Source organism: Grampus griseus (assembly GCF_964374135.1).
Source record: "Grampus griseus genome assembly, chromosome: 2".
NCBI classification, from domain to species: Eukaryota; Metazoa; Chordata; class Mammalia; order Artiodactyla; family Delphinidae; genus Grampus; species Grampus griseus.
Window position 1 is genome coordinate 94,044,300 of NC_139018.1, and position 72,089 is coordinate 94,116,388.

Genomic DNA, 72,089 nt, shown 5'->3' on the forward strand with positions numbered 1-72,089 from the left:
TAGGAGATTGAGGAGGGTCCAGGTACCATTCTTTCTGTGAGCCAATGCCACACACTATTATGGAATATTAGCACCATGAATGGTGAGCCATTCATTAGCCATGAATGGCTGCTGCTTAGAAATAAAAAGTGACAACTCCCAGCTGGCATTTCTGAATACATGGAGCCTTTCTGAATGAGATGATTTTCCATTTGGGGGAAGTAAGAGTAAGATGTCAATGAAGGCAGAGGCAGGTGTCTGGAACATCCAAAGACAGGAGACTACAGTTTTCCTCACAGTTTGAAAATGATAGAAATCTTATAGGCATGCATTTCACTAATAGTCTATACATCCCAGTTTGTTTTTTCTTAACATCTTTACTGGAGTATAATTGCTTTACAATGTTGTGTTAGTTACTGCTGTGTAACAAAGTGAATCAGCTATATGTATACATATATCCCCATATCTCCTCCCTCTTGCGTCTCCCTCCCACCCTCCCTATCCCACCCCTCTAGGTGGACACAAATCACCGAGGTGATCTTCCTGTGCTATGTGGCTGCTTCCCACTAGCTATCTATTTTACATTTGGTAGTGTATATATGTCCATGCCACTCTCTCACTTCATCCCAGCTTACCCTTCCCCATCTCCGGGTCCTCAAGTCGATTCTCTACGTCTGCATCTTTATTCCTGTCCTGCCCCTATGTTCTTAGGACCTTTTTTTTTTTAGATTCCATATATATGTGTTAGCATATGGTGTTTGTTTTTCTCTTTTGGACTTACTTCACTCTGTATGACAGATCCTAGGTCCATCCACTTCACTACAAATAATTTCTTTTCTTTTTATGGCTGAGTAATATTCCACTGTATATATGTGCCACATCTTTTTTTTTAATTGAAGTATATTCTTTATTTTTTTTACATCTTTATTGGAGTATAATTGCTTTACAATGGTGTGTTAGTTTCTGCTTTATAACAAAGTGAATCAGTTATACATGTACATATGTTCCCATATCTCTTCCCTCTTGCGTCTCCCTCCCTCCCACCCTCCCTATCCCACCCCTCCAGGCGGTCACAGAGCATGGAGCTGATCTTTCTGTGCTATGCAGCTGCTTCCCACTAGCTATCTACCTTATGTTTGGTAGTGTATGTATGTCCATGCCTCTCTCTCGGTTTGTCACAGCTTACCCTTCCCCCTCCCCATATCCTCAAGTCCATTCTCTAGTAGGTCTGTGTCTTTATTCCTGTCTTACCCCTAGGTTCTTCATGACAATTTTTTCCTTAAATTCCATATATATGTGTTAGCATACGGTATTTGTCTTTCTCTTTCTGACTTACTTCACTCTGTATGACAGACTCTAGGTCTATCCACCTCATTACAAATAGCTCAATTTCGTTTCTTTTTATGGCTGAGTAATATTCCATTGTATATATGTGCCACATCTTCTTTATCCATTCATCTGATGATGGGCACTTAGGTTGTTTCCATCTCCGGGCTATTGTAAATAGAGAGGCAATGAACATTTTGGTACATGACTCTTTTTGAATTATGGTTTTCTCAGGGTATGTGCCCAGTAGTGGGATTGCTGGGTCATCTGGTAGTTCTATTTGTAGTTTTTTAAGGAACCTCCATACTGTTCTCCACAGTGGCTGTATCAATTTACATTCCCACCAGCAGTGCAAGAGGGTTCCCTTTTCTCCACACCCTCTCCAGCATTTATTGTTTGTAGACTTTTTGATGATGGCCATTCTGACCGGTGTGAGGTGATACCTCATTGTAGTTTTGATTTGCATTTCTCTAAAGATTAGTGATGTTAATCATCCTTTCATATGTTTGTTGGCAATCTGTATATCTTCTTTGGACAAATGTCTATGTAGGTCTTCTGCCCATTTTTGGATTGGGTTTATTTTTTTGATATTGAGCTGCATGAGCTACTTGTATATTTTGGAGATTAATCCTTTGTTGTTTCATTTGCAAATATTTTCTGCCATTCTGAGGGTTGTCTTTTCGTCTTGTTTATGGTTTCCTTTTCTGTGCAAAGCTTTTAAGTTTCATTAGGTCCCATTTGTTTATTTTTAATTCCATTTCTCTAGGAGGTGGGTAAAAAGGATCTTGCTGTGATTTATGTCATAGAGTGTTCTGCCTGTGTTTTCCTCTAAGAGTTTTATACTGTCTGGCCTTACCTTTAGGTTGTTAATCCATTTTGAGTTGATTTTTGTGTATGGTGTTAGGGAGTGTCCTAATTTCATTCTTTTACATGTAGCTGTCCAGTTTTCCCTGCACCATTTATTGAAGAGGCTGTCTTTTCTCCATTGTATATTCTTGCCTCCTTTACCCAAGATAAGGTGACCGTATGTGCATGGGTTTATCTATGAGCTTTCTATCCTGTTCCAATGATCTATATTTCTGTTTTTGTGCCAGTACCAGACTGCCTTGATTACTGTAGCTTTGTAGAATAGTCTGAAATCCAGGAGCCTGATTCCTCCAGCTCTGTTTTTCTTTCTCAAGATTGCTTTGGCTATTCGGAGTCTTTGTGTTTCCATACAAATTATGAAATTTTTTGTGCTAGTTCTGTGAAAAATTCCACTGGTAATTTGATAGGGATTGCATTTAATCTCTAGATTGCTTTGGGTAGTACAGTCATTTTCACAATGTTGATTCTTCCAATCCAAGAACATGGTATATCTCTCCATCTGTTTGTATTGTGTTTAATTTCTTTCATCAGTGTCTTATAATTTTCTGCATACAAATCTTTTGTCTCCTTAGGTAGCTTTATTCCTAGGTATTTTATTCTTTCTGTTGCAGTGGTAAATTGGAATGTTTCCTTAATTTCTCTTTCAGATTTTTCATCATTAGTGTATAGGCATGCAAGAGATTTCTGTGCATTAATTTTGTATCCTGCTACTTTACCACATTCATTGATTAGCTCTAGTAGTTTTCTGGTAGCATATTTAGGATTCTCTATGTATAGTATCATGTCATCTGCATACAGTGGAAGTTTTACTTCTTCTCTGATTTGGATTCCTTTTATTTCTTTTTCTTCTCTGATTGCTGAAGCTAAAACTTCCAAAATTATGTTGAATAATAGTGGTGAGAGTGGGCAACCTTGTCTTGTTCCTGATCTTAGTGGAAATGGTTTCAGTTTTTCATCATTGACAACGATGTTGGCTGTGGGTTTGTTATATATGGCCTTTATTATGTTGAGGTAAGTTTCCTTTTTGCCTACTTTCTGGAGGGTTTTTATCATAAATGGGTGTTGAATTTTGTCGAAAGATTTTTCTGCATCTATTGAGATCATCATATGGTTTTCTCCTTCAATTTGTTAATATGGTGTATCACATTGATTGATTTGCATATATTGAAGAATCCTTGCATTCCTGGGCTAAACCCTACTTGATCATGGTGTATGATCCTTTTAATGTTCTGTTGTATTCTGTTTGCTAGTATTGTGTTGTGGATTTTTGCATCTATGTTTATCAGTGATAGTGACCTGTAGTTTTCTTTTTTTGTGACATCTTTGTCTGGTTTTGGTATCAGGGAGATGGTGGCTTTGTAGAATGAGGTTGGGAGTGTTCCTCCTTCTGCTATATTTTGGAAGAGTTTGAGAAGGTTAGGTGTTAGCGCTTCTCTAAATGTTTGATAGGATTCACCTGTGAATCCATATGATCCTGGGCTTTTGTTTGCTGGAAGGTTTTTAATCACAGTTTCAGTTTCAGTGCTTGTCATTGGTCTGTTCACATTTTCTATTTCTTCCTGATTCAGTCTAGGAAGGTTGTGCTTTTCTAAGAATTTGTCCATTTCTTCCAGGTTGTCCATTTTATTGGCATATAGTTGCTTGCAATAATTCCTCATGATCCTTTGTATTTCTGCAGTGTCAGTTGTTACTTCTCCTTTTTCATTTCTAATTCTATTGATTAGAGTCTTCTCCCTTTTTTTCTTGATGAGTCTTGCTAATGGATTATCAATTTTATCTTCTCACAGAACCAGCTTTTAGTTTTATTGATCTTTGTGATCATTTCCTTCATTTCTTTTTCATTTATTTCTGATCTGATCTTTATGATTTCTTTCCTTCTGCTAACTTTGGGGTTTTTTGTTCTTCTGTCTCCAATTGCTTTAGGTGTAAGGTTAGGTTGTTTATTCGAGATGTTTCTTGTTTCTTCAGGTAGGATTGTATTGCTGTAAACTTCCCTGTTTGAACTGCTTTTGCTGCATCCCATAGGTTTTTTTTTTTTTTTTTTTTTTGCGGTACGCGGGCCTCTCTTACGGCCTCTCCTCTTGCGGAGCACAGGCTCTGGACGCACAGGCTCAGTGGCCATGGCTCATGGGCCCAGCCGCTCTGTGGCATGTGGGATCTTCCCGAACTGGGGCACGAACCCCTGTCCCCTGCATCAGCAGGCTGACTCTCAACCACTGTGCCACCAGGGAAGCCCATCCCATAGGTTTTTGAGTCGTCATGGTTTTTTTTGTTGTTGTTTTTTGACATTGAATAACCAAATTTTTTTTTTGAATTTTAGAATTTTATTTATTATTTTTTACAGCAGGTTCTTATTAGTTACCCATTTTATACATATTAGTGTATATATGTCAATCCCAATCTCACAATTCATCACACCACCACCATCCCCCCTCCACTTTTCCCCGTTGGTGTCCATACGTTTGTTCTCTACATCTGTGTCTGTATTTCTGCCCTGCAAACCGGTTCATCTGTACCATTTTCTAGGTTCCATATATATGAGTTAATATACGATATTTGTTTTTCTCTTTCTGACTTATTACACTCTGTATGACAGTCTCTAGATTCATCCACATCTCTACAGATGACCCAAGTTTGTTCCTTTTTATGGCAGAGTAATATTCCATTGTATACATGTACCACATCTTTTTTATCCATTTGTCTGTTGATGGGCAATTAGGTTGCTTCCATGACCTGGGTATTGTAAATAGTGCTGCAATGAATATTGGGGTGCATGTGCCTTTTTAATTACGGTTTTCTCTGGGTATATGCCCAGTAGTGGGATTGCTGGGTCATATGGTAATTCTGCTTATAGTTTTTTAAGGAACCTCCATACTGTTCTCCATAGCGGCTGTATCAATTTACATTCCCACCAATAGTACAAGAGGGTTCCCTTTTCTCCACACCCTCTCCAGCATTTGTTGTTTGTAGATTTTCTGATGATGCCCATTCTAACTGGTGTGAATTGATAACTCATTGTAGTTTTGATTTGCACTTCTCTAATCATTTGTGATGTTGAGCATCTTTTCATGTGCTTCTTAGCCAACTGTATGTGTTCTTTGGAGAAATGTCTATTTAGGTCTTCTACCCATTTTTGGATTGGGTTGTTTGTTTGTTTTAATATTGAGCTGCATGGGCCGTTTATATATTTTGGAGATTAATCCTTTGTCCGATGATTCATTTGCAAATATTTTCTCCAATTCCGAGGGTTGTCTTTTCGTATTGTTTGTGGTTTCCTTTGCTTTGCAAAAGCTTTTAAGTTTCATTAGGTCCCATTTGTTTATTTCTGTTTGTATTTCCATTACTTTAGGAGGTGGATCAAAAAATATTTTGCTTTGATTTATGTCAAAGAGTGTTCTTCCTATGTTTTGATCTAAGAGTTTTATAATGTCCAGTGTTACATTTAGGTCTCTGATCCATTTTGAGTTTATTTCTGTGTATGGTGTTAGGGAGTGTTCTAATTTTATTCTTTTACATGTAGTTGTCCAGTTGTCCCAGCACCACTTATTGAGGAGACTGTCTTTTCTCCATTGTATATCCTTGCCTCCTTTGTCATAGATTAGTTGACCATAGGTGCGTGGGTTTATCTCTGGGCTTTCTATCTTGTCCCATTGATCTATGTTTCTGTTTTTGTGCCAGTATCATATTGTCTTGATTACTGTAGCTGTGTAGTATAGTCTGAAGTCAGGGAGTCTGATTCCTCCAGCTCCGTTTTTTTCCCTCAAGACTGCTTTGGCCATTCGGGGTCTTTTATGTCTCCGTACAAATTTTAAGATTTTTTGTTCTAGTTCCATAAGAAATGCCATTGGTAATTTGAGAGGGATTGCATTGAATCTGTAGATTGCTTTGGGTAGTATAGTCATTTTGACAATATTGTTTCTTCCAATCCAAGAACACGGTATATGTCTCCATCTGTTGGTATCATCTTTAACTTCTTTCATCAGTGTCTTACAGTTTTCTTCATACAGGTCTTTTGACTCACTAGGTAGGTTTATTCCTAGGTATTTTATTCTTTTTGTTGCAATGGTAACTGGGAGTGTTTCCTTAATTTTTCTTTCAGACTTTTCATCATAAGTGTATAGGAATATAAGATATTTCTGTGCATTAATTTTGTATCCTGCAACTTTATGAAATTCATTGGTTAGCCCTAGTAGTTTTCTGGTGGCATCTTTAGGATTCTCTATGTATAGTATCATGTCATCTGCAAACAGTGACAGTTTTACTTCTTTTCCAATTTGTATTCCTTTTATTTCTTTTTCTTCTCTGATTTCCATGGCTGGGACTTCCAAAACTATGTTGGATAATAGTGGTGAGAGTGGACATCCTGTCTTGTTCCTGATCTTAGAAGAAATGCTTTCAGTTTTTCACCATTGAGAATGATGTTTGCTGTGGGTTTGTCATATATTGTCTTTATTATGTTGAGGTAGTTTCCCTCTATGCCCACTTTCTGGAGAGTTTTTATCATAAATGGGTGTTGAGTTTTGTACAAGGCTTTTTCTGCATCTATTGAGATGATCATATGGCTTTTATTCTTCAATTTGTTAATATGGTGTATCACCTTGATTGATTTGCGTATATTGAAGAATCCTTGCATCCCTGGGATAAATCCCACTTGATCATGGTGTATGATCCTTTTAATGTGCTGCTGGATTCTGTTTGCTAGTATTTTCTTGAGGATTTTTGCATCTATGTTCATCAGTGATATTGGTCTGTAATTTTCTTTTTTTATAGTATCTTTGTCTGGTTCTGGTATCAGGGTGATGGTGCCCTCATAGAATGGGTTTGGGAGTGTTCCTTCCTCTGCAATTTTTGGAAGAGTTTGAGAAGGATGAGTGTTAGCTCTTCTCTAAATGTTTGATAGAATTCATCTGTGAAGCCATCTGGTCCTGGACTTTTGTTTGTTGGAAGATTTTTAATCACAGTTTCAATTTCATTACTTGTGATTGGTCTGTTCATATTTTCTATTGCTTCCTCGTCCAGTCTTGGAAGGTTATACCTTTCTAAGCATTTGTCCATTTCTTCCAGGTTGTCCATTTTATTGGCATAGAGTTGCTTGTAGTAGTCTCTTAGGATGCTTTGTATTTCTGCGGTGTCTGTTTTAACTTCTCCTTTTTCATTTCTAATTTTATTGGTTTGAGTCCTCTCCCTCTTTTTCTTGGTGAGTCTGGCTAATGGTTTATCAATTTTGTTTATCTTCTCAAGGAACCAGCTTTTAGTTTTATTCATCTTTGCTATTGTTTTCTTTGTTTCTATTTCACTTATTTCTGCTTTGATCTTTATGATTTCTTTCCTTCTGATAACTTTGGGTTTTGTTTGTTCTTCTTTCTCTAGTTCCTTTAGCTGTAAGGTTAGATTGTTTACTTGAGATTTTTTTGTTTCTTGAGGTAGTCTTGTATTGCTGTAAACTTCCCTCTTACAACTGCTTTTGCTGCATCCCATAGGTTTTGGATGGTCGTTTTTTCGTTGTGACTTATGTCTAGGTATTTTTTGATTTCCTCTTTGACTTCTTAAGTGATCTCCTGGTTATTAAGTACTAGTTATTTATTGTTTAGCCTCCATGTGTCTGTATTTTTCACAGATTTTTTCCTGTAATTGATATCTAGTCTCATAGCATTGTGGTCAGAAAAGATATTTGATATGATTTCAATTTTCTTAAATTTACCAAGGCTTGATTTGTGACCCCAAGATATGATCTATCCTAGAGATTGTTCATTCCATGAGCACTTGAGAAGAAAGTGTATTCTGTCATTTTTGGCTGGAATGTCCTATAAATATCAATTAAGTCCATCTTGTTTAATGTGTCATTTAAAGCTTGTGTTTCCTTATTTATTTTCATTTTGGTACATCCCAGTTTTCTGAGTTAGTAAAAACAGAATCCACAGCACATTCAGAGTGCTCTAAGTACTTAATAATTAGGTAAAATTCTGAAGAGAAAACAGGATTTTCAAATATATGCCCATCAGCCCAGTGAAGAGTCAATGACACTCCAGATTCTTAGACCAAGCCTGTACAAACATATGGGGTTTGTCAATACCAGAGAAAGAGAATTTCAAGTTGAGTAATTACTCAGATAATTTGATTCTGGGAGAGTTTGCTTTCATCATGCAAACCAGCAGTTCCCCTCTTCCTGTCCTCCTCTGGTCTCCACCTCCTAGTGCTGTTTTCCCCTAGCATATTTTTTATCTGCATTATCTATAGACAACTATATCCACCTCCATCTCACTTTGACTGTATAGGTGATGGCCTTGGCTACGTGTATGTACACATTAAATACAGTAGATGTTCAAGGGAATTGGATAGCTGAAGTGCAGTGGTCCAAAATCTGTTTTCCTCTACTGTACAGCTCTAGTCACAGTAAACTGTGTGTTCACAATCATCTAGTGAGTTAATGTGAATTAAGGAATTTAGACATTGTCTAAAATCCTGGACTGTCTTTTGCAGATCTGGATTATTTGGATGCTTGTCTAGACTTGACTACAGACATATCCAGGTGCACAGGCCTATTTCAACATATGTTTAGGCCATGTAGATGATCCAGATGATTCCAAGTTCAAGTATTTCCTACTTTTTTAACCTGAAGTATAGTTGATTTACAACACTGTGTTAGATTCAGGTGTACAGCAAAGTGCAAATATTTCCTGCTTTACTAATGCCCATCCCGGACCACTTTGAATACCTCTCCCTTTTACCTGGATTCTGGGTCAATTAGAATGTCTCTGAGCCAGAGTGTTGATTCAGTACTGATCTTGAGAGTAAGAATGGAGGACAGTAGGAAGCTGCGTGTCACTAGGCATGGCCAAAAAAAAAAGAATGGGGGACCGGCATGGATTCCAAAAGAAAAGAGCTCTGCCAAATAGCAGGATGAGAAGAATATTCAGGTTGACTCAATGGCCAAGATTTACAAGTGTATAAATGAGTTTAAGTTTTCAGTTTTTAAGTGGCCTTCAGTATACACATCCATATTGGTGATATAACAGAAAGAAACTGGTATTTGGAAAATTCACTCATCTATTTTATTCTCTCTCAAGAGCTAATTCCGGTTTGCATTTTACCCCTGACTACATGTAATGATTAGATAAACTAGATAACTGTTAAATCTCTAAGGTAATTGTTAAATCTGAGCTAGGATAAAATGTGATTGTAGGGGATCTGCCCTGGCCATGTTCTCTACTGATCTGTTGCTCTTTTCTTTGGGGCCATGGAAAGTAAGATGGGGAGAAATGTTGAGGGAGAAGGATAATGGTATATGAGGAGCACTCCTTAGAAGTTTGAACTCACTGGGTTGTAGATTTAAATATAGATTCAGAGACTTCCCCTCCCCCAAATCATGGACCTGTGATAAGAGTTAATAGGTGCTACTGCCTAGGGTATTCTCTTTCTTAGGGCACTCATGGAACTAAACAACAATGCAGACATGAAAAAAAGGAATTTTATTTTAATTTCAAACCCATTGTATGAATTTCTTTCCTAGAACACATATATAATCTGGTTGAGGCATAAATTGAGAGACTGGGAAACCAGTCTTCCATTGAACTTTTGCCACAGTTAAATCACATGAGGTTAAACAAGAGTTAATTTAACATAATTCATAGGAAAAGGCAAATGCTGAATTTGTAAGTATTTCTCCAAAGGTGTGAATATTGCAGTACCCAACCCACCAAAAACAAAATCAAAAGCCCTTTATTCATACTAGTGGGTGTGTTTAGCTCTAGGTACCCAGTGTCAGCCTGGCCTTTGTAATGGAATTGAATGCTTCTGCCCCAGTCATTACAAAGCTCCCATCTCAGGGCAGGACAGTGAGGAGTCCGGCGTGAGTCTTGCTGATGGCTTGTCTTTCCCAAAGCACGTTTTGTGGAACTGGGCCTTTAGGGCTGCAGTTTCCTGCACAAATCTTGGCCTCCGTATTTTCTCCTGCAGTCTGGTTTCTGGTTTGGATGCGCTCAGATGACCGATGTCTCCCGGCTCGCTAACACCCCACAGGAGGTAAGTGTATAAAAGGCCAGAGGCCACAGTTGTTCATGGGAGGAGGACTACCTGGCAAAGGTGGGTGGTTTCCATGTGGAATACTGTTGAGAAGTGCTCCAGGGCAGGGACTGACCAAACTTTTTTAGTGGTCGAGGCACTTGTCTGAATTTCTTGGGATGAAAATCATTCCTAGCAGGTCGCTGGTCTCATCTGGTTGCAAAGATAAGTCATTTTTCTTCTGCATCTTTTCAACACATTGACCTTGCAATGTCTGCACGTGGAAGCGTCTCAGAAGTGTGACCAGGATGACCTTCATCATCACCATGGCAATGTATTTTCCCGCACAGGCCCGGGGCCCAAAGCCAAATGGCTGAAAGTACCTGTAAGGAACCTAGGAAAATGATCAGACAATTAGCCCGAGAAGTAAAGGCTAGAGTCATGCATATCTGTTTGATTCACCCTGAAAACACTGTGAGTCAGAATGCTCGGTTTCGGCGACTTGGCCATACTGCTCCTTCACGGAGAGGAATGACTGTAACTCAGATAAGCCTCTTTCTCCCTCCAGTTTGATTCACCCTTTGTGTTACGGACACAACTTCAAACAATTCCCTGTTTTGCTTTTCATGTAAATACTCAGCTAGCTCTGTGGGAAGACCATGGCTTTACTGCTGTTCTGCCAGTCATTGAGGCAAAGATTGTTTTTGTGCCAGGGCATATAACATGATGACAAGGACAAATTTAGGCAAAGGTGTGGATTCCCTGTCTTTTAGTGCCAAGGATCTAAATATATTTAGTTATACAAATATTTAATGGGACACCTCTGCCTGTCTTGTCCCCATTTGGACTCACATAGTGCCTGGCACTTAATACACGCTCAGTAAGTTATTTTTGACCAATTGCCAACATGGCGTGGGTTGCTTATCTAGAAATGGAATGAATTAGACAGCTGGTTTAACTAAGATCATATTTCCATATGCAAATGGAAAAAGGGGACACAGAGGGAACTATCAGGATAATTCAGGTTAAAAAAGTCATTGCCTAGAATTGACATAATGGAGGCAGAATCTCCAGTACACCTCCGTTACAGAAAAAGAAGAAGCTGAGGCTCTTGTAATTACAAAGTCTTATATAGAATGAGGCCTAGTGCTTGTGGGGCCATTTGAGAAACCAAAGGCCCACTGCCAAAACCAAATCTTTTCTTCTCACTTGATTTCCATCTGAAGCAGAAGTGGATTTCCTTGACTTAGATGATGCTACGGCTGAATCTACATGGTGACAAGGTGATAAGTTTAAATGGAAAAGTTAAGTTTAAATGGGTTGGTTAAAGAAAATTTGCCTCATTTTAAGCAAATTAAGGGCCTAAATTGTTCACCTTTTGACCTATTGTGTACCTCCATGAAGACATTTCTGAGAGCTGGAGAGCCAGCCTCCTTGCCTTGAGCACAGACATGGTAGCCATGTTCCAAGCTAGGAGAAATGTGTTTTCCTGGTGAGGTGTGAAGAGAATGAGTAAATAGAATGAAATATACATGGTGCAAACACAGAAACAGAGAGGACTTAAGAGTTGACATTTTCAAGAGTGGCACACACAGTTTTAAGGAAGGGCTCTTACATTCTTGGCAAAGTTTTCAAGAGTAAATTCATTGGGCTTGGGGAAAAACTCGAGTCTATGCATTCTTCCAATATTCAGGATAATGTTAGTCCCCTTTTTCACTGGGTAGCCATCGATGACATCATCCTCTAAGGCTTTGCGCATGACCAGGTCCACGACAGGCTGGTACCGCATGCTCTCATAAATAAAGTTTTCTACCACTTTTAGTTTTTGCATATCATCAATCCTTATGTCTCTTTCAGCTGTGGGATCAGATAAAAAGGACAAAGTAGGTCATGTTAGTTTCAACATGTGATGGGCATAAAACTCATAGTTTCAGATCAGTATAGTTATAGGTCAGTTCGGTCTTGGTTGAAAAAATTTATATATATAATTGTAAAATATTTTATGTTTGGTCCACAGAGTGTCTTATGAAAATTCAGATTTGAAGTCAATTATCTTAACATCTGAGAGATTTCATACAAATGTCTGTATTTGTATAGAAATTAAAAAACAGGTTACATTGGACTCACATCCCCACATGACAATAGTTAGCTGAGGGTGGGTGGCTGATGAGCCCTTTAGAGGAACTTCCTCTCTGCAGCATCATGTAGACCGACCTAATCTGCTTCAAACATTTATTGCCACCTGTGTGGTTCTTGAGTTTTGTCCCCTACTCTGAATTCTAGAAGACGTTCATTCCTCCTCTAGTCAAGTGAGATGGTGAGATTAATGATGTTCACAGAAATTTTCTCTTCTGGTATCCAATGCAGTCATCTGTCAGAAAATATCACTGATAGCTACCCACCACCAGTCTCTCCCATCAGGAAACTTGCACAAGCCTCTTAGATAGCCTCATCCACCACAGGGCAGACAGCAGAAGCAAGAAGACCTACAATCCTGCAGCCTGTGGAACAAAAACCACATTCACAGAAAGATAGAAAAGATGAAAAGGCAGAGGGCTATGTACCAGATGAAGGAGCAAGGTAAAACCCCAGAAAAGCAACTAAATGAAGTGGAGATAGGCAACCTTCCAGAAAAAGAATTCAGAATAATGATAGTGAAGATGATCCAGGACCTTGGAAAAAGAATGGAGGCAAAGATCAAGAAGATGCAAGAAATGTTTAACAAAGATCTAGAAGAATTAAAGAACAAACAAACAGAGATGAACAATACAATAACTGAAATGAAAAGTACACTAGAAGGAATCAATAGCAGAATAACTGAGGCAGAAGAACGGATAAGTGACCTGGAAGACAAAATGGTGGAATTCACTGCTGCGGAACAGAATAAAGAAAATGAATGAAAAGAAATGAAGACAGCCTAAGAGACCTCTGGGACAACATTAAACACAACAACATTCGCATTATAGGGGTCTCAGAAGGAGAAGAGAGAGAGAAAGGACCCGAGAAAATATTTGAAGAGGTTATAGTCGAAAACTTCCCTAACATGGGAAAGGAAATAGCAGCCCACGTCCAGGAAGTGCATAGAGTCCCATACAGGATAAACCCAAGGAGAAACACGCCAAGACACATAGTAATCAAATTGGCAAAAATTAAAGACAAAGAAAAATTATTGAAAGCAGCAAGGGAAAATTGACAAATAACATACAAGGGAACCCCCATAAGGTTAACAGCTGATTTCTCAGCAGAAACTTTACAAGCCAGAAGGGAGTGGCATGATATACTTAAAGTGATGAGAGGGAAGAACCTACAATCAAGATTACTCGACCCACAAAGGATCTCATTCAGATTCGATGGAGAAATCAAAAGCTTCACAGGCAAACAAAAGCTAGGAGAATTCAGCATCACCAAACCAGCTCTAGAACAAATGCTAAAGGAACTTCTCTAAGTGGGAAACACAAGAGAAGAAAAACGTACAAAAACAAACCCAAAACAATTAAGAAAATAGTCATAGGAACATACATATCAATAATTACCTTAAACATGAATGGATTAAATGCTCCACCCGAAACAAACAGGGTTGCTGAATGGATAGAAAAGCAAGCCGCATATATGTGCTGTCTAAAAAGTCCCATTTCAGACTTAGGGACACAGTCAGACTGAAAGTGAGGGGATGGAAAAAGATATTCCATGCAAATGGAAATGAAATAAAGCTGCAGGAGCAATACTCATATCAGATAAAATACACTTTAAAATAAAGAATGTTACAAGAGACAAGGAAGGACACTACATAATGATCTAGGAAACAATCCAAGAAGAAGGTATAACAATTATAAATATGTATGCACCCAATATAGGAGCACCTCAATACATAAGGCAACTGCTAACAGCTATAAAATAGGAAATCGACACTAACACAATAAGAGTGGGGGACTTTAACACCTCACTTACACCAATGGACAGATCATCCAGACAAAAAATTAATAAGGAAACACAAGTGTTAATTGACGTAATAGACCAGATAGATTTAATTGATATTTATAGGACATTCCATCCAAAAACAGCAGATTACACTTTCTCCTCAAGTGCACACAGAACATTCTCCAGGATAGGTCACATCTTGGGTCACAAATCAAGCCTCAGCAAATTTAAGAAAATTGAAATCATATCGAGCATCTTTTCTGACCACAACGCTATGTGATTAGAAATCAATTACAGGGAAAAAAAGGTAAAAAACAGAAACACATGGAGGCTAAACAGTACATTACTAAATAACCAAGAGATCACTGAAGAAATCAAACAGGAAATCAAAAAATACCTAGAGACAAATGAAAATGAAAACAGGATGATCCAAAACCTATGGGATGCAGCAAAGCAGTTTTAGAGGAAAGTTTATAGCAATATAAACCTACGTCAAGAAACAAGAAAAATCTCAAGTAAACAATCTAACCTTACAGCTAAAGGAACTAGAGAAAGAAGAACAAACAAAACCCAAAGTTATCAGAAGGAAAGAAATCATAAAGATCAAAGCAGAAATAAGTGAAATAGAAACAAAGAAAACAATAGCAAAGATGAATAAAACTAAAAGCTGGTTCCTTGAGAGTATAAACAAAATTGATAAACCATTAGCCAGACTCACCAAGAAAAGGAGGGAGAGAACTCAAACCAATAAAATTAGAAATGAAAACGGAGAAGTTAAAACAGACACCGCAGAAATACAAAGCATCCTAAGAGACTACTACAAGCAACTCTATGCCAATAAAATGGACAACCTGGAAGAAATGGACAAATGCTTAGAAAGGTATAACCTTCCAAGACTGGACGAGGAAGCAATAGAAAATATGAACAGACCAATCACAAGTAATGAAATTGAAACTGTGATTAAAAATCTTCCAACAAACAAAAGTCCAGGACCAGATGGCTTCACAGATGAATTCTATCAAACATTTAGAGAAGAGCTAACACTCATCCTTCTCAAACGCTTCCAAAAAATTGCAGAGGAAGGAACACTCCCAAACCCATTCTATGAGGGCACCATCACCCTGATACCAAAACCAGACAAAGATACTACAAAAAAATTATAGACCAATATCACTGATGAATATACATGCAAAAATCCTCAAGAAAATACTAGCAAACAGAATCCAGCAGCACATTAAAAGGATCATACACCATGATCAAGTGGGATTTATCCCAGGGATGCAAGGATTCTTCAATATACTCAAATCAATCAATGTGATACAGCATATTAACAAATTGAAGAATAAAAGCCATATGATCATCTCAATAGATGCAGAAAAAGCTTTGGACAAAATTCAACAGCATTTATGATAAAAACTTTCCAGAAAGTGGGCATAGAGGGCACCTACCTCAACATAATAAAGACAATATATGACAAACCCACAGCAAACATCATTCTCAATGGTGAAAAACTGAAAGCATTTCTTCTAAGATAAGAAACAAGACAAGGATGTCCACTCTCACCACTAGTATTCAACATAGTTTTGGAAGTCCTAGCCATTTCAATCAGAGAAGAAAAAGAAGTGAAAGGAATACAAATTGGAAAAGAAGAAGTAAAACTGTCACTGTTTGCAGATGATATGATACTATATATAGAGAATCCTAAAGATGCCAGCAGAGAACTACTAGAGGTAATCAATGAATTTGGTAAAGTTGGAGGATACAAAATTAGTGCGCAGAAATCTCTTGCATTCCTATACACTAATGTTGAAAAATCTGAAAGAAAAATTAAGGAAACACTCCCAGTTACCATTGCAACAAAAGGAATAAAATACCTAGGAACAAACTTATCTAGGGAGACAAAAGACCTGTATGCAGATAACTATAAGACACTGATGAAAGAAATTAAAGATGATACCGACAGATGGAGAGATATACCATGTTCTTGGATTTGAAGAATCAATGTTGTGAAAATGACTGTACTACCGAAAGCAATCTACAGATTCAATGCAATCCCTCTCAAATTACCAATGGCATTTTTTACAGAACTAGAACAAAAAAAATCTTAAAATTTGTATCGAGACACAGAAGACCCTGAATAGCCAAAGCAGTCTTGAAGGAAAAAAATGGAGCTGGAGGAATCAGACTCCCTGACTTCAGACTATACTACACAGCTACAGTAATCAAGACAATATGGTACTGGCACAGAAACTGAAACACAGATCAGTGGAAGAAGATAGAAAGCCCAGAGATAAACCCACACACCTATGGTCAAGTAATCTATGACAAAGGAGGCTAGGATATACAATGGAGAAAAGACAGTCTCTTCAATAAGTGGTGCTGGGACAACTGGACAGCTACATGTAAATGAATGAAATTAGAACAATCCTTAACACCATACAAAAAAATAAACTCAAAATATATTAAAGACCTAAATGTAAGACCGGACATTATAAAACTCCTAGAGGAAAACATAGGAAGAACACTGTTTGACATAAATCACAGCAAGATCTTTTTTGATTCACCTCCTTGGGTAATGGAAATAAAAACAGAAATAAACAAATGGGACCTAATGAAACTTAAAAGCTTTTGCACAGCAAAGGAAGCCGTAAACAAGACAAAAAGGCAACCCTCAGAATGGGAGAAAATATTTGCAAATGAATCAACGGACAAAGGATTAATCTCCAAAATATATAAACAGTTGATGCAGCTCAATATTAAAAAAAAACAAAGAACCGAATCCAAAAATGGGCAGAAGACCTAAACAGACATTTCTCCAAAGAAGACATACAGATAGCTAAGAAGCACATGAAAAGCTGCCCAACATCACTAATTATTAGAGAAATGCAAATCAAAACTACAATGAGGTATCACCTCACACCAGTTAGAATGGGCATCAGCAGAGAATCTGCAAACATCAAATGCTGGAGAGAGTTTGGAGAAAATGGAACCCTCTTGCACTGTTGGTGGGAATGTAAATTGATACAGCCACTATGGAGAACAGTATGGAGGTTCCTTAAAAAACTATAAGCAGAATTACCATATGACCCAGCAATCCCACTACTGGGCATATACCCAGAGAAAACCATAATTCAAATAGGCACATGCACCCCAATGTTCATTGCAGCACTGTTTACAATAGCCAGGTCATGGAAGCAACCTAAATGCCCATCGACAGACGAATGGATAAAGAAGATGTGGTACATATATACAATGGAATATATCTCAGCCATGAAAAGGAACGAAATTGGGTCATTTGTAGAGATGTGGATGGATCTAGAGACTGTCATACAGAGTGAAGTAAGTCAAAAAGAGAAAAACCAATGTCGTATATTAACACATATATTTGGAACCTAGAAAAATGCTACAGATGAACTGGTTTGTAGGGCAGATATTGAGACGCAGATGTAGAGAAGAAACGTATGGACACCAAGCGGGGAAAGCAGTGGGGGGTGCGGGTCGTGGTGTGATGGATTGGGAGATTGGGATTGACATGTGTACACTGATGTGTATGAAATGGATGACTAATAAAAACCTTCTGTATAAAAAAGTAAAGAAAATTTTTTAAAAAAGAGAAAAATATCACTGTTAGTCTCTCCTCCTCATCTCATCAAGGACAACCTGGGTGGTAAAGTGGCAAGAACGCCCTCTCTCCACCACAACAAATGGGGTGCCTCATCAGCTCCAGGTGAGCTGGGGATTGATGGACACCTCCATGTCTCAGCTTGGCTCGACACTGGTCAGAGAAGCTTGGATTACTCTCAGAATTGGCAAAACTTCAAAGCATCCTGAAATGGGCTACTGTTTTTGCAGAATGAAAGTCAACCCAGGGTCCTGAGGCAGCTCTGTCTCCTGTACAGTTAGGTTATTCAGGAGTGGTCTCACTTGGTTAGAGAACTTTAACAACACAGCCCCTCACATACTGCTTTTCGAACACAGCAAGAGTCTAATGGGTGTATTTATCTGTGGTGGGGAGTTAGAGGGCAGATGATGGAGAAGGTAACAAAAGGCATACTTTTAGAAGTAATTACCAGTCCTGTGGGTCTAGGGGGAACAAGTACACATGTACTAGTGGTTGTCCCAGTTTTATCTTTCAAGAGGACTGTCGTGTCAGGGGGATATCAAGGGGCACAAGAACTTTTCATGTCTCAAGGAAATTGTATTAAAGGTTTATGATCTCAAGAGCAGTTTCCCCTGTGTTGCCTGTACCCCCATCATTCTGTGACTCTCTCTCACTCCACTGAGCTTGTTTCTTGAATTCTCTTTTTCTCACGAGACTGAGAGCCCAGGACTGCAGGGATGGCACTGGCTTGTTCACCGCGGTGCCCTTGCACCTGGCACAGAACCCATAACCTGAAAAGGGTGCTTGAGAAAACATTGCAGAATTTGAAACCCGGATGTCATTCTGGCTCCTTGCTATCTACCTTCCCAGGCAGTGGCCCTCCTATGGCAACGCGTCTGCAGAACCCTTTCACATATTTAATCCGTGTATGAAATTTCCCCTTGTCATCTGTTTCAAGCAGCACTCAAATGGTTTTAAAGATAAATAAGATAAAAAGTTTAAAAAATACATGGTGCCTTTTAACAACAAAATAGGTTGTTTCACAGAGACCTGTAAAGTCAAGAAAGAAAAATCTATATCATTACTGATACCTCTTCGCATATGTCTGAAATGTGTTCCTAAAGAGATTACTTATGTGAAGCACACTCCAAATAAGGTATTCTGTTTTCTCCAGAAAGCAATTCTGACTTCTTCTGAACGTGGCAGTGTCTCCAGGGAAGGGTGGGGATATCCAAAGCAGTGGCAGAGTGATGCTGAAGCAATGGCAGAGCAGGGAGGGGACAGAGTGGGGAAGAGCTGAGCAGGGACCTGGAGGCTCTCCTGCAGAGGAGGAGGAGAGGGTGGGGGAGGGAAACTGATCGCTCCCCTGCCTCTGCTATCATCACCCTTACCTCCTCCCTCTGCCACCACCTGGAAGAACGGGCTGCTTGAAACCCAGAAACACTGCAGAAAATGATAGCCATTTCCCTGGGTGGACCGTCAAAAGCCTTTTGTCACTGATAAGGTAGCAAATCCTTGTGGATGATCCCATGTTTTTTTACACACAGACAAATAGAACCGCATATATGTGTTTATGTGCCCATCAAAAAAGACCTTGAAGAATACACATCAAAATATTAACAGTGGGGCTTCCCTGGTGGCGCAGTGGTTGAGGGTCCGCCTGCCGATGCGGGGGACATGGGTTCGTGCCCCGGTCCGGGAGGATCCCACATGCCGCGGAGCGGCTGGGCCCGTGAGCCATGGCCGCTGAGCCTGCGCGTCCAGAGCCTGTGCTCTGCAATGGGAGAGGCCACAACAGTGAGAGGCCCGCGTACAGCAAAAAAAAAAAAAAAAATTAACAGTGATTCCCCCTGGGGAATGGGAAGGAGAGTGGAAGGGATCAGGAAATAATACTTTCTGCTTTGTACATCTCTCCCTTATTTGGATTTTTTTCCAGCCAGCGTGTATTTTTTTTTTATATTAGAAAAACACAGAAACCTGTTCGGCATAATGAAAATGCGACACATTGACTTGCTCTGTTGTTCTCTGGGTGGATTCTAATAAAGATTTTGACATAAGATTCTTAGGACCTAGAAGCTGATATTCAGAAGGAATTGTTTTCTAATCTCTATTATTTGCTTGATAAATTCTTACCAACAACAGTCTGGATTTCCTTCATTATTGCCTCTTCAACTAGGGGGTGCTTTGCAATGAGAAACAGCATGAAAAACACAGAGACGGACATGGTGTCTGGTGCTGCAATCAGCATTTCCAATACGCACTGGTTCACATTCTCTCTTGTCAGGTCACCACGTTTCTGAACAATTGAAAGCGGGGAGAAACATTGGCAACGTGAATGAACGGTTCAGAACAGGAGGGGAGGTGGCGCTCAAGGATTAATAACCTCAACAAAATGAAATCATAGAAATTATGTGTCTCTGTGTCTGATGATGGACATTTGCATTAACAATCTTCATCTCAAAGCTGAAGAACTTAACGAAATATCTATGTGTTCAGTGTCTTTGGATTCCCCAGTTTTCCTATTTTTATTGTGCAGAAACACAGAAGTTTCAGTCTTAAAGTTCAATCTTACCTGACTGTCTAATAGGGGGCTATTGGATTGGGCATTATAGAAATACTGGAGCATATAGTCAAAGCAGAAACATGCAACAGTTAACAGGAGAGAATTTTTAGACACTGATACAGTCATACACGTGTGTTGTGTGGGAATTAGGGTCAGTTCAGGTCTGTACCTCAGCCAAAATCAACTCAGTGGTGAAATCCATTGAGTCTTCCAGTGTCTCTGCTATGAAAATCCTGCGTCTTTTTTTTTCTACCAGAATTTCCATTTCTTCTTTCAGCTCCTCGCTGGAAAAAACAGTGTAAATATTATCTACTTGTACACAGATATGACATCTAGATAAATGGATTTGTTTGCCATGTTTAAAAGTAAAATGATCTGCTTTAGTGGAAGCCATTAGTGCTCATGAATAACTGAATTTATACTTAATTCTTCACAAATATTCTTAAATTACATATTATATCATGTTAAGGAACCAGAGTTAGCCCATGTATCTCGGCAGTGGTAGCAAAATCAAGGCTGTAACTGTAGTTAAGGGATGAAAACTGGTACCAAATGGCTAAATCCAATTATGTTTTCTGCTATTTGATTGGGCCAGCACAGTGCTTAAGTTAAACATCAAAAACCAAAGGCAGTGAATGCCTTTAGTGGGAGCATGCACTCTCCAGTCTCCCACGGGCACCTCCATTTCCTGTGTCTTACATCCACCCAGCCCACTTTTATCTGCATAGTCTCGAAGACAATTGAGTTTGAGGTTCCTCTTCTACACAGGCAGGAAGTATTTTTCCTGATATTTATCTCATACCTTGCAGTTTCTGCCTCATAGTAACACTAAGTAAATATTTGTTGAACGAATGACCGTCTGCATCAATATACATATGCCTTTTGACAGTGTGCAGGAGGGAAAAACACCTTCGACAAAGGGTCAGGTTCTGGTCCAGGTTGTTGTCGTTCCACGTAACCTAGTTTAAGTCTCTGAGTCTTATGTCTCTTTTAAAGTGAAGGGATCAGGCTAGATGAACAATAAGGCCACCTTGAGATCTCAATTCTGTTATCTTTGACTTTGTCTTTAAGTGTATGCATTCACATATAATTGTATTGTTCCCCAATCTCAGGGAACAGTATTCTGTATTATGTTAAATGTACAGTAAATCTTTCTTTCAAATTCTTGTTGACACAGTTGCCTACACGCTTAAATACTCTGTTGACCTAAATAGCCTCTATGTTTGCTTCAGTTCAACAGGAAAAGTAACAGAGGATTCTTTAAGATACCTCCTATCTTCAAAAGTTTTTTGGGGGGGCATCTCAAGGAAGATGTTTAAACATTCTGAGAGATATTCTTCAGGGTAGTATTTTCATTGTGTCATTCTAAATAAGGATGCCTACTATTGTTTATCTCTGTAAGTATGCTTTATAGGCGCGCGCACAAACACACGCACACACTCACCATTCCAGACATACAGCAGGGATATATTCACGTTTATTCATTTACCTACCCATCCATTTGTTCAGCAAATATTTGTTGAGTATCTCCTACATTTATTCAATAGTGGGCTAGAATGCTCATAGCATTCCTACCTAAGCAGTGGCTCCCAAATGGCCTGGGATGTGTTGAAATGCCCCTAGACTTTGAATTCCTAGAGAATTTCTTGATGGAGCTGCATCCACTTCTAAGCATCTCCTTCCTCCCTGGGCCAGAATCAGGGGCCTGTGAATATCCACTGGGATTCCTCCTATTCAGGTTAAAATTTGCTTCTGCTTAAATGTATGTATTTGAATTTGTATGTCATTAAAAACTAGGAGAATTGAGTTAAATGTCAGTTTACAGGAAATAAGAAGTCTCTGACTTACAAATTATATTGCAAGAATTCCTCTGTTTGTACGAAAATAATGGTGGCTACGTTCCTAGTCCAGGCCACAAACACTTATTTAATGTATTCTGAGACTGCAAAACCTACATTTGACAAAACAAAAAGTAGAAAACAGTACTGTGCTAATATTGGGAATTCAAAGAGGGAAAAATATAAAATTGAATAAATAGGGATGGAAGTAGATGTCCCAGAAACCTTTACATAAATATATTTTTTAAAATATTGGTATGAAAGACAAATTCTATATGATCTCTCTTATATGTGGGATCTTAAAAAAACAATAACAAAAGGAGAAATCCCAACCTCAGTTTTACAGGAAGAGATTGGTGAATGCCATGAGTGCTGGGGGTAGGTTGGGTGTGAAATGTGTGAAGGGGGTCAAAGGTACAAACTTCCTTCCAGTTATATGATCAATAAATCACGGAGATGTAATGTACAGCATGATGTCTACAGTTAATATACAGTATTGCATATTTAAAAGTTGCTAAGAGAGTAGATCTTAAAAGTTCTCATCACAAGGAAAAAGTTTTGTAACTATGTATGGTAAAAGATGTTAACTAGATTAATTGTGATGAACATTTCTCAATATATTCAAATATTGAATCAGGCTGTACACCTGAAACTAACATAATGTTATATGTCAATTATGCCTCAAAAAAAGTATCAGCATTATTGCAATGGAATGCAGGGGAAGGAGATTAAAAGATTTCTTTAGGTTTTTACTGCTCTAGATCAGAGGAGATAGTACATAGTGAACTAACCATTGGCAAATTTATATAGAGAGGGAATGTTGTTGAGATAATTTTAAAGAAACCAAAGAGAAACTGTTATACAGTCTCATGCAGCAAGTTTCTATGGGCCTGCTGACCATACTGAAGCTAAACTAATGACCAAGTTTAACTGCGGACCAATAAGACTCTTGAGACGACCACAAATTCTGACAGCAGTGAAGAGATGAACCATTTATCTTACCGATTCAAGTCACAATAAACTCCGGTAGAAACAAAGAGAAATGTTTAAAGGACCAGGTGTCCAAATCATCCACCTAATACTCATCATCCGCTTGAAATACATAAAGCAACATCAAGCTGACTACCTGGAGACTAATACTACTGAATTTCAAAACACGCAAACAGGATGAAGTTAGCTCTTCAAACAACTTTGGGAAATTGTAGAGATGGAGAATTTAAGATAGTCAGGGACATCTGGGAAAGATATGAACAGAGGGATGGGGAAAGCTACCATGTTTATTGCCTACTATGTGTCATGCTTTGTGCTGATTGCCCTTCATAGAGGATCTCATTAACCTGTATTGCCACCACGGAGGGTATGTTATATTTTACTTTGAAGAACTTCCCAAGGACATTTGGTTACTAAGTGGTAGAGATAGGATACAAACCAGGTCTGTCTACCTTTAGATCCCCTGTGCTTTCCACTGGTGGTTAGAGGTGGCATGTATACTGGCTGGCTACTTACACTCTGAAAACCATTGATTATCCAGGTCATTGGGCATTTGTCTAGTCTTCTGCTAGACTAGTCTGACACCAAAGCAAAGCCATTTAATGACAGTTTTAGGATCCCCCAAGATATAAGATGCATAACTAAACAAACAACACGTCTTAGAAAAGTTCATCATGAAAAAAATTCTCTTGCAACTACTGTCAATTCTGACAAATTGAATTAAGTTAAATTCATTCAGAAGCAACACAACAATAAAATGATTTATGTTTCCATTTTTCCAGACATGCAAAGAGAATTTTGACTAATGATAAGGATAGGTTCAGCCAACCCTTCTCTTCAACTCAAAATACACAGCAGTGTCCTAGTTCCAGAGATGGAGCTCTCAGCCTCCTAGGGGAAAACTGCCCTGGGCCAAAGTCTTCCTTTCCTCTGTGGTCTGGCCACATGCTGCCAAATTGCTGTAAGAAGTGTTTCACCGGCAACTTAACAGCTCCCTTGCGGTCTGGAGAGGAGAAAACTTGCCGAAGAGGCCAGCAATAACTAAGACACAACACAGATCAATCCAATCTCAGCAATAAATATTCCAAAATATGTTACTTACACAGACTTTTCATACTTTCTGCGTAGCCAAGAAATCTTAAAGAAGATGTCTGGTTTGAGAAGGAGAGCTTGCCATGCATCAAAATAACCCTGGATTTTAACCACGATGGCCCTTTCTGGAAAAACAGAAAAAGATCAGAACAGATGAGCAAAAATGTGAGCCCAAGAATGGTACACTGCTCAGAGAAGATCCCCTGTAGACTCTCCTACCATCTGGGAGGTCAAGGTTCCACCTTCACTGGGTGTTTCAGCCAGGGGAATGCCACTAAACAAATCAACACTAATTTATTCTGCTTGGCATCTAAATTGGCCACGTTAGCCAGAGATTTGCCAGTTTTCAAGTTTGTGCTAGAGACACAGCCTAGAATCTCACACGCTTCTCCATGGCTGAGCCTCCAACTCCCTTCTGTTTACCTGACCGTTTGAAATGAGAAGTAATTAATGCTGTTATGGCCTCAATTCTGGTGCCTGGAAAGGCAAAAAGCCTCCCCACTCTGTTTATATTTCAGTCCAGAGTGTAGAATTCATCTTGGAATCTTCAGTGCCTTGTCCTGAGTCTTGTGCACAGTCAGATCTTAACGGATGTTCTTGAATTAAATTGAATACTAGAGAAAAGAAAACCCCTGCTTTTTTCAAATTACACACAAGAGAAGGGAAGAGACATGAAGATGCAGAAACTGCAGTTCATAGAAATGAAGAAGCTTGCCCAACGTCATACAGCCAGAGTGGCAGGAAGTCCCTAGGCTGGAGCTCGATTCTGTCTGACCTCAGGGCCATGTCCTTTCCTCTTTGGTGCACTGAGTCCTTCAGGCCAAATGAGAGTTTAACAAGGACCCGGTGAGCAGAGGGAAATACACATAAGTCTGTATGGGTTATGAAGGTTCTTAGACCGCAGTCTGCATCCATAAGTTAACAGAGAGCTGTACAATTCCCTTTACTTGATCCCTCCTAAGAGTCAAGGCTAGTGGGGAACCAAAGAGCAGGGACTTCTAAAATAGGTACCTGTCATATCTTAGGAGAGATGTACATGGAACAGGCAAACAGGACTTTCAGAGTCCCTGTGTGAAAGGGGATAAGGCAAGAGGCTGTGACTTTCAGAGTGAATGGGGCTCCCATCCTAATGTCAATCAGATGGGGTTCCTATGACTCTGGTAAGGAATCATTAAAGAGGCAAGGAGATGATTCGAGGAGAGTGGAGCGGAGAAAGGGAGGGCTTATCGCTTGTCTGCTTGTCCAAATGTGGTCAATCAGGGAGCAGGTGTGATAGCTCAGCCGGTTTGGACAAGTGTGAAACTCGTGCCTTGTTCTTGTGCCTGTGATGTTCTTCCTTCAGATCTGCACATGGCTCATCGTCACACTTCATCTGGGCTATTTTCAGACATCCTCTCCACAGAGGCCTTCCTGACCACCCTTTCTCTCCACAAGAGCTTCAGCCTCCCACTGACCTCCCCCTTCACTTTCTAGCCCTTTGCTCTACTTTTTTTTTTTTTTTTTGAGGTACGCGGGCCTCTCACTGCTGTGGCCTCTGCCATTGCGGAGCACAGGCTCCGGACGCGCAGGCTCAGTGGCCATGGCTCACGGGCCCAGCCACTCCGTGGCATGTGGGATCCTCCCAGACCGGGGCACAAACCCGTGTCCCCTGCATCAGCAGGCGGACTCTCAACTACTGCGCCACCCGGGAAGCCCTGTTTGTTTAAGGCACTTATTATAGCCTAATATATTACTAGATAGTTAGTTGTTTACTGTCCATATACCCACTAGGATGTAAACTCTTTGAAGGCAAGGACTTCGTCTTGTCCAACTGGTCTATCCCCAGAACCTAAGTCTGGCATAAAATAGGCAATCAATAAATATTAGTTGAATGAATGTATGAATCAATGAGCATTGCTAGAAATCAAGTCAGGAGAAATTACATTAAGCTGACAGCAGCAGAATGGAATGAATCCACATGATTAATGTTTGTTCTTTTGTTGGCGGTAGAGTTGCATGTATGTGTTTAATATTTGATTCTGTAATATAGTGAGGAAAGCAGTTTCTTGAGTGAGACATCTTGCAAGGATTGTTATAAATGCTAAGTGACAAAGTTTATGTGAAGCAAGTTTTTATACTGCTTGGCACATAGTAGATACTAAATTTATGTTAGTTATCATCATCATTTCCAGCAGCCTCAGTACGCTTATCATCATATAGAATCAAAATTTTCATACTTAGTGGCTTTGAGGGAGAGGTGTGTATGTACATTTATGTGTGTGTGTAGATATATGGAATGTGTCTGTGTTTGTGTGTGTATATATATAACTATACATACATATATACACATATATATGTCTATATCATGCTCAAAAGAATGGTTGGTAATGGTTAAATACATAGGTTTGGTGGTAGGATATATTTATGACCAAATCAAATGATCACATCTGTTAAGTTTCAGCTGTGGGTAGAATCCTATTTTCTAGAGCAATGAAGAGAGATGCAAAAGAAATAGAAGATGGCCCCTTCTGTGGATATTTATGACCTTATAAGTGAACAAGGCAGACATACCAGGAAAAATATTTGGGAATACTTAGAAGGGTTTAAAGAAGAGCAGTATGCAAAAGAACATATCTTTGCTTGAGTCCGTTATCCTTCTTCTCATGCCCTGTTTAATACAGGGCTGAATGTCAAGTCATAAGAATGAAAATTTCAGGGCTTCCCTGGTGGCGCAATGGTTGGGAGTCCACCTGCCGGTGCAGGGGATGCGGGTTTGAGCCCTGGTCCGGGAGGATCCCACATGCCGCGGAGCGGCTGGGCCGGTGCACTGCAGCTGCTGAGCCTGCGCTCTGGACTCCACGGGCCACAACTGCTGAAGGCCGCCTGCCACGGCTGCTGAGGCTTCCGTGCCTGGGGTCCGTGCTCTGCAGCAGGAGAGGCCACAGCAATGGGAAGCCCGTACACCACAATGAAGAGTGGCCCCTGCTTGCCACGGCTAGAGGAAGCCCGCGCACAGCAACGAAGACCCAACACAGCCAAAAAAAAAAAAAAAAAGTAAATAAATATATTTTTTAAAAAAGTGAAAATTTCAGTACCGTTCAAGGGGATCCCCAGGAAGAGCTTGTTAGAGGTGTCCAGCATGATGCACCGCACGAGGGTCAACACATCCACATAGCCCGACTCGTTGCGGACCTCCTCCAGCCTGTCCAGATGCTTGGTGATGGAATCAGCACAGACGGTCACCGTGCGCACCAGGCCGGAGCCAGACAAAGCTGAAGGGTACACGTCAGAGTGAGCCGCCTCCGACTCCAGGGCACACAAACTATCAGGCAATTTTGGCTTTTTATGTTTGGAGCTTAACTGACGACAAATTTGTATTCAGTAAATGGGTGGAAATTTTCATATTCTTTTCATTTTTCTATATTCTACTAATTGTCTACTAGAAAGTATCACTTTTATGATTAAAAATGAATGAATGAATGAATGACAAATCTTTTTAAAACAAATGATTCACAATTAAACTTTTATTCTACCTATGACAAATCATTTGTGAGATTGCAAATGAAACATTTAGTATTTGTGATCATAAATTACAAATCAGTAATTTTCTATATTATGTACATTTCTCTCTAAAGAAGGTTTGGATTTCACTTGGGTGATATTTTATGTTTCAGTGAGTGGCAGAATATTGCTACAGAAGTATTCAAATTGGATCTTACTTTTTAGATCTAAGGTGCTTCCTGTTTAATTGTAGTTCATATGTGTAAAGTCCTAGTCTTATAAACTACCAAATGTATCCTTAATTTTGGTTTCTCTTCAAACTACATCCAGATTAATTGTACTCAATCAATGTCATAACAACAAAACAAAACTTTGTTGGTTGAACAGTCTTCTTCACAGGACTGGGAACACTGGGGACAGTGATAACCTATTAGCATTGTACTTCAAGTCCATAGTACAGGGTGGCCCTTGATATATATTTGTCAAAAGGAGGAATGAATGAATGAATAGATGAATGAATGAATGAAACCAGGTAGAGTGAACTGGCTCTGATCTCTCTCTTTCTTGGCTCCTGACCATCTGAGCATCTAGTGGTCCTAATGGTAGGTGGTCTAACATGAGTTTAACTCTTAAAGTCCTCCTTTCTCTGTTTGTTCAAGGTTGCTCTAAGCTTTCTTTAGGAGTAATCTCTCTTTTTTACGTCTTTTTTATTCAGACTTGCTGTTAAAGTCAGAGCCCTCAAACAAAGCAAATCAGCTGTGCTGCAGAAGCCCCTGAAGGCACACTTTGCAAATAAGAAAGGAAACCTGGTGAGTGGTCCTAGAGTCTAAGCATTTCCACCCATGTGTAAAAAGGAAGTTTGGGTTGGCAGCATACGTTCTGACTTTAGGAGGGACCTGGAGGTATGAAAGGCCAGGATGCTGTTTCCTGGGTGACTGTCACAATCACAAGTGAGATAAATGATTCCTCAATGAATCAGTCCTTTGCATGGAAGGGTTGGCTTTGTTTATCACTCCCAGACTGATGTATGATTTGCCTCTACGTTCAAGAGCTTGAAACCACATTTCAAATGTATAAACCACATTTCAAATGTATAAAAGGAATGGGGAGCCTTTAGAACCTGGAAAAGGCAAGGAAACACTTTCTCCCTAGAGGCTCCAGAAAGGAACACAGCCTTGCCAGTGCCTTGATTTTAGCCCTGTGAGACCCATGTCAGACTTTTGACCCATAAAACTGTAAGGTAATGAATGTATAGTTTGAAGCCAAAGGCTTCCATTCCAGCAGCATATATAGTAAAGGGGGAAACCACTAGATAAGGAGGTTTGTAATCCAGTCTCTGCTCCTCCATACCTGGCTATGTTGCCTGGAGGAAAAATCACAAGCTCTCTAGAAATGTACTCCTTAAGTATAAAACTCAGAGTCTGGATGGAATGACATATACAACTCTTCTCAGTTCTAAAATTCTGTAATTTATTTGCAAATTGCTATTTTAAGATATCTGGGATGTCAGCCAATGATTCAGCAAACATGTTGGTTATGCTAAATCAACTATATGGCTGACATACTAAGTTCTTAACTGAAGTGATCTTAAGTATATAGGGTGCCAATTCTCCTTCACATTCATGAAATTGTTTGTGGGTCAACAAGAAGGACAGAGTTTGTGTTGGGTGAATATGTAGGCTCTGGAATTGTATCCTGTGCTACCATTTGCTGTTGGTGGAAACTTGGGCAAGCTATTTAAACTCTTTATGCCTCAGTTTTCTCAGCTGTAAAATGGAGGTGATAAGGGTATTTAACACATGGGGTTGCTGTGGGATTAAAGTTATCAAGGGCTTAAACAGTGCCTACTACATAGTACATGTATAATGAATGTTAGCTCTTACTGTTTCAAAACTGTGAAGAAGCAGAAGTTAAAAATGATTTCAAGAAGGCATATTCATAGACAAAAGAGCAGAATGTAGCCAGACATCTGAATACCTTTCATAAAGTAAGTTCTAACAGCTTTCCAGAGGACTGGATTATTGTTAAATATGACGCCTTTCTCATGCATGCCAATGCACTGCAACCCAAGTTTGCTGCCGAATCGGGATGTGTAGTGACTGTGCTTCATTACGTGGAACACGCTTGAGGACCTGCAGAGAAAGCAAACCTTGGAGTTACTTGTTGAGGGTCAGGAGAACTCAGTGTGATGAGTTTGCCTACCAGGTGGCTCTCATACCAAATGCCTGTTGATCTAAATGCAATGCATAATTTCTAGTATTCAGATTAAATAAGTACTTGTGTTAGCACAAGAACTTCCTTCTCCCGTTGAAACATTTCTACTGCTAGCTCTCTGTTTGAGCATCACTAAAGATCAACACACACACACACACACACACACACACACACATACACATACACACACACACACAGAGTTATTCGTTATTTCCCCTTATCTAACTCCAAGTCACTAAAATACTCCCCATTACTGTTGTCAGAGCTACAAGGCTGTAAGAAACTGAACCCTCCACACCACCATATTCCTGAGAGCCTCCAGCCTCCAAGCAGTCCCTCTCCAGACAGTGCTCCCCATGCAGAAGTGAGCCTCATAATCGGAAGTTGCTGGAATACCTGAAGTCTTATCTCTTTAGTTTTGGAAGCAGCAGTTCTGCCTTGTACCACCCGTCCCCCAGAGGCCCTAATCAGGCCTGGCCCCTCCAGGGCAGTATCATTATAGGACTGAAGGACATCTCCTGGGCACCTCTGGCCCTGGGCTTGGCTGGCTGGGCTGGCCTGGAAGGCTCTCTGTGGTGGTGACAGCAGCTGTCTTGGGGCTCTGCGTCCATCATGATTCATCAAGGTCTCCAGGGTCACAGAGTTCTCCCAGGACATAGGACACGCTGAGCCATTAGATAGCCCTTGCTGTGGCAACCCTGGGACCTTGCGAGGAACCCAGGCTTCCTTGAACTTCCTGGTTCCTCTTCCACTGCTCTGCCCTCTATTCCCACCCCCAGGCCTGGCTCTTAAGGCCTGAGCTGGGTCTTCAGAGCAACTAGGAAGGAGCAGGCAGCCCCTTCCCACCCATGTCCTCCTTCAGGTCTTGCTTCCTGCCCCAAATCCTACTCTAATTGGGGCACGATAAGGCAATGAGCATTATAACATGTTGTAAAATCCTAGCTGAAGACGTCATGGGGCCTCCGTGTGTGAGGAGAATATTGTCTTCTTAGGACAGTGGTACAGAATTCTTCTGCAGAGAGACTCACTTTGTTGAGAAGATGTTTCAATAAGATTGATTATAAATTAGGCTATGGCATTGGAAGTATAAATTGATCATTTAAATAATTTAACATTTGAGAGCATAAAGGATAAATGGATAGTTAGTCTCTTCAGGATAAAAGATGGGGTGGCTTTATGTCTTCTATTGTATTTTCAATACGCAAATCCAGATACTTCAGTTTGTATTCCAGGGAATTAATTTGACTGATACATAGATAAAATTTTGTCCTGTATATGACATCATGCTATAGAAGGGACTGAAATTCTTATTAACTAATAGACTTCAGAATTCTAGCTATTCGTACCGTCCCCTAAATCACTCTGTAATCAAAGCAGCAAGTAATTTGTATACTCTTTACTCACAAACTCAGATCTACAAATTTTAAGTGATTAGTTGACAAACAGAATACTATTTTTCTGCTCTGACCTGTAGAGCTTTTGAGTATATCATAAAATACATTGGTCTGTCCATATGTTTTGAGGAATTACTGGTCAATTAAAAACTTCAACCCAAATAAAGAGCGAACGATTAAGTCAGTTGTCCTTTAGGGGGCGCCAACATCTCAGTTATCCTGAGACAGAGGCTCTGACTTGGCAAAAAACAAAGTAGGGAAGACAGAAGTGATACACACAGCAAGCAAAGTGTCACCAAGGATGAGCAGTTTAAAATAAGGTCACTTATCAAAAGTAGGCTGGCTTTATTTAACTGGAGTAAATCAGGAAAGTGAAGAAGGGAAGGTTGGTGATGAACTAGGGTTGCCAGCCCAGAGCTCCCCTGATATTCAGGAGAACATTAGAGATCTTCCCACAATGCGGGCCGGCCTGTAACACCAGGTGAGGGAGATGTTACATTGACTGACTGACTGACTGACTGACTGACTGGCTGGGAGAGTGAGGACTTCTTACCACTGAGGAGAGACAGTGTGAGTCCCCAACCTCGGAAGGAACAGTGGGTAGTGTAAGATGCCTGATCCCTGGGGTAATTATTCTTCTTGAAACATGACTGAAGTCAAAAGACATCCCCAAAGATGGCAAACCTAACGTGTCTTCAAAATGAAAAGTAGCCAGGAAGTAAGTCCTTAGGTGGTAAAGAAAAAGCCACCCTCCCGTTCTGAGTTTAAAGAACTCACACACCTGTGGTCAGGTTCAAGATTGATAAGTACTAGAAATAGGGGGGAGACAATCAATGGAATATTTGATACCAAACATTTAAAAACACATGCCTTGTGTAGACCTGTTCTGTGCCTGTGACTTATACTCCATCAATCCTACCACATTTTCCCTGTCCTTTGCCCTCTAATATCCTTACCCAGGTTTGATACTGAGGTCACTGCAAGAGAAAAAGAATCTTTGTAACAGAGAGTTCTGACTGTAACCACCCTAAGCTGACCAAATTTAGTATCTCTAATATGGGAACACCTTCCCTGGTCTCTTGATGTGATGCAATGTGAAGTGCCTAGGACTAACAGGAACGTATTATTACGCAACAATTAACCTAAATCGAATAGAGCCTATAGACCTAGTGTTCAGTTTATAAGCAATACCGGGAATAGAAGAATATGTTCAATGACACCATAATGAGACAGTAAGAGAGATTTGGAATGTGGGACATCCTGTAAGGCAACTGATGTGGTCTTTTCAGAAGGTCAAGGTCATGGGGAAAAAGGGGGGAGGACTGCTCTTCTAACTTTCCTGTTCATTTGAACTTTTCATACTAGAAAGTTGGAAAAATATTTTCTTGTCGATCATTAGAGTCTCTCCCTTCCATGCATCCTCAAGTCCCTTGACCCTCTGCTTACTTTGTCCTAGTTGCCTGGTAAAACCTCAACCCTGGCTAAATCCAGCTCTCAGTTTAGCTTACTCTGTGCTTGCACCTGGCAGTTGAATGGGGCCAGGGAAAAAACCATACATGCAGATGGACACACACACACACACACACACACACACAAACACTGGCAGGTCTCAGTTAAATTCAAGTGAGCCCTTAGTGCAGCTGGCAATTCTACTACATTTCCCAAGTCCAGTCACTCTCTCACTTTCCTGGATGACTGTTATATCCTGTCTCCTCTGTCCCCCAGTGTTGTACTTCTCACCTTTATTTCAACTACAGACTTCATTTCCTATTTTATTGAGAAAACAGAAGCAACTGGAACCTCTGCAAGTCCAACCACCAGGATCAGTGCCCATATATTCAGCCTTCCCTCCTGTTACTGTGGATGAACTTGCGTGTCCCTTTTCAAGGCCACATCCACTTGTTACCTGGACCCCCTTGTCATCTCACCTGGCACACTCCTTTTGTGTGCTGCATCAACACTTTCGTCTGTAACTCATCATTCCCATCAAAACACACATGGTTAATATCTTGTATCTTAACAAATAAAAGCTCCTTGGACGAAACATCCCTTTCATTTCTGTGCCTCCTTTATGGCAAAAGAGTGTCTGTACCTGCTGCCTCCAATTCTTCTCTCCCCATTCTCTACAGTGGTCAGACTTTTGCTCCCAGCACTGCATAGAAACTGCCCTTGTCAAGGTCACCCATGACCTCCCTGGTGCTAAATGCAATGCTCACATCTCTGTCCAGTCATGTGGCACTATCTGGAGAGTTGACAATTCCATCCTCCCTGACAGGCATTCTCTCCTGGCTTTCAGACCTCCACACTCTCCTGGTTTTCCCTTCTCTGTGTGGTTGTCCTTCTCAGCTTCCTTTGCTAGTTTCTGACTACAGTCGAAGGTCTGAATGGTTAGAACTTCCTTCTTAATATCCTATTCAGCAGTACTAGGCAAGTGAAGTCAAAATATCTGAAATGGAATCCTGATTTCTCCCCATCCCGAAGTTGCTCCACCCACCTCATCTTCCATATAGCCCATATCTACCTGATAATGGTGTGGACAACCATCCTGGGTTTCCCAGCTTAAAAATCCCACAACGTGGGAAATCCTCTGGTTCCAAATAAACCAAGACAGTTGTTCACCCTACTGATAATACTATGTTTTAGCCTTTTATTGTCGGTGTATTAACACTGTAGCAATATATTCCTCTACAAGGGCAGGGATTTGGGAGTGATTTGTTCATGATACCTGTTGTACATAATAAGTTCTCAATTAATATTTATTTAATGAATGAATGGAGAGCCAATAATTTCTATGATAGTTTAGGGTCATCCAGTGCTTAGTATAAATTCTAATAAATAAATGTACATTTACAGAATAAAAGAATGAATTTCCTATAAATTCGGAAATGACTAAAACAGGTATACAAATTCTATAACCTTAACTGTTATGTTAATTGCTAACATATGGCCAAATATCATCCTAATTATCATGTTAAATGCCAGTTCCTCTTTATGGATGCTATTCACATTCTATTTTTGATATTCATGGCAAACACTAACATATACACATGACATATAGTGTCATGCATAACTTCTGTAGAACCTCAATAATTTAGCGCATCTCTGCCTGGGGAATCATGCATACTTTATCTACAGGTGATCAGGTGGATCTCTCCCCATAGCCCCCAGTTGCTCAGGCAGAATCGTGGCAGCACTGGTGCCTGACTCCCACCCCATCGTGCTCCAAAGTTCTGCAGCCCCCCACTTCAGAACTAAGCTGCTTGGAAAAGTTGGCCCATAATCTCTACACAGGTGTAATAACTACAGACGTTAAAATTTTCAGAAGAGAAAATACCTGGCATATTATTCAAAGAAAAAGAAAGAGCTTTCTGACATCCAGTGGGGTCTTTTTAAGAGGTATGGGTAGTTCTGGAAGGACCTGAAGAGCAGGCAAGGGAAGATGGGGACAAACATGTCCTATTCCTGCGGGGAGCTCATCCCTTAAGAAAATTGAGCGGCTGGGAGGCAATTAAGGAGAACACAGAGACTCCAACCAGAGAAAAGCCTGTGAGGACAGGAAGGGGAAAGAACTGGGAAAGCTGGGGGAAGGGCAGAGTGAGTTTTGTCATGTTCTCAGCATGAATCAGCACCTGACCCTGTCAGGGTCACTAAGGTCACTTTCCTAATTAAGACAGCAGTTGCCAGATGCTACCTGCACTGTAAGGAGGATCCTATTTCAGCAACTGGTCAGGGTTCCTGGGAATTTATCTGGTGATCTAAGTACCTAGTGTCTAAGAGCAATTTCTGTCCTGGTCCTCTGGTCCTTTCTCATGTGCTTCATTCTTCCCTCCATGTCTAGTCTTGCACTCCCAGCACCTGAACTACACTTAAGGGTAAGAAAATTAGACAGAACTCCTCCAACCTGCTTAGGTGTTTCCCCAGGGAAAGGCCCTCTACTCTGGAAGCTTCTTACCTTTTTTCCTCCTCAAGCTCTGTAGCACGTTGCAATCATTTGGGGGCCTCTAAACACTACAGATGCCCAGGTCCCTCCTTCCCAGGAGACTGTAAAAGTTGGGTTTGTGGCCTGGGCATTGGGGTTTTGAACAGCTCCTTGGGTTACTTTAATATGCAGCCAGGGTGAGAAGCACTGTCCTAGATCCTGAGCTGCAGGCATCATCCTTCATTTAAAAAGTAGTAAAAACACATCTTTAGCAACAGACATCAAGATATCGAAATAAGTTTGTTTAGTTTTTAATATGAAAATTCCAGCCTTGATTTTTAAATATGTCCCCGATTATTAACAGACTTACTTGCTAATAATGAGGGTTTCCTCTCCATATATCCAGACTCTCACGAATTCACCATACGTCTTGTTGTAGTAATTGCAGGCACTGCCATTCCCCATCCAGAGGAACCTGCAGTAGGAAATGAGGGGTCCAATTCCCAGAAAGTAGCCAGGACCTAGGAAAGTCATCAGATCAGTCAGTATTTCTGCAACACCAAAAAGAGCGATTGCTTTAAATTAACTGCTATTCTTGTTCTTTTGATCTGGATGTCCTTTTATATCTTCTGATGTATATAGGTGAATCACACACACAAAATGATTAAAACAACAACACAAGTTAACATGATGCTCTTCACAGCTCCATGAGTAAAAAGTAGTCCAGAGTCTACACCACTCCAGTTCCATTTGGTCTCAAGCATTTCGGTCTGAACGGACTGAAATAGGTGTCTACTCTATTCTTGCTGTGTTAAATGGTGTCAATGAGTTTCAAATACAAGTCAATCAGTCCCTCTTGTAACAGGCATGAAAACCAGGACAAGTGACAAGCTGACAGGTCTGTCTGGCTGCGTAGTTTTGTCTGAAAACTTTGGGTTTGAAAGCACCAGTCAATGGAATGGGTGGGTTTGAATTAGTCTGGTTTGGGTGTCATCTTTTTAACTGTGAGAAACACGGTCTGCAAAGACAATGTCCCAACAAAAAGCATGCATTTCTTTTTTATTTCCTTCAAAAAGGATTTGGTTTAAGAAGAGAATCTTAAGCTAAATCTCATTAGACAAAATAAAGCTAAGCACTGAGGAATGAGGCAGTGTGTCTGATCTGTGTCTAGACCAGAGTCTGAGTCTAGTGATGTGGTTTTAGTGAAGAGCCGTGGCTCTTACACCCTTGCTGACGTAGGCAATGACAGAATTGTGAGGAGTGTGAATCTGGTGAGCAGCCAGGGGAGTTGCTGTTGCTTGTATCAGAGAACAAACTTGGTAGCTTGATTTTAGTGGTGGTGGTGAAAAGTTCGTCAAAAGCTTGTTGGAATGGTTTTACAAGCTTTATTGTAAAGTTATACCATTTCTGTATCTTACTCCTTTAATTCCATTCTGTCAGTGAAATAGTCGTTCAGCCAAAACTCACACAACTATCTGAGACAGTACAGTGCTGATAATTTAGATAATCTAAGTTTTTGGGTGAATCATTTAAATTGGATGTTTAAACCCAAATCTGGCAAACAAGGTTTATTCCTTAACTTTGAAGTAGCTGGGTTAATGTGGAAAAGATTATCAGGGTATTCTTTTTGCCCTTAGTGGAAAGTCTTTGTTAATGTCTATATAAGCAAAACAAGTTTGGGAGTCTTGGGGTCAAGGGGTCTTAATCTTAGGATTGTTCTAATAACATTATATGTAGATGATTGACTTACAGAATTTTTTATGGGACTGGGAACACATGCCTGCCGTGAGGAATTTTCCAAGAAACTGCAAAGCCGTCTGATATTTCTGGGAGTTCTGAGTTAATCTGATAGTGTAGAGTGGTGTTGTTTCTACTGGGATTATCTGGATAATTATATTATACTCTACTCTTGATTGATCCACAGAGCTTGTGGAAGATTTTTTTTAGATTTTCAAGGGAACTATAGTGATCCCCATTTTTCATCCACTGTCCAGGTCCCATCTACCCCTTGTGGTGGCACCAACATCACCACCATGCCCAAAAATAAAAAAAAAATAAAGAATGGGATAAAGAGAAGGAATAGGTTCAAGAAAGGGAGAGGGCAGAGGACATGGATGAGGTAAAGTGGGAGGGAGACAGAAAGGAGTACAGAAAGCATTCCAGAGACATTTTCACCTTTAGACCAAAATTGGAATGAATTTAAATTAAAAAAATCCAAAACCTGGAATATTACCTCGTTCCACCGCATCTTAAATTTACTTTAAAGGATGCTTTTGCCAAGTCTATTTTACCGAAACAAAATGCAGACTGGAAGGGATTATCTAAGATTTTTTTAATGCTTTCATTTAATATATGCAGATAATTGGTAGAAAAATGTTCACCTGAATTCATTTGCTAATATGCCTTGGGCTTCAGCCATCTCCTCAGGTTTACTCTTCGCTGTTTTGCAAATTTCCTTTACTTTCATGGACGAAAAGCCCAAGGAAACACTCTCCTTAGATACAGAACTAAATGACTGTGTTACCTGGTATTGAGGATGTGTTTTTATAATTCCAAACCAAGAGAAGAAAGCCAGTGAGCAGCAGGATTGCAATGCTGGCAACAGGCACAACTTCGGTCACCATGCTGATGATGTTATAATGCACTGAGTTCAGCACTTCCAAAACCATCTTGTGTTGCTTGATCTCAAGGGAAGCAATTTAAAGTCCTGTGGAAATCAGAGTGGCAGAAAAATTAGAGAATCCCCAAAGGTACATCTAGGACTCCTGTTGCTTCAGAGGATGCTGTACTGTAGAGATGGGTGCTTTGTTTTATAATATGATTGGACATTTAGACAAGACAAATTTGTAGTTACAAGTCAAAACAAGCAAGCCCAAGAGAGATCTATTGGCTTGAAGTGTAGCATTTCTGACCTTGGTAGAGTCTCAGTTTTGTTTAGACATTTGGTCTGATAGAACCTTATCATCTTGCCCTTGAACAGGTAGAGTGACTGAATTCTCAACTGAGAGCCAAATTTCTTACCAAAATACATGAAAATGAAGCTCATTCCAGAGGTGGAGTCATTCTGTGACTTCATCAGCACCTGGTTTAGGCAATCTTTTCCTCTGGAGGCCAAATCAATTTTTTTTTTTTTTTTAAAAAAAAAGCAATCCCTCACCCCCTTCCTGTTCAAAATTACTTCCCCCAAAGAGTAAGGTTTTCCAGTAAGAAGGAAAACTTCTAACTTCTCACTCTCTTCATCCATTCTTCTTCTGACTTTTTGACCATCTTTATGACCATAACCTTAAACTCTTTATCATGTAGGTTGCTTATCTCCACTTCACTTAGTTCTTCTTTTGGGGTTTTATCTTATTCCTTCATTTGGAACATATTTCTCTGGTGCCTCATTTTGCCTAATTCACCATTTTTATTCCTATATGTTTGGTAGGTTGGTTTTGTTTTCAATCTTGGAAAAGTGGCCTTATGAGCAAATGTCCTATGGGGCCCATCAGTGCACTCCCCTCTGGTCACCCAAGCAATAAGCTTTAGTGGTGCCCTCTGTGTGAACTGCGTGGGTCTGTCTGTTGTGGCAGGCTGACTACTGTAGGCGTGGTGGTTGGTGTAGCTGCACCTGTGTCAGGTGGGTTGCCAGGCCCTGCCTTGGGCATAGGCTGCCCCCTGTAGGTGGGCAGGGCTGTGTCATGAAATGATTGGCTACAGAGCCCTGGGAAAGGGGGTCCTTGGGCTAATGCTGGTCTAGTGGTGGGCAAAGCTTCGTCTCGGGGTGGCCAGCAGTAGGTTCAGGGCTTCCAGAGTTGGATCAGCCTGTTGATGGGGGGGGCCATGGCTTAGGGGTATCTGGGCCTGGTGTATGCCCACTGGTGGGCAGGGCCAATTCCTGACTTGTGTGGCCGTGGGCTCTGGGCTGACCCAGAGCTAGTGATAGCCCACTGGTGAGTGCACCAGACCCCGACACAACTGGCTGTAGTGCCATGGTTTTCCCAGGGCTATTGTCTACCCAGTGATGGGTGAGGACAGTCCCAGGCCTAGGGGTGACTCACTGGTGGGTGGCTCTGTGTCTGGCTTCAAGGTCCTGAGTTTCTGTTGTAGATGTTAGCTGGCTGGTGGGCAGTGGCAGGGCTGAGGAGGGGCCTCAGGGCTAGTGCTGACCCTCTGGTGGGCAGAGCTGGGTCCCAGGGTCTCTGGCTGCAGTGCCCTGGGTTTCAGGAGTGGGCGTCAACCTGAGGGTGGTTGGGACCAGTGCTGAGGCCTACCTATGGTTGGTGAGGCTGGATTTAGGGCTAATGTAGGCCTTCTGGTGTGTGGGCCTGGGTCTGATGGCTAGTGTCAGGGTCCTGGAGGTCCTGGGGCTTTACTGGCCTATTGGTGGGTAGGGCCAGTCCTGGAGCTACTGGGTACGCAGGGTGTCCTTCGGCAGCAGGCCTGTTGGTGAGTGGGGCAGTATCCCTGCCCAGCTAATTGCCTGGACTGGGGCTTCTCGGGACTGAGGCAGACTCGCAAGTGGACAAGGGCAAGTCACTGCACTGTACTAATAATCTAGACAGAGAATTCCACAGTGGTGATTACCAGCACCAGTGTTCTCTTAGTGGGATGTGCTCTCATTAGTGACTGCTGCCAGTATCTAAGTTCTTAGGCTGAGTTTCAGTTGCCTCTTGCCTCTCTGGGAGGCTCTCTAAGATCAACAAGTGAGTTTGACCCAGGCTTCTTTCAGATTACTTCTTCTGCCCTTGGACTTAGAGCATGTGAAATTTTATATGCACCTTTTAGGACTGGATTTTCTATTCTCCACAGACCTCTGGCTCTCCCAGAAGTAGCGCTACTGGCCTTAAAGCCAAATGTTCTGCAGGATAGAGAGCCCAGAAATAAAGTGCGTTGACCGTGCACTTGTGGCCAATTAATCTACAACAAAGGAAGCAAGAAAATACAATTGAGAAGAGACAGTCTCTTCCAAAAGTGGTGCTGGGAAAACTGGACAGCACAGTAAAACTGGACAGCTACATGTGAAAGAATGAAATTAGAACATTCTCTAACACCATATACAAAAATAAACTAAAAATGAATTAAAGACCTAAATGTAAGATCGGATACTGTAAAACTCCTATAGGGAAACATAGGCAGAACACTCTTTGACATAAATCGCAGCAATATCGTTTTGGATCTGTCTCCTAGAGTAATGAAAATACAAACAAAAATAAACAAATGGAACCTAACTTAACTTAAAAGCTTTTGCACAGGAAAGGAAATGATAAACAAAGCAAAAAGCCCACTTAAGGAATGGGAAAAAATATTTGCAAACGATGTGACCCAGAAGGGATTCATTTCCATAATATACAAACAGCTCATGCAGCTCAATATAAAAAAACAAACAAACAACCCAATCAAAAAAATGGGCAGAAGATCTAAATAGACATTTCTCCAGAGAAAACGTACAGATGGCCAACAGGCACATGAAAAGATGCTGAATATCACTAATTATTAGAGAAATGCAAATCAAAACTATAGTAAGGTATCACTGCACATGGGTCAGAATAGCCATCATGAAAAAGTCTACAAATAATAAATGCTGAAGAGGTTGTGGGGAAAAAGGAACCCTCCTACACCACTGTTGGGAGTGTAAATTGGTGCAGCCACTATGGAAAACAGTATGGAGGTTCCTTAAAAAACTAAAAATAGAGCTAACATATGATCCAGCAATCCCACTTCTGGGCATATGTCCAGAGAAAACTGTAATTCGGAAAGATACATGTACCCCAATGTTCATAGCAGCACTATTTATTACAATAACCAAGACATGGAAGCATCCTAAGTGTCCGTTGACAGATGAATGGATAAAGAAGATGTGGCATATGGAATATACTACATGGAATATACCAATGGAATCTTACTCAGCTGTAAAAAAAAAAAGAAAAAGAAATAATGTCATTTGCAGCAACATGGATGGACCTAGAAATTAACATACTAAGTGAAGTTAGTATCAAAGACAAATATCATATGATATTGCTTTCATATGTGGAATCTAAGAAAAAGATACAAATGAACTTAATTACAAAACAGGAACAGACTGACAGACATAGAAAACAAGCTTATGGTTACCAAAGCGCCTAGGTTGGGGGAGGGATCAATCCCAAAGGGGAGTTTGGGATTAAAATATATACACTACTATATATAAAATAGATAGCCAACAAGGACCTACTGTATAGCCCAGGGAACTATACTCAATATCATGTAATAACCGCTAATGGAAAAGAATCTAAGAAAGTATATACATATAAATCAACTATATTTCAATAAAAACTAAAGAAAAAAATAAATAAGTTTGATTTTAGCCATTACAAAAACACAGAAGTTCTGGGGGGTGCTCATCTTTTTGGTGTAGGACATCCAGCTGGGGAGCCCAATGTGGGGTTCATACGCCTGACTCATTGGGGAAGACATCTGCGGTCATAATTATCCTCTCATTAGTGAGTTGGCCACCCGGGGTGTAGGGATCTTAACCATGTCTCCCGTCCCTCCTACCTGTCTCGTTGTGGATCCTTCTTTATATCTTTAGTTGTAGAAGATCCTTTCTGCTAGTCTTCAGACCTTTCTCATCAGTAGTTGCTCTGTAAATAGTTGTAATTTTGGTGTGACCCTGGGAGGAAAGGAGTTCAGGATCTTCTTGGCCACACCCTCCTTCCTATGAGATTGAAGGAATGTGTGAGGATTCTGTAGGCATTCCTTTTGTTAATTTCAGTGTGGGCTCTGTGGCTGGCAGCCCTAAGCAGCCTGAGGGCCACTGGGAAGAAGGTAAGAATGTGCAGGATGGGGGAGAATTTGGGGGCTGGTTGGGCCAGGCTTGGTCTTGGAAGCAGAGATGATTGGGCCCCAGGAAGAAAGGGGTGCAGGCCAGCCACAGGCAGGAGGGAAGAAGGAACAGGGGCCCAGGGTTGGCTAGGGAAGAGGAGGGGAGGAAGGTCCCTCAGGGGAGCTGATTTGGGGAGCAGACTGAGGCCAAAATTATTCCAATGCCTAAGAATGAACAGAAGGTCTAGGAGAGTCCTACTGCTGTCATATGTTTCTGAAGTATGTTGTACTTAAATCCTCAAGTGCTTTTGTTCTTTTTAAAAATTTTAAATTGTGAAATATGCGTGCACACACACACACAGACTATTTTGCCAACCATGGACACCCCTCCTATTTGCCACATTGGCTTTAGAACCCCTGCCCGTCACTTTAGAGAACTAGAACTGTACAACTAAGTCCAAGCCCTCACCCCCTCTTTTCTCTGCAGAAGTGCCTATGCTCCAGAACTCAGTCCTCCATCCTCGTGTGCATGGTTTTTTGTTTTGTTTTGTTTTGTTTTTCTGCGGTACGCGGGCCTCGCACTGCTGTGGCCTCTCCCGTTGCGGAGCACAGGCTCTGGACGTGCAGGTTCAGCGGCCATGGCTCACGGGCCCAGCCGCTCCGCGGCACGTGGGATCTTCCCAGACTGGGGCACGAACCTGTGTTCCCTCCGTTGGCAGGCGGACTCTCAACCACTGTGCCACCAGGGAAGCCCGTGTGCATGGTTTTAAATGTGCTCCCATCCCCTGCAGGAACTCTGATGAGAGTGTCTGTAATCAGAGTCCATGGCACTGCAGAGAGAGCCAAGGCTGGATACACAGGTTCAGAGACAGGTGTTTCTGGGTAGGAGGGGTTGCTCAGGACATGGAAGCCTTGGGGAACTCCAAGTGTCTGAGGACATGCGGAAGCAAGGGATCTTGAGGGCTGGCACTTGGGAGACCAGGGCTGTGGAAAACCTGTAGGTGGTGGGTCTGCCAGGGTGGATTTCCCCAGTGAATTGCAGAGAGATTGTGGTGTAAACCCTCCCAGTGACCTCATGTGTGACCCCTTTCTGTGACCCATAGGCCATGGGAAACATGACAAAGATAATGAAATGCCCAGAAACCAGTGAAGGCTCTGCAGTGTGCATGTGCTGGTTGGTGTGTGTGGTGCAGGAGGTGGGGAAGGGTACAGTGGGCTTCTGCTTACTCCCCCAATGCTGCTCTCAGCACAGGAAGGGATGCATCTGGGCCTCTTGCCCTGCTTTTCTGTTTTTCTCAAACGCTGGGACTGAAATGTAGAGGGCAGAGACTTGCACATGTGTGGAATAATTAGTGACCCAATTATCTCATTTTATTGAACCAAAGACACTCACCAGCACTGTGTCAGGCACTGAGGAGTGTACAGAGGTGACCAATTTAAAGTTTCTTGCCCCAGGAGGTTCACAGTGTCTGGGGACAAAGGCCTGGGTCCCAGCCCCAGGGAGAGGCTGCCACGGGAGAGAGATCCAGGCCCGTGTGAAGGACCACAAATGTGTACGAGGTTCCTGCTGATGGGGTGAGAAGAGCTTCCCCAAGGAGAGGCGCTGAGACAGGAGAAGACTTCTTTGGGTACAAAGGGGCTTTTAAGCTGAGAGTCAGCAGGAGTGAAGGCAGGAGGGGATGAAAGTTACATGGAGGAGGGCGCATGAGTGGTGAGCTGGAAAGGAGCAGCTTTGGTGACAGAAATGGCCAGTGGGCAATCCTTGGAGTCCCCCACCCATAGGGGCCCCTGTAGGCTTCTTCATGGCATTGTGTGGGGTGGAGACAGTTGCAGGCCTCAGCACCCTGAGTAACCAGGAGACCCCCCCTTAATGGGAACTCATGGATTTTACTACTTATTAACTTCCCCTGCTGGTGCACAGGGTCTTAGCAGCTATTTCAAGGTTCCCTCTTCCCTCAAAGATTTCTGGGCATTCTGGGTGTGTCTGATGTTATGCCAGGCCTTTGCTGATCCATAATGAGGATCCCTCTGCTTCTCCCTGTCGCTTCCCACTGAACCCTAGTTTGCCAGTGAGTCAGAACCCCAGTTGTATACATGGTTAAAGTCTTTTCTCATAAGGTCTTCAGGTCCATATCTTTCCGGAGATGCAACTAGATGCTGGGATGCTTCACCTCACACCACCCATGAAAGGTTTCCAATGTGGCCCCAGCTGGAACTCCTGATGCAGAGGAAGAGAGGGAGGGTGGGCAGGACACAACCTTGGTTGAGCACATACTATAATGGCAGGATCAGGGCCTCTTAGGCCATCTCATTGCATCCAATGTGTGGGGTACATTCTATGCTCATTTTTTAGATGGGGAAACTGAGACTTAGTATTTCCATGATAGCAAAACTTGTACAGCTGGAAAGCAGCAGAACTGTCCAGGTCTATCTGGCTCAGAAGCCGCTTTCATCACACCTTCTTGTCTTTCTTCTCCGCTTACCTCCCAATGTTGTAGAGAAGGAAGTACAGCTAGCAATATGGTCACACACAGTTTCTGAGCCAAGACTGGCATTTGGGGAGCTCTCTACCAGCAGACCTTTGTTCTTCTCCCAGCTCTCCACAGCCCTTCTCTGGGCCTCAGGTCTCTGATCTATAGAATGGAAGTGTTATTCTGCTCATCTCCATGGTCCTTTCAGCGGTGATAGGTCATGATTTGTGCTCTGTCTCCCCTCACCCTCATCAAGGATGGTCAGGAGACCCTCGAAAGATGCCAGTCATGTGGTGGAGTGCCATGCGCCATGCCTGAGCATCTGGACAGTGGAGAGACTTCCTGGGTGGACCTGGGCTGCTTCCCCAGAAAGAGGAGCCAGCAGTGGTGGCTGGAGAATCTGGGGCAGATAAAGGGTTCTGCCTTCAGGTTTGGGGGGGCCTTATTTTATGTACAAATGAGCATATTTTCTTCTCTTTATCCTATACCTAGCCAACTTTACAGTAGGAAGTAAACAAGCAGGTAGACAAATCTATGGGATATAATTCTGATTGGCAAAGCAGGGTGTAGCTGTTTTCTAAGGAGACTTGGCTGCCAGTAACCAGCTGTGAGACCGTGGACAAGTCACTTCATTTCTCTGGGCCTCTGCTTCCTTTTTTGCTCAGGAGTTGCCTGGATTAGGTACTGGGTGGTCTGACATTCCTTGGCTTTGTGAATGAAATGGTAAATATGAGTAGCATCAGGGCCAGCTCCATGGGCGTGTGAAGTCACATGGAGTCCTGTACTTAGAAGAGCCCCATGCTTGGATTAATGTTCTGCTCTTACTGTCTTGATTTTAATACTTTTTTTTTTGAGCAAAGGGCCTCAGATTTTAATTTTGCTCTGGGTCCCACAGATTGTGAAGCCGGTCCTGGCTGGCAGTGCCTGTCCTCTGTTCCAAGGGCCTGGAGCCCTCTACCAAGTTGTGAGGTGGGGATGTTTCCCCTGGCCCTTCATATGACCTTTCGAATCCTCTTCTGTCACCTGGGAGCTAAGGCCTCCTGCAGGCACGGGCTACTACTGTAGGGTCTACATCGTGTCCTTCTGCATGTGCCCATCTGTGGCTCCCCCCACCAGCACCCACACTTCTTCCTGCTCCTTTTAGTGACCCAGGCTCTGTGCTTTCCCATGGTAGGGGCTTAGTGAACATTTGTGGACTAAGTAGTTGTCTAAATGTGTGATTGATTAGCGCATGAGTGAAACAGCTCAGCAAATGTCCTGGTGGAAGGGGCCCTGGTCTAGGAATCAGTTCTGGGCTCTGCTCACAACACTCCCTGAGCCTCCTTTGCCTAAGTAGCAAGAGAGGGCCTTGGGGAGATAGTAGGAGCTCTCCACCAGCACTGCCACTCTGAGACAGGCCTTGCCGGCATCTCTACCATCATGTCACCAGGTCCAGCTGACACAGACACCTGTCCAGAAGAAAGTCACCTCAACTGACCAAATGACGAGAGGTCGTACATGTTCTCCTCCGGTAGACCTCTGGGGACCCCACACGTCATAGAGGAGCAGGATGTAATGCGGTGTTGAGGAGAGAGATTAGGGAGGAGATAGAGGTGGTGTAGAGATGAGAGTGATTTCCTAAATTCCGTTTTGAAGTCAGTTTTCAAAAGCAGAGACTTGGAAAATACCCCTCTCCCCACAAAGAAACGCCAGATTGTGAGAGACAGGAAATGTCCATCCAGAATTCCATTTTTCAAAGACAGTATCTGGAAGGTATTAGCCTGGTCTCCTGCTCTCAGGGACTGGAAGCTAAGTGGATGTTCTTTAGGCATCAAGCAGCTGGGCGGACACAATTTTGACTCCTTATTTACATAGAGTTTTGTCAGTGAAAACAGTTAATCGATAGTCGAGCTAAGAAAGAGATGGAAAATTTTATTCGAGCCAATAATCCTGAGGATAATAACCCAGTAGACAGTCGCTCCAAGAACTCTGAGAACTGTTTCAAAGAGGTACAGGGAGAGGTCAGTGTACTTGGGATTTTGGCAAAAGTGTACATGAAATGAAGCAGTCATCTCAGTAGAAGATTGCTACTATTCATGAGGAAGAAACAGTTAATGGCTTCAGTGCTTTTCTAACTATGGGAAGATATAAGAAACTGGGTTCATAAAAATTTTCTGTTGAAAATATCCAACTATCTAAAGTCTTGTTCTGCCAGTTTTCCCTTAGCATAGGGTGCCTCACCCTGATCCTCACCCTGAATTCCTTTCAGGGTACATTGCATGTCAGTGATGGCAGTGGCTAATAATTTAATTCTTGTAGAACTGGATGGTGGGTAACATTCTTTATTTTACAGTCCCTTCCGTTTATTTAGGTTTTAATTTCAACCAAGGTTTGGAGGCATTTCATGACCAATTTGTCCCAAGGGACTAGGAATGTTTATGCCCATGTCAGGTGGGGATTTCATTGATAGGCCACTTATTACTGGACTAGGCCCTGTTAACAGTAGCCAAAAGCCTCTGGACTGCCTGTCTTACTAGTCCATTATGGTCCAGGAAATGGTTCTGTCTTGTTGCTTCTTCTCATATCTGGAGTTACACTATTAAAATCACTGATCTTATAGGACTGTATATTTGGTCAATAGATTCAAGTCATCTAATCATCAATAATTGTATCTGAGGCTCAGTCACACATTTGGTAATGCAAGAAATAATCATCTTCTAAAAGAGGCAGAGTACAAGTAATATAGCTAATAATATTAATAGGGTCACAAGTAAGTATTTAAGCTAAGAACTTCTGTTAGGTATGGCCCAGTGTCTCCCCAGGTCATCTGACCAGTGTGATCATCAACTGCTATCTTTAAGGGAAATGATATAATGTTAGTGTACATAAAAATTACCAAGATATCCACAGGTAAAAAGTGAGTAGTGGGTCATTGTGACACCTTACAGCGTTGAGGAAAGAATGTTATCTTCTAAGGAGTTACCTGGTTGACGTCAGAAGAAGAAAAAGTGATCTTTATGGTTAAGCAGGTATTTTTGCCATTGGGGAGGTCTGGTTAATGCATAATGCAGATGTACAGTGAACACTGCAGAGGAGAAAAGGGGCCAAAGGGCAGAGAAAAAGCTTTATGTTGAAATTTATCTAGTCTTGCCTTAAAATGTGAATTTTTATTCACCAACATCAATCAATTTACTGTTGAGGTTTAAAGTGAACTCAGAAAGCAGTTACCAGCAAAATCATCTCTACTTACAGAAATCTTGCTTTAATATACCAACCATATCTCCTCACAGGAGGGCCTTGGTCCTTGCTCACTCCAGGGGAAGCTCTCAATTCCTTTCCTTTCCTTTGCTTGTGAAAAAGCTCTTTAACCTCCCAACAGCCATCTCCCCTGACATCTGAAGGAAAAGAGGTTTGTTTCCTAGTGAGTTTGGTCTGAGAAGGGGCTGCACTGGGAAAGCAGAACTGTTTCTGTGTTCCCTCTGAGTTAAGTCTATGGACATTTGAAAGTCTAGGCTAAAATATCGTAAGAAGAAGTTGACTGTGTACCAAGAGATCCCCAGAAGGGCATTACCATGGTGGATTGACTGTCATCCAAGTTTTAGGCTCTGCCTTGTGGGCTTCCACATATATCTTCCCCACTCTCTCAGCACCCGTCAGTCCACTCAGGCTGATGGAATTTTCAAGTGGTGGACTCCAAGCCTGAATATGATAATTGAAAATAAGAAAGTGTAACTGCCAGATGGACCACGCATCCAGGCACTTTCTGTCTGCAGGTACACAGAAGGGCAGATGAGAATCACACTGCTTCTTGATGAGCATGAGAAATGGGAAAGAGGATTTAGTTATAGGATGTGGGTTCATCTAATGGCACCAGATGCAGTAGCCCTACACATCCAGCTCCCCAGGAGAGAAATGTTTTTCCAGGTAGAACACAACTTATAAGGCCCTGACAAGGCCCCTTCTTCCAGCACGTGCATGAGTGAGCACTGCCAGCAACTACCTTACCTGGTTTCCATGGCTGACCAACTTCCTTCAGATTGATACAGTCTTTCTGAAACTATGTTAATACTATCTGCTCTTGTTTGAATGGGAACAAGGCTGCCTAGGGTATCTGTTGTGGATCAGGTTCTCTGGAGAGTAGACTCTGAGACAGAGATTTGTGTGCATTGGGAGTGCTCTTGGGATGAACACCTATGGTGGAGTGAAGGAAGCAGGATTAGGAAGAGGGAGCTGAGCTGCCATGCAGAGTGACAAGGTCAGCCAGTCCCATGGGAGGCCCTGGAGCTGGAGTGGTCCCTTAGAGTTGTTCTGTATCAAGGTAAGGGACCCAGGCTTTGTTCCTTGCATCCATCACTGGATGTGGGTTATCACTAGATGTGAGTTATGGGAAGGGATCATGGCTTTGGGTGAGTTCACTCTCTTCAAATGAGAGCAAGTCCTAGAGGAAAATTAATCTGAGCCATAAGATGCCAACACTCCTGCAGCTAGGGCAATAGGTGCCTCAGTTCTACAACTTATACTCCTTCATTCCACACTGTGACTTGTGAATATGAGCCCTGATCCCAGAGCCTGATTCACAGTGACTGTTGAGCCCCGTACAAGCCCAGCCATGTCCATGCAGCGGCATGTGAGATGAGAGTCAGAAGTGGCTGCATGGGATTTCATTCATTTGAAACCTTATTATTAGTTGTTACGGCCTCAGGCATCCTCAGGGATGATAAATCCACATGGCGGAGGGAACATATGGCCATCACATCCAGTGGTGTGGTTGGAATCTGGGTCATTACCACACTAACCATACACCTCCTCTCCCACCATGCTGAGGGACTACTATCCCTGAGCCCTCCGTTCATTCTTCTGTGTTTTTCCACCTGCAGCTCCCTGTGCCTGGGATGCTCTCTGCCTAAACTTAGCCCACCTCTAGCTGATAAACTTCTTCAGGGTCATCTTTCAGGCCAGCTCTTTCCATTGCCTAGCAGAGTTTCTCATGCCCTCTCTGAGACCCCAGAGCACCAGTTAGTCCTGCTTCAGGCTTCTCTCTCCATAATTGTGGGTCTGCTGGTCTTTCTTCTGCTGAGCTCCTTAAGGCCAGGGACTGGATCTCACCCCATATGTATCTCTGAGCACAGAGCCATACGGACTCGGTGCATGAGCTGAATGGATGAAGGAAGGAACTTGAAAGCTTTGAGTCAGGAATGAAGGAGAGCAGTCAGGCTGAAGAGAAGGCATGGTGGATTGAACTAGAAAGAGTTCATGTCAGGAAGCCCAGCAGGGAAGCTCCTCATCGTTCTTGACCTGAGCTGCACAGTTTCACCTGAAACATTCTGTCAGTACGCCCTTTCCCGTGTCCACAGGTGCTACCGCCCTCATTTCTCTACCCTGTGCCCAGTGCTATGGCTGAATATATCAGCAGTAGTGCCCAGTCAAAATGTGTTTAATAAGTGAGAGAATTCAGAATTCAGGGATAAAAGCCAGGATTGGGATCTAGCTGGAGGAGAAAGGTTTAATTTATTTTGAAAGCAAAAATGATAGGCTTGGATGACAGGCTGTAGTAGCTGGAAAACAAGGAGGGCACGTGTCACAGGCGAAGGCAGGTTTGAAGGTGGAAGAATCAAGTAAATCAGGTTTGAACAGAGTACGGTCAGCTCATAGGGTCCGTACACTGAGTACGGATATTTAGGGCAACAAAGCAGCACTCTAGTTAGGAGAAAATGTGGAAATCATATTGCAGAGCAGAAGAGAAGCATGGCACATAGATCAGGTGAGAGCTCCTGTTCTATTTGTGTTGCTTCACCTTAAATACTGCAAGCAATTTTTCAAGATCTTTCAAATACCATGTGCTTCTATTCAGAAATGATGACTATGGGTTTCCTGCTCAGACTACCCTGGCCTCTCAGTGGCTGTCACTTGGAACCTTCCTTTGCTGTTTCCCATTTAGAAATGTTCACTAAGTGTCCACAGAGGCTCACTTGCCTCCCTGCAGAGCACCTGCTTTTTGATAAGCTACAAAATCAGCCTCACCATATTCTAGCTCCATAAAAATAGATTTCTCTTTGTAAAACACCACACAAAACTTCATTATATAAAACAGTTGAAAATTTACCAAAGATATATATATATATATATATATATATGTATATATATATATATATGTATATATATATATATATATATATATATATATGGAGTGGAAAAAGCATTCAGAATAAACATACAAACAAATGTAGCGACTGTTTTTTTCTCTAACCAGGCACTGTCCTGCCTGACTTCCTGAGAAGCTCATCCCTCCAGGGGTTCTAGCTGGCTCTCTTTCTGAGTTCTGTCCATCTGCCTCAGCTTCTGTTCCAGGATTTTGTGGAGTTTATTTCTACCTTTTCTGAGGTTTGAAAGAAACTGCACTGTTTTCCTCTTTCTTCCTACATAGATTTTCACACAAAACACAAGGATGAAAGCCTTGTGGTAGGGGTGACTTCTTGAACCAGTTGAAGACCTAGAAGTTTGTGTAAGCTGCCTGAACAGAATCATTGATTTTGTGGAGCTGTGGTGAGCCATCAAACTGCACTGGTCTCATATTTCTTGTAAAATGAGGATTATCATAACATCTCCCTCATGAAGATGTTTTAAGATTGGATAAGAAGAGGACACAGGGCTTCCCTGGTGGCGCAGTGGTTGAGAGTCCGCCTGCTGATGCAGGGGACACGGGTTTGTGCCCCGGTCCGGGAAGATCCCACATGCCGTGGAGCGGTTGGGTCCGTGAGCCATGGCCGCTGAGCCTGCGCGTCCAGAGCCTGTGCTCTGCAACGGGAGAGGCCACAGCAGTGAGAGGCCCGCGTACAGCAAAAAAAAAAAAAAAAAAAAAAGAAGAGGACACAAAATGGTCTTTTGTTTTTGTATGTAGACCTAGATTCATTTTCTACTAAGTGTGTTGGTGATTTGTATAGAAAGAAATTAAATTCTCTTCCTTCTGTTAAGTGATATAAATTTATGAATTTATATCATTAGGGAATTTATGAACTCTTTTAACTATTTATAAACATTTAACCATAAAGATGCAGCAATCAGAAGACAGGATGGAAGAAAAGAATTCACTTGCAATAGTGACAAAACAGGTAAAATACCTCCCTGAATAAATGTAATCATATAAATGGATATACACCAAAAACACATTTAAAACGCTAAATTAGGCACACCAAAAAAGGAGGTTACAGAAGAAGCCTTGAGCATCAAAAAGGTCTGCTATGTTTGAGATTCTGTATATTTGAGAAGACTTTCATACTGATATATCCATATCAAAAGATGTAAAGTCTCCCTAAATTAATCAAAACTTTATTACTTTCATGACAAAATTCACATTTTTATGCATATAAAGTGAATCTAAGGTCACATGAAAAAGAAACATATTCTTGGAGAGAAAAATTGTAGAAAACTGTAAATGAAAAGGTACTGGTCATACCAAATATTATGTTATAAATCTATAATAATTAAAACAACATGGTAAAATTACATGACTAGATCATTAATATAGAATAGAAAGTAAGGCATATACATATTGGGAATTTATTACATTATTAAAGTTGCATCAGTTAAGGAAAATATAACTTATTCATTTAGCGGTGTTCAGACAACTAGATCATTATATGAAAAAAAAGTTGGATCTCTAAATCACTTGTAACACCAAATTAAATTCCAGATAGACCAAGAAATCCCAAGAAGAATAAAATAATAAATGTAGTATGTGAAAGTATGAGTGATTTGACTCATAATAGCTGAATGTGAAAGGATCTTTTAATAAACCACACACACACGCACGCACACACACACACACACACACACACACACAAATTGGTAAATTCTACTACATAGATATAACAAAAAAGTGTGCATAAGAAAGAATACTCAGAGGGAAGAGAGCAGAGGGAAGAAGAACTACAGTCCTGCAGCCTGTGGAACCAAAACCACATTCACAGAAAGATAGAAAAGATGAAAGGCAGAGGACTATGTACCAGATGAAGGAACAAAATAAAACCCCAGAAAAACAACTAAATGAAGTGGAGATAGGCAACCTTCCAGAAAAAGAATTCAGAATAATGATACTGAAGATGATCCAGGACCTTGGAAAAAGAATGGAGGCAAAGATCAAGAAGATGCAAGAAATGTTTAACAAAGATCTAGAGAATTAAAGAACAAATAAACAGAGATGAACAACACAATAACAAATGAAAACTACACTAGAAGGAAGCAATAGCAGAATAACTGAGGCAGAAGAATGAATAAGTGACTTGGAAAACAGAATGGTGGAATTCACTGCTGTGGAACAGAATAAAGAAAAAAGAATGAAAAGAAATGAAGACAGCCTAAGAGACCTCTAGGACAACATTAAACACAACAACATTCGCATTATAGGGGTCCCAGAAGGAGAAGAGAGAGAGAAAGGACCCGAGAAAATATTTGAAGAGACTAGAGTTGAAAACTTCCCTAACATGGGAAAGGAAATAGCCACCCAAGTCCAGTAAGTGCAGAGAGTCCCATACAGGATACACCCAAGGAGAAACATGCCGAGTCATAACACGCCGAGTCATATAGTAATCAAACTGGCAAAAATTAAAGACAAAGAAAAATTATTGAAAGCAGCAAGGGAAAATTGACAAATAACCTACAAGGGAACTCCCATAAGGTTAACAGCTGATTTCTCAGCAGAAACTGTACAAGCCAGAAGGGAGTGGCATGATATACTTAAAGTGATGAGAGGGAAGAACCTACAACCAAGATTACTCGACCCACAAAGGATCTCATTCAGATTCAATGGAGAAAACAAAAGCTTTCCAGACAAGCAAAAGCTAAGAGAATTCAGCACCACCAAACCAGCTCTAGAACAAATGCTAAAGGAACTTCTCTAAGTGGGAAACACAAGAGAAGAAAAGGACCTACAAAAACAAACCCAAAACAATTAAGAAAATAGTCATAGGAACATACATATCAATAATTACCTTAACGTGAATGGATTAAATGCTCCACCCGAAACAAACAGAAAAGCAATATGGATGCTTTTCTATCCATATTGCTGAATGGATAGAAAAGCAAGCCGCATATATGTGCTGTCTAAAAAGTCCCATTTCAGACCTAGACACAGTCAGACTGAAAGTGAGGGGATGGAAAAAGATATTCCATGCAAATGGAAATCAAAAGAAAGCTGGAGTAGCAATACTCATATCAGATAAAATAGACTTTAAAATAAAGAATGTTACAAGACACAAGGAAGGATACTACATAATGATCAAGGGATCAACCCAAGAAGAAGATATAACAATTGTAAATATTTATGCACCCAACATAGGAGCATCTCAATACATAAGGCAACTGCTTACAGTTCTAAAAGAGGAAATCGACAGTAACACAATAAGAGTGGGGGACTTTAACACCTCACTTACACCAGTTGAAAGATCATCCAAACAGAAAATTATTAAGGAAACACAAGCTTTAAATGACACAATAAGCCAGATAGATTTAATTGATATTTATAGGACATTCCATCCAAAAACAGCAGATTACACTTCCTTCTCAAGTGCACATGGAACATTCTCCAGGGTAGATCACATCTTGGGTCACAAATCAAGCCTCAGTAAATTTAAGAAAATTGAAATCATATCAAGCATCTTTTCTGACCACAACGCTATGAGATTAGAAATCAATTACAGGGGAAAAAAACGTAAAAAACACAAACACATGGAGGCTAAACAATACGTTACTAAATAATCAAGATATCACTGAAGAAGTCAAAGAGGAAATCAAAAAATACCTAGAGACAAATGACAATGAAAACATGATGATCCAAAACCTACGGGATGCAACAAAAGCAGATCTAAGAGGGAAGTTTATAGCTATACAAGTCTACCTCAAGAAACAAGAAAAATCTCAAACAATATAATCTTACATCTAAAGGAACTAGAGAAAGAAGAACAAACAAAACTCAAAGTTAGCAGAAAGAAAGAAATCATAAAGATCAGAGCAGAAATAAATGAAATAGAAACAAAGAAAACAATAGCAAAGACCAATAAAACTAAAAGGTGGTTCTTTGAGAAGATAAGCAAAATTGATAAACCATTAGCCAGACTCATCAAGAAAAAGAAGGAGAGGACTCAAATCAATGAAATTAGAAATGAAAAAGGAGAAGTTACAACAGACACTGCAGAAATACAAAGCATCCTAAGAGACTGCTACAAGCAACTCTATGCCAATAAAATGGACAACCTGGAAGAAATGGACAAATTTTTAGAAAGGTATAGCCTTCCAAGATTGGACCAGGAAGAAATAGAAAATATGAACAGACCAATCACAAGTAATGAAATTGAAACTGTAATTAAAAATATTCCAACAAACAAAAGTACAAGACCAGATGGCTTCACAGGTGAATTCTATCGAACATTTAGAGAAGAGCTAACACCCATCCTCTCAAACTCTTCCAAAAAATTGCAGAGGAAGGAACACTCCCAAACTCATTCTATGAGGCCACCATCACCCTGATACCAAAACCAGACAAAGATACTACAAAAACAGAAACTTACAGACCAATGTCAGTGATGAATATAGATGCAAAAATCCTCAACAAAATACTAGCAAACAGAATCCAACAACACATTAAAAGGATCATACACCATGATCAAGTGGGATTTATCCCAGGGATGCAAGGATTCTTCAGTATACGCAAATGAATCAAGGTGATACACCATATTAATAAATTGAAAAAACCATGTGATCATCTCAATAGATGCAGAAAAATCATTGGACAAAATTCAACACCCATTTATGATAAAAACTCTCCAGAAAGTGGGCATAGAGGGAACCCACCTCAACATAATAAAGGCCATATATGACAAACCCACAGCAAACATCATTCTCAATGGTGAAAAACTGAAAACATTTCCTCTCAGATCAGGAAAAAGACAAGGATGTCCACTCTTGCCACTATCATTCAGCATAGTTTTGGAAGTCCTAGCCATGGTAATCAGAGAAGAAAAAGAAATAAAAGGAATACAAATTGGAAAAGAAGAAGTAAAACTGTCACTGTTTGCAGATGACATGATACTATACATAGAGAATCCTAAAGATGCCACCAGAAAACTGCTAGAGCTAACCAATGAATTTCGTAAAGTTGCAGGATGCAAAATTAATGCACAGAAATCTCTTGCATTTCTATACACTAATGATGGAAAATCTGAAAGAGAAATTAAGGAAACACGCCCATTTACCATTGCAACAAAAAGAATAAAATACCTAGGAATCAACCTACCTTGGGAGACAAAAGACCTGTATGCAGAAAACTATAAGACAATGTTGAAAGAAATTAAAGATGATACCAACAGATGGAGAGCTATACCATATTCTTGGATTGGAAGAATCAGTATTGTGAAAATGACTCTACTACCCAAAGCAATCTACAGATTCAGTGCAATCCCTATTAAATTACCAATGGCATCTTTTACAGAACTAGAACAAAAAATCTTAAAATTTGTATGGAGACACAAAAGACCCTGAATAGCCAAAACAGTCTTGAGAGAAAAAAACAGAGCTGGAGGAATCAGACTCCTTGACTTCAGACTATACTGCAAAGCTACAGTAATCAAGACAATATGGTACTGGCACAAGAACAGAAAAATGATCAGTGGAACAAGATAGAAAGCCCAGAGATAAACCCATGCACCTGTGGTCAACTAATCTATAACAAAGGAGGCAAGGATATACAATGGAGAAAAGACAGTCTCTTCAATAAGTGGTGCTGGGACAACTGGACAGCTACATGTAAAAGAATGAAATTAGAACACTCCCGAACGCCATACACAAAAATAAACTCAAAATGAATTACAGACCTAAATGTAAGACCGGACACTATAAAACTCTTAGAGGAAAGCATAGGAAGAACACTCTTTGACATAAATCACAGCAAGATATTTTTTTATCCACCTCCTAGAGTAATGGAAATAAAAACAGAAATAAACAAATGGGACCTAATGAAACTTAAAAGCTTTTGCAAAGCAAAGGAAAGCACAAACAATACGAAAAGACAACCCTCAACATGGAAAAAAATATTTGCAAATGAATCAACGGACAAAGGATTAATCTCCAAAATATATGAACAGCTCATGCAGCTCAATATCAAAAAAACAAACAATCCAATCCAAAAATGGGCAGAAGACTTAAATAAACATTTCCCAAAGAGGACATACTGCTGGCCAAGAAGCACATGAAAAGCTGCTCAAGATCACTAATTATTAGAGAAATGCAAATCAAAACTACAATGAGGTATCGCCTCACACCAGTTAGAATGGCCATTATCAGAAAATCTACAAACAACAAATGCTGGAGAAGGTGTGGAGAAAAGGGAACCCTCTTGCTTTGTTGGTGGGAATGTAAATTGATACAGCCACTATGGAGAACAGTATGGAGGTTCCTTAAAAAGCTAAAAATAGAATTACCATATGACCCAGCAATCCCACTACTAGGCATATACCCAGAGAAAACCATAATTCAAAAAGGCACATGCACACCAGTGTTAATTGCAGGACTGTTTACAATAGCCAGGTCATGGAAGCAACCTAATTGCCCATCGACAGACGAATAGAGAAAGAAGATGTGGCACATATATACAATGGAATATTACTCAGCCATAAAAAGGAAAAAAATTGGGTTATTTGTAGAGACGTGGATGGATCTAGATACTGTCATACAGAGTGAAGTAAGTCAGAAGGAGAAAAACAAATATCTCATATTAACGCATATATGTGGAACCTAGAAAAATGGTACACATCAGCTGGTTTGCAGGGCAGAAATTGAGACACAGATGTAGAGAACAAACGTATGGACACCAAGTGGGGAAAGCGGCGGAGGGGTGGGGTGGGGGTGGTGTGATGAATTGCGAGATTGGGATTGACATGTATACACTGATGTGTATAAAATTGATGACTAATAAGGACCTGCTGTATAAAAAAATAAAATAAAATTCAAGAAAAAAAATGTCCAAAGTGGTACCTATTAAAACTCTGCTATGGTCCCCCCTCCCCAAAAAGAAAGAATACTCAGGAGAAAGGAGAAAGGACAAACACAACTGAGAAAAATGCTTGCAACCTGTTTAACTGATAAAGAGCTATCTTCCATAATATATTTCTTTGTTCCATAATTACTTCTTCATATATAAAAAAACTCCTGCAAGTAAAAGTGAAATGGATAAATGATAAGAACAAATAGTTATTAAAAAAGGAAATATAAATGATTTAAATATGAAAAGATGCTCAACTTCAGTGTTTAATAATAGAAATGCAATTAAATGTATGAGATGTCTTTTTTGGTTGCCTTTTGGATTAACAAAGATTGTCCAACTAGAAAAACTAGGGGCTTTATCAAAGATGAAGTCTAGTGAGCCAGACAAATGAGTTCTATGCTTCCAAGATTCAGCCTATACTCTGTTTGGATTTTGGACTTCTTGAAGAAATGTAGATGTATGTGAAGTAAACTGGCATTTAAAAATAGAGTTTGCAGGCTTTCCTGGTGTTGGGAGTGGTTAATAATCCGCCTGCCAATGCAGGAGACACTGGTTCGAGCCCTGGTCTGGGAAGATCCCACATGCCATGGAGCAGCTAAGCCCATGCGCCACAACTACTGAGCCTGCACTCTAGAGCCCGAGAGCCACAACTGCTGAGCCTGCGTGCTGCAACTACTGAATCCCATGTGCCTACAGCCTGTGCTCCACAACAAGAGAAGACACCACAATGAGAAGCCGGCGTATTGCAATGAAGAGTAGCCCCCATTCGCCGCAACTAGAGAAAGCCCGCACGCAGGAGCAAAGATCCAACACAGCCAAAAATAAATAAATTTATTAAAAAAACAGAGTTTGCAACAATACTAGAACTATAATTGTTGCAGGCAAAAATCATCAGTAGATGCTAAAGAGTGGAAAAGTCATGACTGAGATACACAGTATTTATACAGTTTCAAACTCTCTCCCTATAAGCTACTTATTAATAACAAAGTGAGAAGTAGTAACTGTACAGTAGTGAATCCAGGCAGCCACCATCCTGTGAGGAAGCCCAACTTGCCACACGTAGAAGATCTGAAGCTCCCAGTGACAGACATCAAGTACGTGATGTATGTGAGTAAAGGAGGCTTTGAATGATCCCAGCCTTTAGATTTCACATTTTCCAGCTGAGAACGCCAACATCATGGAGCAGAGACAAGCCATTCCTGATGTACTTTGTCCAAATTCCTAAACCCCAGAATCCACGAGCATAATAAATGGCTGATTAATGGTGGTGAGTTTGGGGATAATTTATTATGTAGCCCTAGTAACTGGAACAGGTGGCGTCTGCCAAATTTCTCCACCATAAAGTTACCATTTTTCCCTTTGTAAGAAGTAAATAATTTGTAAGGAAGTACTTTGAGACTAGATAAATATCTGTTCCTCATTAAGTTTTCACCCTTATCAAACTAGTTTTAGTGTCCTTTGATGATTTTTTAATTCTACCATTCCTTCTATATTTCTGAATTAGCATTTTTCTATAAGGAAGAGCTTTTCTGTTCCCCTACGTGTATATGTATGTATCTATTCATAACAGTGTGCTTTCATGGATTCTTATTTTATACAGTGGAGTATAACACACTTTTATTACTGATGCTCAAGTTGTTGCAGATTTGTCCTGTAGAAGATCCTTTGAGCTAATCCTGGGTCATTTCCCCAAGTACTCATTGAGCATCTCCTTAGTTTCTGGTACAAAAAGTTGTCCCAGGCTCATCTTGTGCTTTTCATGATCCAGTTCTGGAATACAAGGCTTTTCTCCAAGGAGCCCTGGTCATTTTAATGAAGAATGGTAGCTAGAAAACAAGACATAAGTGCTAGATGTGTTCATTGCTATTGGGGTGTCATTGCTTTAAGTGCTCTCAGTGGGCTGAGCTAGAAAATTGTTTATATACCTATTTATCTGTTAAAAAGCTTGAGTTCATACGGATACCTCCAATTTCAATCTATAACCTCAGGGAACATGCTAATGTTTCCTTTATCCATGTTTGTAACTCTTCTCTGATAGTAAGAAATCTGACCCTGAGTCCTCTTAAAAAATTTACTCATTTGCTCAAAAGTAGGATACACAGAAAGTAGTTTCAGAGTTACTAACCCATGAACTGAGAAATGCAGTCTACTAACTGTAGTTCAGCATTTGTTTTCAGTCATTTTTTAGGTAAAATTTATATAGGGTAAAATGCACATAAGTGTACAATCTGATATATTTTGGCACAGGAACAAACACATACTCCTCCTACTGAGGCATAGAACATCCCATCACCCCGGAAAGTCCCCTTATGCCTCTCCGGAGTAAACCACTTTTCTGATTTTTTTTCACTATAGATAGTTTTGTCTTTTGTAAATCTTCATGTAAATAAATTCATACATTGTCTACTCTTTTATGACTGGCTTATTTCACTCAGCATAATGTCTATGAAATTCATACATCATCTGTCAGTAGTTTGTTCATGGTTACTGCTGAGTAGTATGTATCTTATCCACAGTTCATTTATCTATTTTTCTGGGGGTATTAGTTTGGGTTGTGTTCTTTTTTGACCATATGAATAAACTGCTATGAATATTCTTATGCAACTCTTTTTGTGGATATACATTTTCGTTTCTTTTGAGCAAACACTTTGATGCAGATGTGCAATAGGTACATCCTTAACTATATAAGAAAATAACCTTTCCAAAGTTGTACCATTTTAAACTCCCACCAGCAGTTTATGAGAGTTTCAGTTGCTTCACATCCTCATCAACATTTAGTATTTTCAGTCCTTTTAATTTTAGCTATTCTAGTAGTTTTAATTTTTATTTTTTTGAATGGCAATGACTTGGAGCATTCTTCCCCAACTTTTTAACCATAGACATCCCCAAGTCTTGGGGTTTGGCTCATTCTCCATTCTCTCTCTTCCTTTGAATTTAGTTCAGGGAGGGAGAATGTATGGTTCTTAAGATTTTTGAAATTAAGCTTGAAGAAATGGATCAGAAAGTTCAAGGATGCTCCTTACATTCCTAATTCACATTTCGATAAGCTTTTATCAATGAGACAAAAGGTTTATAATTAATCATGTGCATATAATTTACTTGGGTTTGTTCTGTTTTGTAAAGCTGATATATTTATAAAGAAAATGAGTATCTGGCATTGTTTACATGCTAACACTTCCAGAGTTTTTATGAAAATTATACAAGTGGAAAGATGAATTCTCATAAAATTTTCCTAGCATCTTTTTTTATTTTTAGAAAGTTATTTTTAGACTGTTCAAGGCTAGCATCAACATATTGCCAGACCAATAATTGTACTGGGTGTTTTCATAATACTTTCCTTTGTGCATACTTTCAGTATGGCCACCACACCCCTATACGGTATTATCTGCACTTTATAGATGAAGAAATGTGGGCCTCATGAGAGAGGTGAAGCACCTTTTTACGATATCACAGTTGGTAGCAGATCAGGAATTAAAATGAAGGAGTCTGTGTCATGGCCCATACTGATTCCATTAGGAGCTGCTGGGGCCTCCTGGTGAGCGCAATGTGTTCCTTAGCCCTAAAAACTTCTTGTTCCTTTGTTTCAAACAGCACCATGGAAATCTCAGGGGCCATACACAGCCAGGGCCAGGGAATGTCTAAATTCGAATGAGGGCGGGGGTGGTAGACCCCAGAACTTTCAGGCAGGGGCAGATGTCTCAGCTGGTTTCTCCTAGAGAGGGACACATCTTCAGTTGAGCATAGGTGGGGAGTGGCACTGTGACCTGCACTCTCTCGCCCTCCTTCCATGATGGGGAGCTGAAAGAGGCCCCGGTGTATTCCAAGGACTCAGGAATCTCTGTTAGGATGGTCAGGGTCTGGATTGGAACATCCAAGAGGGCTGAGCCTACCCTCTACTCCTGGATGCATGGTCAATAAATTCTTCATCTCCCCATTCCTGACTCTCTGGACAGAGAATTTCAGTCACTTCAAGGCAGCCTCCATCCATATTTCTAGGTCCTTCACCTTGGTCCACATTATAGTGCCAACACCCTTATCCAACTATTTCATTTCTTGTTCTTCATTAGGAGGTTTTGGTGGCATAATAGCTCAGGAAACATCCTCCAGCTGCAATATACAAGTTATTTTCCAAAGGAAAACCTCAACCTGAACACTGATATGTCTAATAATATACTTGTCCAGTGTAGATGTTTCTCAGACTGTGGACATCTTTGACTGGAATTATAGCATGAGAGACAAAGTATTAATTTGTAAGGACAAAAATCTAGAAAATATTTCAAAGAGATGTGGCTTTAGGCTGAAACTTATGTCAGTTAAAAAAATACAGAGTTTCATAAAATAGAAACATTCATGGCCGAATCTAAAAATAGGCTACTTATAGGAATTCCCTGGAGGTCCAGTGGTCAGGACTTGGCACTTTCACTGCTGAGGGCCTGGGTTTAATCCCTGGTTGGGGAGCTAAGATCCCACAAGCTGCACTGCGAGGACAAAAATTAAATAAATAAAGATAGGCTACTTGGGTGTCCATTAAAATACTGTATTTATGGCAAACAGTGTACCTTCCTCAGAAGATGCTGGGGCACAAACCTGAACGTGTCCTCCTCTGTGTGTTAGAGGATTAAAAAAATTAAAATCATGATTCTCATGCAAACGTAAAACAAACACATGTGAAAGATTTTATCAAATTCACTGATTGAATGAGGGCACTTATAAGATATTGTAACTGGTTCAAAGAAGAATTCAAAAGACCACAGGTTTGTATGGGGTAAAGAAATGTTGAAGTAACTTTGTATATGGACTTGAAACTTGCTGTATTATTTTCTTGGGGGTCCAGAATTTATTTTCATGTCTTTAGTCAAGAATTCTTTGTATTGCTATCCCTTATTTATAATTTTCAGAGTTGTAAAGTAACTAAAGGCAAAAAAAGGCACGAAGCCCTCATAGAATCGAATAATTTGAGAAGGCTCTAACATCCCATTGAAAGGCTATCCAATAATTTCCTTTACTTATTCCAAAATCTTACATGTTTCCTCACACTTGAATGATTTTCTTGGTCATCTTTTCCATTTCCTGGTTTCTAAGAGAGAGTTTTCCCTCTTTGTCAGGAAGCCTTAGATTGTGGGCTGGGAACCAGGCAAGCCTGGGGTTCAGACCTCAATTCTGCATTTACTAGGCATGTGGCCTCCTTGAAATCCCTCCTTCACTGAGTCCACTTCTTACAATGGATGTAAGGATTAAAGTGCCTGGTACATAGATATAACAGAACCAAACCCTTACTTGCTAATTCTGTGTGGGATGTGGATCCAAATTTAATGTAGTCAAACCTATCACTACCCCTATTTTAGAGATGTGGAAACTGAGGCACTGAGTGTTTAAGGCACTGACCCAGGGTTATGCTTTTCAGTCATGTGGTGGAGCCGAAATTCAAACCCAGGCCAGCTGGTTCTGCTGCAACACTCAGCCTGCACTCAGGAAATGAAGGTGCCATGGCACTGCTTAGTTTCTTTTTAAAAATTATTTATTTATTTATTTATTTATTTTTGGCTGCGTTGGGTCTTCGTTGCGGTCCGCAGGCTACTCATTTCAGTGGCTTCTCTTGTGGAGCATAGACTGTAGGCACACAGGCTTCAGTAGTTGTGGTGTGTGGGCTCAGTAGTTGTGGCACATGGGCTTAGTTGCTCCACAGCATGTGGAATCTTCCCAGAACAGGGATCGAACTTGTGTCCCCTGCATTGGCAGGCGGATTCTTAACCACTGCGCCCCCAGAGAAATCCCTGCTTAGTTTCTTTAATCCAACCACATCTTGACATGAGTGACTTGGCTGATTACCCTAGGAAGTCAGCTATGGAGTTGGTGGTCACACCTCACTCCCTGGTCACTCTACCCCTGTTTGGCACTGGGGTGGGTGCCATGTGTCTCAGTGCTCTCCCTGAAACCTGCTGTGTGAAGATTCCAAGATCTGCTTGTGTTGTTGTGTGTTTTTATTTTTTTATTGAAATGTAATATAAAACTTGTAGAAAAAGGCACAGCTCTGTGAATTTTCACAAAGTGAATGCATATGCATTTAAGCAGCAGATCAAGAAACAGAACCTGACTGGCACCCCAGAAACCAGCTTGTGCTGTCTGCCAGTCACGACCCCAAGGGTGACCACCACCCTAACTGCTAACACCGTAGTGCCACTTGCCTTTGATCCTTATGTAAAGGCAACCACATCATCTGCATTCTTTTGTGTCTGGCTTCTTTCATTTAACATTCTGTTTGAGATTCATATTGAATGTAGCTGTAGTTTGCTCATCTCACTGCTGTATGAAAATGTAATTTATTTTCCAGTCTATGAATGATAGACAGTTTGGTAGTTTCCAATTTATGGTTCCAGCATACACCTTTTGGCTCACAGAGTTACTACTGCCATTATCTGGGAAAACAAGAGCATCCAAAAATTGTTTTTTACTGAGCACACATACAGCATACACATTTATTCATCCCCAGATAGAGCCTAAGGTAGGGCACCTGTGGTGAACGACAAATTATTTTTCTTAATTTCAACCCATGATGGTCTGATATTTAAAAAATACAACAAAAATAGATTCGAAAATGAAATGAAAAACGGTTAAATCAGTCTCTGTCTCTTCACTGAGACAAGTCCTCTGGTCATGTACTTAAATAATGTGGCTGTGTCACATTGCTGTAAAATGTTTAAAAGCTGACTCTCCATATCTGTGTTTATCTCATCGTGAACTCCAGCTTGTAAATTCTTACTTCTGGATTCTATGGAGATAAAACTAATGTTCATAGTTACAATAGAGATTGGGCTTTTTAAGGAGTTTCTACAAGGTACAAAAGAAGAAAATTATTAGCACTTTATTTGTCAACATCATGTTTACCAAAACACAGTCACAATAAATATGTTTGTTTATGCTGACAGCCAGGGAGCTCTGAGGAATGGTATTCAGCTCTCAGCATCACGAGAAGTATTGTTTTCCTACTTAAAGTAGAACATAGTTACAATATCAGAAAAATTGTCCAACTTTCTATGTTCATGGCACACTTTGAACTGTTAATGCTTTCGATGGCCCATCTAAAATAATCAAAGACTCTGAACACCACTAAGGATTTAAACACTGCTTAAGATTGTTACAATAAAATTACAAGGTACAGCAATCTTGCCTTATCAGAGGTTTTGCTTTCTGTAGGTTCAGGCACCTGCTGTCAACCAGGGTCTGAAAATATTAAATGGACAATTCCAGAAGCAAACAATTTATAAGTTTTAACTTGAGTGTCATTCTGATTGCTTGATGGGATCTTGGGTTGTCTGCCTTGGTCCCCCCCAGCACGTGAATCACCCCTTTGTCCAGCATATCCTGCCCCATTGATCACTTCACAGCTGCCTCAGTTTCCATCCACTATCATGTTATCATGATACTTGTGTTAAAATCACCCTTATTTTAAAAGGGTTTAAAATCACCCTCAATAAAGTCCCCAAGTGCAAGAGTAGCAATGCTAGCAAATCGGACATACCAAAGAAAAGATGTAAAGTGCTCCCTTCATATGAAAGTTTTCAAATTACTAAGTAAAGAAAAAAAATGTATGCTGAGGTTTCTAAGATCTATGGTAAGAAAGAATCTTCTGTCTGTGAAATTGTGAAGAAGGAAAAAGAAATTCATGCTAGTTTTGCTGTCTGATCTCAAACTGCAGAAGTTATGGCCACTTGGCTTCCCTGGTGGGGCAGTGGTTAAGAATCCACCTGCCAGTGCAGGGGATACGGGTTCGAGCCCTGGTCCGGGAAGATCCCACATGCTGTGGAGCAACTAAGCCTGTGCGCCACAACTACTGAGCCCGTGTGCCACAACTACTAAAGCCCGTGTGCCTAGAGCCCATGCTCCGCAACGAGAAGCCACCGCGATGAGAAGCCCGTGCACCACAATGAAGAGTAGCCCCCGCTCACCGCAACTAGAGAAAGCCCGTGAGCAGCAACAGAGACGCAACACAGCCAAAAATAAAGAAACAAACAAAAAGTTACGGCCACAATGTGTGGTAAATGCTTATTAAATTGGAAAAGTCATAAAATTAGTACAAGATATTTTGAGATAGAGAAAAAGGCCACATTCACATAACTTATTACAGGATATTATCATATTTGTTCTATTATTAGTTACTGTTAATTTCTTACTGTGCCTAATTTATAAATTAATCTTTACCACACGTATGTATACCTAGGAAAAAAGCATTGCACATATAGGGTTCAGTACTGTCTGAGTTTTCAGGCATCCACTAGGGGTGGTGGATTGTTTCCCCAGGATAAGGGGGGAAGTAGTGTAGTGCACTGTAATTACAACTACATGGTGACGATGTTTCAGGCAGATTGTAAGTGCACGCACAGTTGTGGCTTTGTTCACTTAGTCACCTGGGAAACATTTGAAAAGAATTTTTGGTGCCCTGATGGGGCTCATTTTTGTCAAAGAGAAAGTCTCCACACATCCCTGTGTCCTCGACACAGTCCCCTGGAGTTCCTGTCTTTTCCTCTCAGAAGTGATAGCCCCTTGGGCTACACTGAATCACACTCCTACTCAGCTCAGCATTCTGTCTGGAAAAATCACTGAAATTACATGCAGCAAAGACATTTCACGCAAATGTGATTGCTCCGTGGTGAGGGATTTGAGGAACAGAAGCTGCAGTACAGGATGGAGCAGCACTGGCCCCAGCATCTGTAGACGAGCCTCAGACAGGAACCTTCCTCAGCACAGCATTAGGGGCACCTATTTCTTCATCATAAAGCACCAAATTCACAGATACCAGCCAAGTTTTAAAAGAGCAGCAACAGTAGAGGTATAATCTAGGTGCCACATCCAGCACCCTGGGAGGAAGTAATCAGCCTCCTGAAGGATGGAAGACCAGGTAGCTAGTGAGAACCCTTGGTCTTGATAGACATTAATAAATGTTTTCATTATATTGTCTAATAACTTGAGATTTAGGGAAATAATTCAAATGGAATCTTCTAGGAAAGCATTAACTGACAATATAATTTTAGCGTCACCCTCAAGCTATGTCAGTTCAAGCAAAAGTAAGAGAATCACTTGAAAATTATATGGAGCAAATAGTTGGAAAAATATATAAATGTTCAAAGTCTGTCCAAGGCTTCTGAGGATAACTGGGTTCCCAAATAATTCCATTTACTGTTTTATACTCGGACAGTCCTGTGGTTTATGGTTTAACTTCCCTGTGCTTGTCTGTGTCCTGCGGAAGTCTGGCCAGCACCAGGTCTCAGCACACTCTGCTTCTGAGGGTCCGGGATAACCACCTTTAGCCAGCAACTCCTGGTCCTTCCTCTTTCCCATCCCATGACCCACCCTGGTCCTCTCACCAGCCTCCCCGTACTCAGTGTGTTCTCTAGGTTCTTCATCCCACACTCTCCATCTTCATAGGCTACTTTCTCCACCGTGGTCCTTCAACATCTGCCCTGAGGCAAGTATTTAAATCAGACAGGTAAAGCCCTTACTAAGGAAGAAAAGCTGATGTTTGTGTTGGTTTTTCTTGAACTCTGTAGACCAGATACCAGCATTGAGAGAATTCCCGACTTGAGTCCCTTCTCTAGAAGGCCAAGTCTCTGAGCAGAGGCAGAAGAAGGAATCCAATAGAAGATTATGGACTAAAAGTAGGGTTTCGACCACCTCAACTAATTAGAATGGCTACTATTAAAAAATGGAAATTAACAAGTGTTGATGAGGACGTGTAGAAATTGGAAACTGGTGCACTGCTGGTGGGAATGTAAAATAGTGCAGCCACTATGGAAAACAGTATGGCTGTCCCTCCAAAAATTAAAAATAGAATTACCATATAATCCAGCTATTTCTCTTCTGTATATATAGCCAAAAAAATTGTAAGTAGGGACATGAAGATATATTTATACACCCACTTTTTTTTTATAAACATCTTTATTGGAGTATAATTGGTTTACAATGGTGTCTTAGTTTCTGCTTTATAACAAAGTGAATCAGCTATACGTATACATATATCCCCATATCTCCTCCCTCTTGCATATCCCTTCCACCCTCCCTATCGACCCTCTAGGTGGTCACAAAGCACTGAGCTGATCTCCCTGTTCTATTACACCCACGTTTATAGCAGCATATTCACAGTAGCCAAAAGGTGGAAGCAACCCAGGGGCCCATCAACAGATAAATGGATAAACAAAATATGGTATATTACAATGAAATATTATTGAACCTTAAAAAAGAAGGAAATGCTGACACATGCTGCAAAATGGATGAACATTGAAGACATTATGCCAACTGAAATAAGCCAGTCATAAAAGGACAAATACTGTATGATTCCACTAATATGAGGTATTAGATTCACAGGTACCAAAATCACAGAGACAGAAAGTAAAGTACCCAATCAAAAAATGGGCGGAAGACCTAAATAGACATTTCTCCAAAGAAGACATACAGATGGCCAAGAAGCACACGGAAAGCTGTTCAACATCACTAATTATTAGAGAAATGCACATCAAAACTACAATGAGGTATCACCTCACACCAGTCAGAATGGCCATCATCAGAAAATCTACAAACAACAAATGCTGGAGAGTGTGTGGAGAAAAGGGAACCCTCTTGCATTGTTGTGGGAATGTAAATTGATACAGCTACTATGGAGGACAGTATGGAAGTTCCTTAAAAAACTAAAAATAGAATTACCATATGACCCAGCAATCCCACTACTGGGCATATACCCAGAGAAAACCATAATTCAAAAAGACACATGCACCCCAATGTTCATTGCAGCACTGTTTACAATAGCCAGGTCATGGAAACAATCTAAATGCCCATCGACAGACGAATGGATAAAGAAGATGTGGTACATATATACAATAGAGTAGTACTCAGCCATAAAAAGGAACGAAATTGGCTCATTTGTAGAGATGTGGATGAATCTAGAGACTGTCATACAGAGTGAAGTAAGTCAGAAACAGAAAAACAAATATCATATATTAATGCATATATGTGGAACCTAGAAAAATGGTACAGATGAACTGGTTTGCAGGGCAGAAATAGAGACGCATATGTAGAGAACAAACGTCTGGACACCAAGGGGGGAAAGTGGCAGGGGGTGGTGGTGGTGTGATGAATTGGGAGATTGGGACGGACACATATACACTAATATGTATAAAATGGTTAACTAATAAGAACCTGCTTATAAAAAAAATAAAATTGTAAACAAAAGAAAAAAAGTAAAGTAATGGCTGTCAGAGGCTGGTGGTGGAGGAAATGGGAAGTCATTGTTAAATGAGTATAGAATTTCAGGTTTGTTAGATGAAAAGAGTTCAGGAGATATTAGTGATGATTGCACTACAATGTGAATGTAATTAATATTTAATATCACTGAACTGTACAGTTAAAGATAATTAAGAAGGTAAATTTTGTGTTAAGTGTATTTACCAGAGTAAAAAAAATTTTTAAAGGAAAAGAAAAAAAGGGAGGTTTAAGCTTGTGTCTCCACATCTGTGCATCTCATCAGTGTATTAGTGCCACTAGCTTGATTCCAGTTCCTTAATAACACAAGGAAGACTTGAAAACTTCATGTGCCAATTTATTTCCTCCAATTTCCCCTGTAATTAATAGAACCATAGTTCATGGGGAAAAGAATAACTAGAATATAGGCCAAGTAGACCAAGTCTGGCCCACATCCAGATGTTTTTGGAGTGAAGTGTTGAAGCAGTCAGCTGCATTCGTCAATGGGCAGAATGTCCTTTGCCATTTCTGCCTCACTTAGCACAGCCTTTCTGAGACACTGTCTTGCTTTACGCTGTAGGACCAGAGCACTGGGGTCAGGCTAGGAACAGAGGACAGGCAGATGACTCCAGGAATTAGATGCAGTGCTGAACTGAAATTTAGACCCTCATCCCTGGGCTGGTAGTACCACCAGCGAACAGTGCAACATGCTGTGCAGAGTGTAGCCTGAGCTTTCTGGAGGGGAAAATGACAGTTGAGTGAGCATGTACTGGGCTGAGAACCAGGAGACTGAGTTCCTTCCTTGTCTTGGTGTCCATGAGTTGTGTGGCCTTAGGCAGAATTCTTAACCTCTAAGCCTTTAGGGTTTGTAGATGGTAGATCTTTTTTGCTCCAGCAATAACATTCCTTAAGTCCATGAAAACAGTAAAAATCATGTAAAGAATTTCTCCTGAACCTCTGAGATATGATTAATTCCTAACAAGAAAACATGCAATTGTTTCATCCTAATGAACTTAAGTTACCTTTATTTCCATGGTCTATAATTGCAAGGTCTTTTGAAAGGGGTGGGTTGATTAACTCTTTTTTTATTTCCTTTGTTTTCTTGTGATTAACAGAGGGAAGCTTCTTTGATTGCCTTTATGGCCACTTTTAAATTACCTGCATTCGTATCGTTAACAGCTAGAAGCTTTGAGAAAGTATCAGCATTGAGGGTACATCTTCCTGAGACTGAGTAAAAAGCAGGTTGTTTTATAAGAGCTGTTTCTACCCCTGCTGTTGTTAAATGCTTTTAACCCAAGTGGCCTGACAGGGAACATGCTCATAAAGGTCTCAGAGAGTGCCGATCAGAACGCATATCATTGGAAACATGAGTAGCCAACTGGAAAACCGAAAATGACTTAACAGGTTGTGATGAAGGGAATGTAAAAGCTGGGGCAGCATTGGACTCAAAAGGATTAAAATGATCCTGTTTGTAGGTACCTGCATCCAGCAATTCTCTTGGAAATGTCCCAGCTCTGGTCATGTAGACCAAGTCACAGATGATTCATCCAAGAAGGCAAACGAGGCTAAGAGGAGCAGGGCAAGGGCTGATCTATACAAAAGAAGCAGCCAAAGTTCAATCTTAGTGCTCTCCAGGGTAGGAGTAAGCAATGATTGTCCTAAGTTACAATTTTTTATTAATTTTCAGTTTGTAAAAGTTTCCTGCCATTGTCATTTATTATTGGTCTCACCTGCAGTAAGAATGGCAGGACAGATTTCTGCGTTCAGTGTCTCTCAGCCTTTCCATGTAGCAGAAACAACACTGGACAAGGAGCCAGTGTCCCTTGTGCTCTTTCCCTACCCATCTGTCTATCATGGGGAAGACGTTAAGCTTCTTTAGGCCTCAGTTTCCACATTGAGTAGAGTTGGGGGTGGAGACAAGGCTTGAGCCATATGCTCTTGAAGGCCCTGACTCTCTGAGGGTCTTTGAGGTTCCGATTCATTTGAGGGTCTCAATTGAGAAGCCTAACATTAATGGTCATTTTTTATTTAAGTATAGTTGATTTATAATATTGTGTTAGTTTCAGATGTATAGTAAAGTGTTTCAGTTACATATATGTTTTCAGATTAAATCCCTTTATAGGTTATTACAAGGTATTGAATATATTTACCCGTGCTATACAGTAAATTCTTGTTGCTTATCTATTTTATGTCTAATAGTTTGTATCTGTTAATCCCATATTCCTAATTTGTCCCTCCTTCCCCCCCTCCCCTTTGGTAACCCTAAATTTGTTTTCTATGTCTATGAGTCTGTTTCTGTTTTGTATATACATTCATTTGTATTATTTTTTAGAATCTACATATAAGTGATATCATATAGTATTTGTCTTTCTCTGACTTACTTCACTAAATATAATATTCTCTAGGTCCATTCATGTTACTATAAATGTCAATATTTCATTCTTTTTTAATGGCTGAGTAATATTCCATTGTGTATTCCATATTTTCTTAAGCCAATCATCTGTTGATGGGCACTTGTTTGTTGCAATGTTTTGGCTATTATAAATAGTGCTGCTATGAACTATGGAGTGCATATATCTTTTTGAATTAGAGTTTTCGTTTTTCCAGATGTATACCCAGGAGTGGGATTGCTGGATCATATGGAAGCTCTATTTTTAGTTTTTAAAGGAACTTTGTAGTGTCCTCCATAGTGGCTGCACCAATTTACATTCTCAGCAACAGTGCAGGAGGGTTCCCTTTTCTCCACACCCTCTTGAGCATTTATTATTTGTAGACTTTTTTTTTTTTTTTTTTTTTTTGCTGTATGCGGGCCTCTCACTGTTGCAGCCTCTCCCGTTGCGGATCACAGGCTCCAGACGCGCAGGCCCAGCAGCCATGGCTCACGGGCCCAGCCGCTCCATGGCATGTGGGATCTTCCCGGACCGGAGCACGAACCTGTGTCCCCTTCATCGGCAGGCGGACTCTCAACCACTGCGCCACCAGGGAAGCCCTTGTAGACTTTTTGATGATGGCCATTCTGAGCAGTGTGAGGTGACACCACATTGTGGTTTTGATTTTTGCATTTATCTAATAATTACTGATGTTGAGTATCTTTTCATGTGTCTGTTGGCCATCTGTGTGTCTTCTTTGGAAAAATGTCTGTTTGGGTCTTCTGCCCATTTTTTTGATTGGGTTGTTTGTTATTTTGATACTGAGTTGTATAAGCTGTTTGTATGTTTTGGATATTAACCCCTTTTTTTATTTGCATCACTTGCAAATATTTTCTTCCATTCTATATGTTGCCTTTTCATTTCGTTCATGGTTTCTTTTGCTGTGCAGAGGCTTTTTTAGTTTGATTAGACTCGTCTAAGAAAATACTGCTACAATTTATGTCAGAGAATGTTTTGCCTCTATTCTCTTCTAGAACTTTTAT

The 72,089-nt window shown here is 40.7% G+C and overlaps 1 protein-coding gene across 1 annotated transcript; it reads right to left on the minus strand.

Moving 5' to 3' along the window:
- Positions 1–10,318: 10,318 nt before the first annotated feature.
- LOC309818573 (aromatase-like) lies at positions 10,319–37,883 on the minus strand (the record flags this gene model as incomplete). The annotated part of the gene is made up of 9 exons (XM_082648331.1): positions 37,707–37,883; positions 35,553–35,703; positions 29,633–29,787; positions 27,250–27,426; positions 24,186–24,300; positions 20,425–20,539; positions 19,826–19,988; positions 11,789–12,030; positions 10,319–10,567 (listed from the first exon to the last, which is right to left on the minus strand). Exons 1-9 carry the CDS (start codon positions 37,849–37,851, stop codon positions 10,319–10,321), a joined length of 1,512 nt encoding a protein of 503 aa, XP_082504457.1. The 5' UTR covers positions 37,852–37,883.
- Positions 37,884–72,089: the final 34,206 nt, after the last annotated feature.